A 72,089-nucleotide genomic window follows, 5' to 3' on the forward strand; every position below is an offset into this window, starting at 1 on the left:
CATTGTTGAGTGATCGCTCACTATTTGGCTAGAAAAGGTGGTCCGAAAGCTTCCTTTCTCCCAACAAGCAAGATGAGATCACCACTTCTCTCAGTAATGGACTCTCGTGAATTCTTCCTTAACCATAGAAGTCCTTTCATAGTTCTTGAACCTCTGGTAGACAGAATCTCCATGCATTCATTCTTTCTCTCCTCCCCTCAGCCATACATCTCTTTTTTTCCCTTTTTTTTTATATGCCCACATTAAATACTTACAAATTCCAGTTCATGGTTTCATATGTATTGAAGCAACTATAGGTCCATTCGGATGTTGCTCTAAGAAAGCTTTATTCGACCTTTGTATGACCATCTTCCTCTTCCCTTTCTCGCCTTCCACCCTTTTTGTGAAGTACTTAGCTGAAAGACCTCGCTCTTTGCCGGGTGGGTGGTCCTTTTCTTTGATGTCAACCATGAATCTATGTTCGGTGATGGATAAGCTGTGAGTTGGTATTTAGTTTAGGGCTTGTTATTTCCTTTCAGTTTTCCCAACGAGTGGAAGGCCATCACAGAAAGCATCTCTTCATGTTAATTTCAGTGAAATAAGATTGCTTGTATGGCTCAGAATGTTGCAAGGCAAATATCAAAGCGTCTCTTAGCCTTTTTTTTCACATACATAGGACGTCAAATATGCTGAGCAGGGCTGGAAGTTTGTTGAAATTTAAAAAGATATTAGAATCCGGCATTGAAGGATTTTTCCTTTACTGGGGGATGCCATTGTCTTGAATCTCAATCTGCTTTTCTTTTCTTTTGTCCTTGGCTACTAGGGGTTGATGTTTGGTAGTGTCTTCCTTTTTATGAGTTGCATCTGGTATACCATCTTAGGCTCTTCTTCTTCTTTTGGGAAGTTAAGCTCTTCATCTGAATCACTCTCGAAGCCACCATGTTATAGGTACTGGGTTCCCCTTGTAAAGGATCCTTGTAGAAATTAGGAGGAAGGACAATGTTTCCCTAATGGAATTGGTTCTGAATCCACAACTTCAAAGTGTAGCAGATCTCAAGAATGTGACCCAGACGTCTGTGATATGAGCAATAATTTAGATTGTCCATCATGTCTGCCTCTTCAGGGATGGTGATTGGGGGAAGTTCTAGTCCAACCCTTAAGGCATGGGCACGATCACCTTCCCATACTAATAATAACAATGAGGAGGACATCTCCTTCGATGCCTCTAGCATAACATTCTTTTGATTATTAACCAAATCCAAGGGGGAGGTTCTCGACTCCGATATCGTGAAGGAATATGTCGCAATGAAAAAAAAAACATTCCGAAAAGAAAGGTACAATTGAACCCCTCCCTTTTTTGGATTGAGAAACGGAAGGAACTCCTAACTAAGGGGCGGGAGTCACTATTATTTCTGACCTGTAAAACAAAAGGTCAATAAGACTTTTGAATTAACCGGGTATTTCAGAATAGCTAGGCTAATGAAATAATGATGCATATGGCATGAAAAGGAAATCCGATTTCGGTAAGACTTTATCTGAATCATAGTTCAGATTCAACAGTGATCTTTATTAAAAAAATGTGCATCTGTTCCCCAGTCTTCCTTTTTCATGCTCGGGTATCTTTCTTTTATCCTCTCTACTTTTGTTATACTAGCTATAGTTGTAATGGCAATTACAAGGTTATGTGAGTCCCCTTCTCATTGAGTTGCCTATACTCTGGTATCGAAATCGGCCTTAGTATAGAACATTTACCGCTTACCTTACTAATAATCGGGAGTATGAACAGGCAACTATGAGACTGACTTCCCATTGTCCTGAGCAAGTTACTGCGTACCTGAACTGCATGTGCCCATCCTGGTCTCCTTTCTTTTTTCTTTGCAGCTGCCATAAAAGTCAAGCCTTAGATTATTATAGCAATCTCACTGCCCCCTTGTAAGATACTCGCTACTAACTAAGGTTCTGAAAGAAGGTAGCTAAATCTGCAAAAGAAGAGAACCTCAGATCTATGAATAGCCAACAAAGGGCCTAGCCTGATTACTAGAACTGAACAGAAAGCTACTTCTACCTTACTTATCGAGATGGAGTCCTAGGACTGAAAAGACTTCTTGTAGTTCTCTTTCCCTTAGCAGCTTTTCCTACTTTCCTAGTTGCAAGGTTTCGAGCTAACTACAGGATTTGCTTCCTATCTACTAATATTAATGAGTAGTAGGGAACTTCGAACTAACGATTTGCTTTAGCTATAGTTTCTATCCATCCTATCCACTCACCACTTATCTCAAAAGCCACTTCTTGAGATCTCTGAAGTGAATACTAAATCAGTCTTCGTGGTTCCATTTCCTTTACGCTCATTTTTGTTGATGCTACTTGGAAAGAACTGCTAGGAGGTGATTAGCTCTAAGTGTCGAAGTACACAGCTCCTATGATCACGAGCTGTGGTTTGCTTTGTTCGCATCTCCGTAACGGCCTTGTTAAAGGGTTCCAATGACATGTTTAGCCCTCAGTCTCTACTGCCAACTCATTTCACTCCAGTTTACCGTAGCTACTACAGCAAGCTACCTAGCTCACTGGCTCGTATGACTAGCTCACCTAGTTTAACTCAACAACCTAGCTCTAACAAGCCAACTCCGTTCTTAGTTTCGCTACCCTACTTTAGCTCACCACTAAACTCATGCTTCTGTTCGGCTCCAAACTAGCCGCACCTTTCTAAGCAAGTAAACTAGCTGCTTCACTTCGCTTAGCCTCCTACTGTGTAGCTTTATTTCATTGTAAGTAAGGTAAGGATTGCTTCTTGCTAGCGGTATAAGCAAGCTCGGGTAAACAAATGAGCCAGCAAACGGAGCTACGGCCATTAGGGGAAATTATCTATGTCTATTAAACAAGCAAGCTTAGCTTTGTGTAAACTTGAGTTAGAGCATGATAGTTCATAGGAGAAGTAGGAGATGGATTCGTTTAAGTAGTTAGGGTAAACAAGCAAGGTAGCTTACTTCTTCTTTGAGTTGAATATGGACTTTCAAGTAGTATTTCAGATGCGGATACAAACAAGTAAGTAAACTAGCTAGCCGCATTCCCAGCTACTTAGTATCCTTATTTCACTTACAGCTATCTAAGACATTTAGGGGCTGTGTAATTGCTGTTAGAATGCTTTTCTTAATCCGTTACGGAAAAAGAAAAGTGAAGATTGGTTGTGTACCAAGTCATGGTGATATGCTTGATAAAGGTTTGTTTCTTTGATAGCATTTTCTCATGTAGGATGCATATTAGCTATTGTCATAGTAGGGGTCCTAAGGCGGGAATTGTCCTAAAGTAGCCATAGCATTGATTGCTCTCCCTCTTCTATTGTATGGGTGAATTATCTTAATGAAAGCCTTCTTTCTGGCTCTCGTGTGGGGGTTGTCATAACTTCTGTTAATCTACTGTTAAATGACTTTACAGAGTCCTAAGGGTAGTTTCAAAGATAAATGATTCAAGCTGTATTCATTTTGGTTAGCTGTCCTAGGGAAAGGAGTAAGGGCTGTTGGCATGTCCGAGCTAAGATCGGTTGAGGTGGGTAAAGACGGTTGCCTAGCTTACTTGGTAAATGATTATTTTTATTTAGCGGTCATGGATTGATTCTAGGTGGTTTACTTATATACCCCTATTCTCAGAGTTGACATTCAGATCTAGAAAATGGACTTTTCAGATGAGTTCCGTAGTTTTGGACTGGGAAGTAGGAGGTACTTCTCTTTAAGCAATCGGGCAAATGCATGTATACTAGCTTACTAGCTTTAACAGCTTGTGTACTAGCCTCTTAAAGGAAGTAGGGGTACTTTATTTGGGATGCTAAGTAGAAGTTGAAGCTATAGGCGAAGGCTTTCAGATTACCAACAAAGTTGCTTTCTTTCATTTTTAGGGGAGAACGGAACCAGGCATAAGGAGCTTCAATCGCTATTGGTAATTCACTTGCTAGGGGAACATCGGGAGGAGGTTGTTTACTTCCACTGACTTTGCTGTTAGTACAGTAAAGGGGGTCCTTGTTTAAGTAAGAGCTTATAGAATGCCATTCATTTTTCAATAATAAACTTCTCCACATAGAGGTTTCAGCCACTTAAGGCGAGAGTGCATCCCAAAAACAAACTGTATTAGATTGAGAAGAGTGCTCGGCCTTGGTGTAATTATAGGTGTCAATGGACCGATTTCACTAGCGTAGCACTTTCTCCAATGTGAGCAAGTAGAGATGCCACTTTCAATGATGGACACTGGTTCTTGTGTTAAAGTAACATCGAGCTGCCAGATAAGTGGTAACTGTTCAGTTGGAGAGTAAAAACCTTTTCATTGCCTACCTCATTCTGGTTTTTTTTTTTTTTTTCATTTTTTCATAGGTAGTAGTTTTTTATGGAGCGGCTAGGGCAACGAATTGGTGCCGACGGCCCCTCGGCTCCACGTGGGCAGCAGAGCTTGGCACTCCAGAAGACGATGGTGCAGAAAAGGAATGTTTATGAAAGAAAATTCGTAAAGCGCTCGTCCAACTCCTAAAGGAATTTTTTTATCGGTACTACAAGGGTATGGCCTTCTATGGCAGGTATTATTCGAGGGGACGAGAGAGGTTTTCTTTTTTCGGGGCAGCTGATGAAGTTGCCCAATAGGATTTTTATTATAAGTCACCCGAGGCCGATGTCAACTCCTTTAGGAAATTATGAAACTTTCTAGTAAAATAGAATAGTTATTTTTTTCTAATTGGGAGTCTTACATGAAAATGCACTTGATCTTTAACTTGGTCTGCCATGATCCGTGATACAAACTTAGGACGACCTACACCTAAACCCGTATTATATTAGCCCGGATCTAATTATGTTCAAGTTATAATGGTAACCTTGACCCTTAACTAACCTATGATTAGAAACCTCGGTATAATGAAGACGCCATAATAGGTGATGGATGTCCTATTGATAAGTCAAACTAAAACACTCATTCACTAATTGTGTTTTAGGTGTTCAAAAGAACAAAGAGAAATTCAATCTCACAAAATAAATTGTGAATATTATTAATGGTGTGTTCTTCCACAAATAAAGCCCTTTTATAGGCTAAGAGAAAACAAAATAAACCAAATTATAATAAGTAAAACCGGCTATGCAATGAAGATTCCTAATATGGCCGAAAGTCTCCTCCTTTCCTAATCTAATTTTGATTAATTAATTCCTTTATTTTGAATTAGGAATTTATTAATTTACAATGAAAATAATAAAATAATAACTTTTCTAAACTTATTTATCCAGCAAGTAAATAAATAAAAACCAAAAACTAAAGGTAATTTCCTAAAACAAAAAGCATAAACCAAATTAGGAAACTAAAATACTATCTTTTTGACTAAGTTGACTTTGACCAATCTTTGACCAATTTAGGCTCCAAATCAACTTCCATATGCCTTTTAGGATGCCAGATAGGCCGATTATGAAGTCCCACATGTTTCCCTTGCTTGGAGGAAAGAGAAAAAGCCAACTCAGCAAAATATAGTAAAACCAGCCGAAAATACAGCAAAACCCGGCCAATTTCTCTCTCATACGTACACCACTTAAATGACCAGCTTAGCTTTGTCCTTGGCCAGTTACCATGACTTATTAGTGATATCAAGTGAATTCAAGAAGATTTGACCCCATTTCCCGCTGCCCATAATCCATAAATGCACCAAAACCGCTACCCGGGTCCGTATCGGCTTCCACCACTTGTATGCTCAAAACGGGCCTTGTATCTTTGGGTATGGACAAGCCCTCTTAGGAATGGGTTACTCCCAGTATAAAGGAAGCAAGGTTTTCCTTAAAACTCTTAGTTTGAGCCCTAGTGATCGGCCCAACCTTCATCCGTATCGGGTTCATCCTAGCGGGTTGTCAGTTGTGCGGGTTTTGGCGGATTCACATCAATCTGGGGGGCTTTTGTTTGCAACAAAGTATCCATAGGGAAACCTATGGCTGGATTGAATCCTTCATGATGGTGAAACTACATTTTGGAAGCCAGATGTGATGAAAACTTTAGTCTTTACACCCTTGCTTGAATTTTCACCTGTAAGTGATAAAGGTGCTAAGCTAAGGCGCACTACAAAATTTTTGAAAAAGAACCCTCAAACAATATCGTATTGTAGATGATAGTCACTTTACTTCTTTACATGAGCTAGTTGATTAAGAAACTATCACCCAAAGGTGCTTTTACCAAAGCCGGTCACTGATGGCTAAGATCCTTTCTTCACTCTAACTTTAGGAAGTGCACTTCTACCTTTTTGTGCGCTGGAGGAGAAAGAAAAACTTTCAATCTAAATGTATAGAATACTCTCGATTGATCGATTGTAATGTTCATGATATATAATCCAATGTTCAGTGAGATGACTTTCTTACTGACTGAATCGGTCAAATTAGCCGAACAAAATGAGGCTTCTGGTTCGGCCGGTCTCACTGAAGAGGATAGTTTTGACTGCGAGGGAGGTAGGGGCGCATCTGATGGTATCGTATATAAGATTACGGTGACATTTAGGAGTGATCTTTCCCTTTTCTTAAAGCTGGTGGTGATCTCACTTTCGAAAGAGAGTATGGATTTGGTGGTGTACATGTAGCTTCATAGCAGAGCTAGTCACTGGCTATAGGTTCTTTCCTATCGGACCGAAGGTGGCTGAAAATGTTATGTCAAAAGGACCAAAGCTAGAAGTAGAAGCTCACTTGGATAGAATCGAATGATTATGAGATCTAAAATGAGACAAAGCCAAGAGGGGAGAGCACTTAGACAATTCACTTTGGGTACAGGGTGGTAGGAATCCGTCATGGTGTATTACAATTTTTTACCGGATCAAACCGATTTGCAGCGAAGAATTGATATGAAACGAAGCACTTCATCTATAGGCATTGTAGAAATGATAGAATATGACCTTAATTGTTCTTCTCGAATCACTTCAGTATGATGGATTGAGGGGGTGCAGCTACACTGCCAGAGGGAATGCAACATGATAGAGGAGGTTGCTCCGCCACATAAGATCCTCAAACCTACTGGGACCACCATCCGTGACCTATTTTCGTTATCTTCCCTGCCCAGGAATGTGGATTAAAGAAAGGTAGCTTCCTTCTCTCCTGGACTTATGGCGGCTTATGTGGTGGTCAGCCTTATAAAGCTCTCTAAGTAAAGCTTACCTCCCCCCTTCCCTTATTAAATGAAGTGGAAAGTCTTCACTTAGTAGCATGCATTCTATAAGCGACTTGCCAAGTCTACGAAGCTTTGCTTCTTGTAGTCGGGCCATAATGCCTCCCTTCATTTGCTTGGCTCCTTCCAATGTGGAATGCCTAATGCCTATTATAACAATTTTCTAATTTTAGAAGCTAACAGCCAGAAGCTCACCCTTCGAGTGTCGCTTCTAGTGCAAGAGAGAAAGCATTCTGCTAGACATCCTGGCCTGGGGGACCTGTTTGCCTTTGGTACTTCAGTAGATGATACGAACCTAGGACGACCTGCTCCTAAACCCGTATTATATTAGCCCGGATCTTTAATTAAGTTCAAGTTCTAATGGAATGGACCTCAACCCCTAACTAACCAGTGGTTAGAAACCTTGGTATAATGTAGACGCCACAATAGGGGATGGAAAACCTATTGATAAGTCAAGCTAAAACAACCAATTCTCTAATGGTATTTTAAGTGTTCTCAAAGAACAAAGAGATAATTAATCTCACAAGTATTTTCTTAGTCAAATCAAAGTTGTATTATTATTGAAAAATAAGCCTTTAAATAGGCTTGAAAGAAACAAAATAAACCCTAAAAAATAATTCAAAACCGGACTCCTATAGGAATTAGGAAACTTGACCGAATTCTAATATGTCCTAAACTAAGTTTCCTAAACTAAATTTGATTAATTAATTCCTTTATTCTGAATTAGGAATTAATTAATTTACAATGAAAATAATAAAATAATAACTTTCCTAAACTTATTTGTGCAGAAAATAAATAAATAAAAACTAAAAAGTAATGGTAGTTTCCTAAAACAAAAAGTAGAATAAAATTAGGAAACTATAATACTAGCTTTTTTGACTAATTTGACTTTGACCAATCTTTGACCTCTTTGAGCTCCAAATCAGCTTCTAGATGCTTTTTAGGATGCCAAATAAGCTGAATATGAAGTCCCACACGTTGCCCATGCTTGGAAAAATAAGAAAAGGCTAATACAGTAAAATACAGTAAAGCCAGCAAGCAATACAGTAAATTCGGCCAAATTGTTGATGCTGTCCGTACAAGCCCTTTTTGATTGCATTTGAGGCTGATTTAACTTGATTCCACGACCTCTTAGGCATATGTATTGAACCCATAAATCATTGGAACCATTTCATGCTTCTCGGACTCCAAAAATGTACCAAAACCGTCACCCGGGTCCGTATCGGCTTCCACCACATGGATGCTTAGAATAGGCCTTGTATCTTCAAGTATGGACAAGCTCTGTTGAGATTGATTACCCCCTATATAGATACTTCCAGGTTGTCCTTAAATCTCTTAATTTGAGCTCTTGTGATTGGCCTAGTCTTCATCCGTGTCGAGTGAGCACCCAGCGGGTTATCGGTTGAGCGGGCTTGGGCGGAATCACATCAGTAGATCTTCAAAAAAAAGTGCGACTTCAATGCAGCCTTAACTACAACTACATTATGCAAACTCCACCAATACCTATAACTACCTATAGATACAAAAAAATACCAGTGACATTGACTTTATAGGTTTATGGATTCAGTCAGCTAAACTCCATCAAACTCCTCAATAAGTATCAACAAACAAAAAACATGTCGTGATCGGTTAGGCTTGATTTAGTAATGAATGTATACTAAAAAAATAGGCTACGTTTATTCAAACAAGGGGAACCGAAAATTTCCTTGGTACTTTAGTAGTACGACACTTGTTGTACTATTAATATTAAGTAGCTATACAATAGAATGCTGTTCCCCTTTACTTTAGTATTGAGCAGTATTTGCTAAGTTCCCAAAGGTGAGCAGCCCTCTGTCCTTTATAGTCACAAAAGGCTCCTTAGAAAAGTAAGTAAAGAGGCATTCAAAAGGCCGATCACTATATCATAGGCCTTTTGGTAGGAAGGCTGATGACTACACGGACTCTATACCAAGTCATGAGCGATAAGGGAGCCAACTCACCACCAATAGGACAAGGGACAAAGCCCAACGAAGACCTATGATATAGTAAGAAAGTACTTTAGGGTTACGAAGTCATTTAGCCATATACAAAGGGAAAGGTGTCAGTACGGAGCCACATCAGCTGTGGATATAGACTAGGTAGGCTATAAGGGAGTTAGTCTTAAACTATGGACTGAGACTACACTAAGGAACACGGAAGCTTGACTGAGTAAAGAAGTCAAAGAATGAAGAAGCTTCTCTAATAGCCCCATTGAAGAGGAGGGCAAAGCTTTTTGAAAAAGTCTTTATTATTATTATTTTCTATGTCTATTTAGGGAGAGGGGGCTTCAAGTTCTTAGGAAGACCCATACAAGGCAGCCCACGTATGGTTCAGGAGCTGAGCCCCTAGCTCGAGTTGTAGGAACTTTTCCTAAAATAATGAAGGACTACCTTCAGGTGTTGAAAAAGTCATTGATTCCTGATGCTGAGCTACTACTGGTATAGTTTCCAATCGCAACCATAGTGCATGTAAGCTTAGAAAAGTTGGAACAAAGTCGGTGGTTAGGTGGATGCCCCATTATTCATGGTGTTTCAATGAATTCGATGGGTCATCCTCATGGAAGAGGTGAGGGGAGAGCGAAAGGAGGTAGACATTCGGTGTCACCTTGAGGGAAGCCCACCAAAGTTGGATTTTGGGCAGGGGTGGTGAAACGTGCAAATGAGTTCATGCCATGATGATCTATATGAAACGGTAGTTTTGTTGATGCATTCCTATTGAGAATGAAGAAGAATAGAGCACTTTTGACAAGAAAATTGGGTCACGTAGATCTTCTATTTTGTCGGAATTCATGGATTGCTCCGTACCAATTTACAATGGAAACACCCCTGTTTGTTGTAAGATCACTGAAGAAAAGGTTGGTCAACAATTTGGAGAGTTTACTTCTACATGGAAATGCAGAAGTTGAGCACAAATGTTAGACTAGGAAGAAAAAGGGAAGTCAAGCTTAATTGCATATGGCATGAAAAGGAAATCCGATTTCGGTAAGACTTGATCTGAATAGTAGTTCAGATTCAAGTTGTTTTAGTGAGGGCGACCGTGAAAGTCACCAGGTCAATCCTTTCCTTCAGTTTTCCTATAAAAATAAAGCATGGGAGGATGTTGCAGATGTCCAGGATGGACACGATTTCTTGTAAGGCAAGAAGCCCATTGGAATGTTGGAGTTTGGTGTGGTTTTAGGTTCACTCGGCCAAGAGTGTTGTACACAAGGTGTTAGTATTATGCACAACCTTTAATCCGGTTTTTGTTTTGATGTTTAGGTGATTTTTGTGTTTATTTATGGTATGGTGATATTTAGGATTTTTAGGGTTTTTGTTTTGAAAGGAAGAAGAAGAAGATGAAGAAGAAGAGAAGATGTTAGAGTAGGCCACACAAAACTAGATAGCACACTAATTCAGTTTTGATTTTCATTCATTTGTTGCATATATAGATACAAAACTTGTCTCATACATGTGAGGTATGTATGGGACCAAATGGAAGTGTTTAAAATTCAAAATTTACACATTTCCCACTCAAAATTATGATACATAATCTTTCAACCACCCGCTTCACATGTGAGTGCATAATGATGACAAGAGTTGGTGAGATTTTGAATTTCAAAAAACTATCTCCACCTAGTCCTGTACTACTACTTTGACCAGATGGAAGGCTGGGGTTTTTAGGGTTTACTTTGTTTCTTTCAAAGCCTATTTAAAGGCTTATTTTTCAATATGAATAAAACTTTGATTTGATTAAGAAAATACTTGTGAAATTAATTATCTCTTTGTTCTTTGAGAACACCTAAAACACCATTAGAGAATTGGTTGTTTTAGCTTGACTTATCAATAGGTTTTCCATCCCCTATTGTGGCGTCTTTATTATACCAAGGTTTCTAACCATAGGTTGGTTAGGGGTTGAGGTCCATTCCATTAGAACTTAAACTTAATTAAGGATCCGAGCTAATATAATACGGGTTTAGGAGCAGGTCGTCCTAGGTTCGTATCATAGGTCTCCTCTTCTCACCCTTGGTGATGATTTAATCTCAACATGGCGTCAAATGAAAGGAGCCATGAGGAAACGGTTTGTGCCATCCCATTACCATAGGTTGCTGAATCAAAGGCTTTAATCTTTATCTCAAGGAACTAGGTCCGTGGAGGATTATTACAAAGAGATGGAGATGCTCATGATGAGGTTAAGCATGAGGGAGGATAGGGAGGCAGCAATGGCAAGATTTCTTGGAGGGTTAAACTGTGACATTGCCCACCAGCTTGAATTACAACAATACTTGGGATTGGAGGAGATGTTGCATGTAGCAATTAAGCTTGAGAACCAATTCAAGAGAAGGGGTGTGAGCACACGGTTTGGAGGAGTTTCTAGCAGTGGAAGGACAAGTTCAAGTGACTGGAAAAACATTCCACTTATGAAAGCAAGCTGAAGTTGAAACTTGGTGAAGAAGCTACCAATCGGCCGAGAAGAGAATTTACAACCGAATCTGCCCAAGCCATTAAAGGTGAGGTAAAATCTGAACCTAAACCTCAAAATTCAAGAGAAATTATTTGTTTCAAGTGCCAAGGAAGAGGACATATAGCCATCCAATGCCCGAATAGAAGGATAATGGTAATTAGGGGTAATGGAGAGGTGGAATTCGAAAGTGAGGCTAGTGAGGCTGAAATCGAACAAGAAGATGAAGGACTTGATGATGCGGCCGAACCATTAAACACATCAAATGTTGAGCTAAATTTGGTCTCAAGGAGGGTACTTGCTGTTTACAAGGATGAAGAAAAAATTCAATGAGAGAACATCTTCCACACTCGTTGTGAAATACAAGGTAAAATTTGTAGCATGATTGTAGATAGTGGGAGTTGTACTAATGTAATTGGTAACCTTGTAGTTGATAAATTGGGCTTAAAAACAATAAAACATCCTGAACCATATAGATTACAATGGCTTAATGATAGTGGTGAGATGAAAGTAAACAAACAAGCCAAAGTAAAATTTAATATAGGTAGATATGAGGATGTAGTTTCATGTGATATTGTACCCATGATTGCTGGACATATACTATTAGGTAGGCCATGGCAATTTGATAAAGATGCTACTCATTTTGGTCGAGAAAACAGTATTGTTTTTAGGTTTAAATGGAAGAAGGTTAAGCTGGGACCATTATCTTCTAAAGAGGTTTACAAAGACCAATTACAAATGCAACAAAGGAGAGAAGCCGAAAAGCTCAAGGAAAAAGAAAGTATGGCACCAACGGCTTCACCATCCTTTCAAGAAGGTAAGAATGAGGTTACTGATCAAGGTAAGGTTTCTAAGACTCATATTGAGTGGAAAGATTAAGGAAAAACCGAAAGAGAGGGGAAAGAAAGTGGCAAACCTAAGAGCTTGGAGAAAGAAGGAAAATTCGAAGGTTTGCGCCAATCCAAGGGGGAAAAAGGAAAAGAAAGAAAAGAAAGGGCAAGTAGCAACTTTTATTTGAGTTAAGGGGATATTAATAAGGTTATTGAGAGTAAGAAACCTTTGCTGGTCATGATTTATAAAGAAAATTATTTTAATGATCAAACTAACATTGAAGAACTTGAATTGCCAAGTTCAATGTTTTCTCTTTTGAAAGAATTTGGAGATGTCTTCCTAAATGAAATTCCAAGGGGACTACCATCCAATCAAGAGGGAAAAGGTAAGCTTGCGGTCCAAGGTAAGTCTTCTAATACTCAGGTTGTGTGGAAAATTTTTAATAAAACCAAGAGTGAGGAATTTGGTGCAAAGGCCGAGAGTGAGGAAGGTGAGATGGCCGTGAATGAAAAAGAAAAAGAAAAGAAAAATAATTTTTTTTATCTTAGCTCTGGTGATGTTAATAAACTAAATATGAATATGAAATCATTGTTGGCCATGAATTTTAAAGATACTTATTTAAAGATGTCTTTATTGCGTAGAACTTTATCTACATTATTGAAAGCTTTACTTAGTGGAAATTCAAAAATTTGGAAAAGATTATTTGCTAACTTTAAATAAAGTAATTTTTGCTGTAATGAGCATGTATTTTTAGTTGTTGTTGTGATAGTCTTTGATCCAGGAGATTTGCACCTAAGAAAGGAAAGGTTTCCCAAGCAAGGGAAGTCCAAGCTTATGCTGCGTCGAGATGGAAAGTTGATTTGGTTTGATTTGCCGGGTGAGTATAATGTTCGTACTACATTTAATGTTGCTGACTTATCTCTTTTTGCTACAGGTGATGCTCTTGATTTGAGAACAAATCCTTTTCAAGAGGAGGGGAATGATGTGATTCTGCCAGCGCCCACACATCCATCCATGTCTCGGAGAACATCCATACCTCAGAGGGTAACCATACCTCGGATACCTCGGAGGGCATCCATACGTCGGAGCACATCCACACCTCAGGGAGCATTTTACCTCAAACAACATCAGTCCATCCATGTCTCGGAAAACACTGGTGTCATCCATGTCTCGGACAACACTAGTTCCTTTGGACATCAACAGCACATTTATACCTCGGACAACATTCCACCTCGGCTATCAACTATATCGGACATCTGACTCTTGTTCAACTATTTCGGACATCTTACTCTTGTCCAACTATCTCGAACATCTGACTCTTGGACAACATCAACTATCTCGCCCAATTGACACTATATAGTTTGGACACAAGCTAACTTAGATAAAAGGCATGTTCGGACACAAGCTAACTTGGATGTAAGACAACCTTGGTCATGAGTTAGCTCGGTTGAAGACATAATTCAGCCTAGATGTCAAAGTCAACTCGTTACCTAATTTGCGATTGACTTTCTTTCTTTTTGGGTTTTTATTTATTTATTTTTTGGACAAATAACTTTAGGAAGGTTTTTATTTTATTGTTTCCATTGTAAATTAATTAATTCCTAAATTAATATAAAGGAATTAATTAATCAAACTTAGATTAGGAAAGGAAGTATAGTTTCGGTCAACTAGGTTTCTTTATGTGTGTGGCCGGTTTTACTTAGGGTTTTTAGGGTTTATTTTGTTTCTTTCAAAGCCTATTTAAAGGCTTATTTTTCAATAAGAATAGAACTTTGATTTGATTGAGAAAATACTTGTGAGATTAATTATCTCTTTGTTCTTTGAGAACACCTAAAACACCATTAGAAAATTGGTTGTTTTAGCTTGACTTATCAATAGGTTTTCCATCCCCTATTGTGGCGTCTACATTATACCAAGGTTTCTAACCACAGGTTGGTTAAGGGTTGAGGTCAATTCCATTAGAACTTGAACTTAATTAAGATCCGGGCTAATATAATACGAGTTTAGGAGCAGGTCGTCCTAGGTTCGTATCATTAGCCCACAAAATTTTCCAAAAATAACTTAAGAACTTAGCATCCTTATCCGAAACAATAGTTCTTGGCATTCCATGCAACCTCACAATTTTCTTGAAAAATAAATTAGCAATATTGGATGCATCATCAGTTTTATTACATGTAATAAAATGTGCCATCTTAGAAAACCTATCTACTACAACAAATATTGAATCCTTACCTGTCCTTGACCTAGGCAAACCAAGAATAAAATCCTTAGACAAGTCTACCTAAGGATAGGTAGGAATCGGCAAAGGCTTGTACAATCCATGCGCCTTCCATGTTGATTTTGTTTTTCGGCACTTCAAACATCTTTCACAAATTCTCTCAACATCTCTCCTCATGTTAGGCCAATAAAAATGTTCTTGCAGCAAGGATAAAGTTTTTAAAACACCAAAATGACCTATTAAACCACCCCCATGTCCTTCCCGAACCAATAATTCCCTAATGCAACAATTAGGCACACAAAGTTTGTTTTCCTTAAACAAATACCCCTCAAATATGTAAAAGTTATTAAATCCATATCATGCTCATAAAGTTCTTTCAATTGTTCAAATCCAAGCAATCTAGCATCCAAGGTAGAAAATAGTACATACCTTCGCGATAATGCATCAGCAACCATATTTTCCTTACCTTCTTTGTAGCAGATCACATATGGAAAGATTTTAATAAATTAAATCCACTTGGCATGCCTTCGGTTGAGCTTTCCTTGACCCTTAATATGCTTCAAAGACTCATGATCCGTATGAATCACAAACTCCTTTGGCATGAGATAATGCTGCCACGTCTCCAAAGCCCTCAACAAAGCATACATCTCTTTGTCATAAGTCGGGTAGTTTAGTGCAGCTCCATTTAATTTTTCACTAAAGTAGGCTATGGGTCTTCCTTCTTGCATTAAGATAGCTCCAACACCTACACCAGAAGCATCACACTCAATTTCAAAAGTCTTAGAAAAATTTGGCAAAACTAATAAAGGTGCATTACACAATTTTTCTTTCAACAAATTAAAACATTTTTCTTGTACTTCCCCCCATTTAAAGCCAACATTCTTCTTGACAATTTCATTCAAATGTGTGGCTATAGTGCTAAAATCCTTAACAAATCTTCTATAAAAACTTGCCAAGCCATGGAAACTCCTCACTTGGGTGATTGTTCTAGGAACCGGCCACTCCTTGATTGCTTGCACTTTAGCATGATCCACTTTGATTCCTGCAGCACTTACTACAAATCCTAGAAAAACAAGCTCATCTTTGCAAAAATCACACTTGTTCATGTTAGCAAACAATCTTTCCTTTCTAAGAACTTGCAAAACTTGCCTAAGTGTATCCACATGCTCATCCAAGTTTTGGCTATACACCAAAATATCATCAAAATAAACAAACACAAATTAACCAATAAATGAATGCATTACATGATTCATAAGCCTCATGAAAGTACTAGGTGCATTAGATAATCCAAAAGGCATAACTAACCATTCATACAGCCCATATTTAGTTTTAAAAGCGGTTTTCCATTCATCACCTTCTTTCATTCTAATTTGATGATAACCACTCCTAAGATCAATTTTAGTAAACATGCAAGCACCATGCAACTCATCAAGCATATCATCTAACCTAGGAATGGGATGTCTATATTTAATGGTGATGTTATTTATAGCCCTACGATCAACACACATTCTCGAAGAACCATCCTTTTTAGGTACCGACAAAACAGGAACAGCACATGGACTTAAACTCTCACGAATGTATCGTTTATCAAGCAAATCACTTACCTGTTTTTGCAACTCCTTTGTTTCTTCGGGATTGCTTCTATATGCTGGTCTATTTGGTATGGCAGCCCCTGGGACAAAGTCAATTTGATGTTCTATCCCTTGAAAGGTGGTAGTCCACTTGGAATCTCATTCAGGAAAACATCTCCAAATTCCTTCAAAAGAGAAATCATTGAACTTGGCAATTCAAGTTCTTCAAAGTTAGTTTGATCATTAAAATAATTTTCTTTATATATCATGACCAGAAAGGGTTTTGTACATTCAATAGCCTTATTAATATCCCCAAGACTCAAATAAAAATTCTGGTTTTTCCGCTCTTTTCTTTCTTTTCTTTTTCTTCCCTCGGTTTGGAATTTCCAGATTTTTGGTGCTCTCGGGTTTGCTCTCTTTTCTCACCCCTCTCTCGGCTTTCTCTTGGTTTTTTCACTCGATTTGGGTTTTAGAAAGCTTACCTTGATCAGCAACCTCAATCTCACCTTCTTGAAAGGATGGTGAAGTCGTTGGTGCCATACTTGTTTTCTCCTTGAGTTTTTCGGCCTCCCTCCTTTGTTGCATTCTAGTTTATCTTTGTAGACCTCCTTGGGAGTCAATGGTTCCAGCTTGATTTTCTTCCCTTACAACTCATGAATTAAGAATTCTCGTAATACCAAGGTCTACTCAACATGAATAGGAGTTAATGAAACTTTTCATAGGAATCTTTCACAAAATTATCAACTAATCAGAACGGTTTGTTATTAGACCGTGATATTTAATTCGCCAAATACATCATTATTGTATACTCTTTCATATGTTTATCCATCTAAGCGGCTGGAGAGATGAGTAAAGTGTATCTAAAGAAACAAAAAGATTTTGTTTCCTCGTCGTTTTATCTATTCATTCATATTGTGTCTCCTCTCATTCCCAAAAAGTGGTACTACTTCTTCTATATTGCAAGGGGAGTTGAAGGGTACGAATAGCCAAGATTCGTTTCATATATAATACAAATAGAATCTGATCCCTTGCATTCATTTGTTTCTATTTTCTTTTCATATTCTATTTCCCCATTTCCCCCTATGTTGTTACTTCCTGGGTTGTTACTTTCTGGAACCCATCTAAATGATGTGCATGGTACATAGTTCTGCATCATTAAATCAGCTCAGCTCAGCTCATGTGGAAAAAGTATCTTTCAAAATTTGAAAATCGTACTGAATCCCTCTAATTTAATTGTTTATTTATTATTTTTTTATTAGAATTTCTTTATTTTTAGCCTATCCTTTTTTTAAAATTATACATAATATATGAAATGAATGAAACTTTAGCTCTTTGATCTATAAAAACACAAAAAAAAAATGAACTAATATTCTTTGAATATCTGCAGTTGCAGAAGTGAAGATGAGTTTCTGATTATTCGATGAGCAAGTTGTAGTTCATAAAAATCATGGGCAATATAATCCTTACGTAAAGGCCATCCTATCCAACTTTTCGACATTAAGATATGTTGTGGATGTGGATGATTATTATAAGAGGTTCCCAACATATCATATGATTCCCTTTCTTGAAAATCAACACTTTTCCAAACCCAGAAAACAAACGGAATTCTAGGATTCCTCCTTGGGGCAAATACTTTTATGCATCCTTCTTACGTTGATCTATACCATACTTTATTCGCGTAAGATGATACACACTGGCCAACAGTCCACCTGGTGCTACATCATAGGCACATTGGGAGCGTAGATAATTGTAACCATATACATATAAAATGACAGCAATGGAATGCCAATCCTTGGGCTTTATTTGTAAGTCTCTATTCCTTGGTAATCGAAGCCCAAAAATCTATGAACTAGCCCATGTTTGACTAACCAAGCAGATAAATGACCCTGCATGTTTTTTATCTCTCCCGTATTTTTATTTGTATTGTATAAGTAGTTTATTTGTATAAGCATTATAAATATTTGACATTTACGATTACGATGACATTTATAAAGATTGGCTTGCTGTTTCGTATTCTGTATCTATACAAAAAAAAAAATAAGCTCCTGCCTAATTCACTAATTCATGGGAAGATATTGAACTTTTGTATTTGAAAAGTGTTTTTGGGGGGATCTCTGAAGTAGATGGTGGTTGATAGAGTAATCCTTGATTATAATTTCCCGTATGAGTACTGCGTCCAACACGAAACTTGTGGTTATAGTAAAAATCCGATTCACCTATTGAGATCTAATTCAATCTTCATAGATTTCTCGAGATATTTTCTTCCGAAGTTTTGTTATAGCATCTATAACGGCCTATGGTTTAGGTGGACAACTGGGCAAATAGACATCTATGAGAATTAGCTTATCGACCCCCCGACCAGTACTTTAAGAATCAGTACTGAACATCCCCCTTGTTATTGTACATGCTCCCATAGTAATAACATATTTCGGTTCAGACATTTGTTCATATAATCTCACTAAGGAAGGGGCCATTTTCATTGTTACTATACCCATTATTAAAATTAGGTTAGCCTGTCTAGGACTAGATCTTGGCACTAGCCCATAACAATCAAAGTTGAATCGCGATCCTATTAATGAAGCAAATTCAATAAAGCAACAACTGGTACCATGGAGAAGCGGCCATAAACTGGAGAGTCTTGACCAATTTGAAAGATCACCTGATGTAGTTGAAATAACTAAATTTTGGATTGTTCAATTAAGGAAGGGAAAAACTCAATAATGGAATTCATAACTGTTTCAAATACATTTTTTTATTTATTGTCTGATGAATATTCAAGAGTTAAGACCATTCCAAAGCTCCTTTTTACCATGCATAAATTGAACCAACAATTAGGATAAACGTGAAAATTAAAGCTTCTATAAATATGGATGCCCCCAATACATCAAAACTCATTGCCCATGGATAAAGAAAAACCGTTTCAACATCCAAAACAACAAAAACAAAAGCAAACCTATAATAACAGAGTCGAAATTGTAACCAAGCATCCTCCATTGGTTTTAATCCTGATTCATAACTCAAAAGTTTTTCGGGTCCTTTGCTGGGGCCTAAAACTCTGGAAATCAAAAATGCCAAAATAGGAATAACACTTGATATTATTATAAATGCCCATAAAATACCATATTCGTAAAGCAAAAACATAAATGTACTCCTATTGATAATGTGGAAAATATACCGGATTAATTGATTTGAATTGGAATTAATTGTCAAGTCATCTATAATTGCTTAGTGCTGTGGTATATGTCTCGTTTCAAGATTATCCATAGCCATTATAAACTATAATTCTAATTCCATTTTATTTCTATTGCCTATAACATTTATTTAAATCCTCTAATTGTTTCTGCTAAACCAACATATTTCCCTTGTGAATCGGTAAATACTTCTGCTACGACGAAGGGTTGTGATAGGAAACGCTTAATTTTTCATGCTCTTACTATGGTTAAGCGATCTTCTTTGGATAATTCATCCAACCCAAGGATAGCTATTGATACGAACCTAGGACAACCTACTCCTAAACCCGTATTATATTAGCACAGATCTTAATTAAGTTCAAGTTCTAATGGAATTGACCTAAACCCCTAACCAACCTGTGGTTAGAAACCTTGGTATAATATAGATGCCATAATAGGGGATGGAAAACCTATTGATAAGTCAAGCTAAAACAACCAATTCTCTAATGGTGTTTTAGGTGTTCTCAAAGAACAAAGAGATAGTTAATCTCACAAGTATTTTCTTAATCAAATCAAAGTTTTTTTCTTATTAACAACTAAGCCTTTAAATAGGCTACAAAGCCACAAAATGAAACGCTAGAACATAAAGAAAACCAGCCACCACACATAAAGAAACCTAGTTGGCCGAAACTCTACTTCCTTTCCTAATCTAAGTTTGATTAATTAATTCCTTTATATTAAATTAGGAATTAATTAATTTACAATGGAAAGAATAAAATAAAAACCTTCCTAAAGTTATTTGTCCAGAAAATAAATAAATAAAAGCCAAAAAGTAATGGTAGTTTCCTAAAACAAAAAGTAAAAACAAATTAGGAAACTAAAAATGCTAGCCTTTTGATCGAGTTGACTTTGATCCATCTTTCACCTCTTTGAGCTCTAAATCATCTTCTAGATGCTTTATAGGATGCTAAATAAGCTGAATATGAAGTCCCACACGTTGCCCATGCTTGGAAAAATAAGAAAAGGCTAATACAGTAAAATACAGTAAAGCCAGCAAGCAATACAGTAAATTCGGCCAAATTGTTGATGCTGTCCGTACAAGCCATTTTTGATTGCATTTGAGGCTGATTTAACTTGATTCCATGACCTATTAGGCATATGTATTGAACCCATAAATCATTGGAACCATTTCATGCTTCCCGGACTCCAAAAATGTACCAAAACCGTTACCCGGGTCCGTACCAGTCTCCAGCGCTTGTATCAGCAAAACAGGTGTTGGTTCCTTGGTCATGATCATTCCTTCTTGATTATGATTTATCCTTTTAATAAGCACAGCAAGGTTATCCTTGAACTTCTTGGCTTGTGCTCTAGTGATTGGTCCCGCCTTCATCCGTAACGGATTAGCACCCCAGCGGGTTATCGGTTGAGCGGGCTCGGGTGGAATCACATCATTCCCCTCCTCTTGAAAAGGATTTGTCCTCAAATCAAGATCATCACCTGCAGCAAAAGGAGTTAAGTCAGCAATAATAAATGCAGCACTAACACTATACTCACCTATTAAATTAAGTTTGTAGGTATTCTCGTGAATCCGCTTCAAAACTTGAAAAAGTCCATCCATAGGCGGCACGAGCTTTGACTTTCTTTGTTTAGAAAACCTTTCCTTTCGTAAGTGCAACCAAACCAATTCTCCTGGGTCAAACACTATTACAAAAAAATCTAGAAATACATGCTCATTATGGTAAAAATTACACTTTTTAAAGTTAGCAAACAATATTTCCCAAATTTTCAAATTGCCACTAAGTAAATCTCTCAACAATGCAGATAAAGTTCTATGCAATAAAGACATCTTTAAATAAATATCTTTAAAATTCATGGTCAGCAATGATTTCTTATTCATAATTACTTTATTAACATCACCAAAGCTAAGATAAAAATTTATATTTTTCCTTTCTTTTTCTTTCACACTCACTGATTCAATGGGTTTTACATCACTCTCGGTTTTTGCACCAAATTTCTCACTTTCGGGTTTAATATAATTTTTCCACACAGCCTGAGTATTAGAAGACTTACCTTGGACAGCAAGCTCACCTTTTCCCTTTTTATTGGATGGTAGTCCACTTGGAATTTCATTTGGGAAGATATCTCCAAATTCCTTCAAAAGAGAAATCATTGAACTTGGCAATTCAAGTTCTTCAAAGTTAGTTTGATCATTAAAATAAGTTTCTTTATAAATCATGACCAAAAAAGGTTTTTTACACTCAATAACCTTATTAATATCCCCTAAACTCAAATAAAAGTTGCTACTTGATCTTTCTTTTCTTTCTTTTTCTTTTTCCCCCTTGGATTGGTGCAAACCTTTGGATTTCCCTTCCTTCTCCAAGCTCTCGGGTTTGCCACTCTCTTTCCCCTCTCTTTTGATTTTTCCTTGATCTTTCCACTCAATATGAGTCTTAGAAACCTTACCTTGATCAACAACCTCATTCTTATCTTCTTGAAATGATGGTGAAGCCGTTGGTGCCATACTTGGTTTTTCCTTAAGCTTTTCGGCTTCTTTCCTTTGTTGCATTTGTAATTGGTCTTTGTAAACCTGTGTAGGAGATAATGGTTCTAGCTTGACCTTCTTCCCTTTAAACCTGAAAACAATACTATTTTCTCGACCAAAATGAGTAGCATCTTTATCAAATTGCCATGGCCTACCTAATAGTATATGTCCAGCAATCATGGGTACAATATCACATAAAACTACATCCTCATATCTACGTATATTAAATTTTACTTTGGCTTGTTTATTCACTTTTATTTCACCACCATCATTAAGCCATTGTAATCTATAAGGTTCTGGATGTTTAATAGTTATTAAGCCTAATTTATCAACTACAATGTTACCAATTATATTTGTACAACTTCCACTATCAATAATCATACTACAAATCTTTCCTTGAATTTCACATCGGGTGTGGAAGATGTTCTTTCTTTGAATTTCATCCTCGTCTTTGTATGCAGCAAGTACTCTCCTAGAAAGCAAGTTTAATTCAGCATTGGATGCTTGCAAGGTTTCGGGTTCACCCTCCAAGTCCTCCTCCTCTTGCTTGGCTTCATCCTCACTTTCTTCACTTTCCGATTCTAGCTCGTCATTGCCCTTTAACACCATGATTCTTCTATTTGGGCATTGGCTATCGATGTGTCCTCCTCCCTGGCACTTAAAACACACAACATCATGAGTTCTAGAAGGTTTAGGATCTAATTTTACCTCATTCTTTGGTGCTTGGACAGATTTGGTTCTAGTTTCCTTCCTTGGCCAGTTTGAACTTTCTTCTTTGACTTTCGGCTTTAGCTTGCTTTCATAGATGGGATTGTTGCTCCAGCCATTTGAATTGGACCTTCCATTGTTGGAAACACCTCCAAACCATGATCTTACACCCCTCGTCTTGAATTGGTGCTCAAGCTTAATGGAAACATGCAACATCTCCTCCAACTCCAAGTATTGTTGCAAATCTAGTTGGTTGGCTATCTCACGATTCAAACCACCAAGAAATCTTGCCATGGTTGCTTCTCTATCCTCATTCATGTTTAACCTCATCATGAGCATCTCCATCTCTTTGTAACAATCCTCCACGGACCTAGTTCCTTGAGATAAAGATTGAAGTCTTTGATGCAGCAACCTATGATAGTGTGATGGTACGAATCGCTTCCTCATGGCTCCTTTCATTTGTCGCCATGTAGTAATCAAGTCATCACCAACTCTCCTTCGGGTGTTTTGCTCATTGGTGCACCATTGGAGTGCATAATGTCCAAACTCCATTGCTGCCAATTTCACCTTCTTAGCCTCCGAATAATTATGGCGGTCAAATATCATCTCCATCTTTTCTTCCCACTCCAAATATGCTTCGGGGTCACTTTTTCCCATGAATGGTGGGATGTTGATCTTGATATTGCTAAGATTGTCATCTTTTTCTTCCCTCCTATATCTTCCATGGCCAGCTCTATTTTGGACAGCAAAAGTTTCGTCCATACCTTCCACAAAGTCTCCATCGAATGGCTCCTCATCAAATTCCTCTCTCGGTCTCTCGCGACCTCCTCGTCCTCGGCCTCGCCCTCCATGGAATTCTTGCCTATTTCTTGTATTCGGGATTCCTTGCGAGGCTTCTAGTCTTCCCACACTTTGATTCACATGCTCAACTTGAGCACTAACCCGCTGTATTGATTCCAAAATAGCTCTCATGTCCACCTGGTCTCCACTCCCGGTGGCTCGGGCATCGCCATGGAATGCTACGGACTCCTCCTCATTGATCCTCAAAGGTGGATCTCCTCTCCTCATTCTTGATTCTGTCATGTTAGTATAATAATGCAATAAAAATAAAATAGGACCTTACAATTTCACTCCCTTATGTGTTTCACTCAAATGAGGACTCGTCACTCGTGTTTGCACACTAGTTTCGGCTTTTACCCTCTTTTAAGCTCACACACTCTTGTCTTTTTCCACTCAATGAATTATCTCAAAGTTCTAATTAAAACACCCAAAAAACAGCAATTAGATCACTAGTATGTTTTAATTAAACTTATCAACAAAACAGTAGCAAAAAATAGGCAATACCGAAAGAGTCCAACAAATCCTAATTTTTTCGGCTTTCTAGACAAGAAAACAGAAAATAATGGAAAAACGTTGGAATTTTTGAAAACTGCACCAGATGGTAGGAGATTATGAGTTCAAGAATAAAATTCCAGGAAAAGAAATTCAAATACGAACAAGAATCAAATTGAACAAAAATATAGAATAGTTGTTGGTTGTTGTTCTTTATAATTCAGGTTTTGTATCAAATCCTTTAACTGATTTTAATCCAAATAATTTAAGCACCCAAAATCCAAATATCCAGCAGCAAAAATAATTTCCCATCAATTCAAATATTGAATAAATAAACAAAAACCCAGCAGCTCCAACAAATTCCCAGCAAACAAATCAAACTCCAACAAGCCGAAAAATATTTTTTTTCCTTTTTTTTTTTTTATCCGGCTTTGCCTCTACTTTTTTTTTTTTTTTTTCACTCACAGGACATAAACAACTGCCGTAGCAAGAGTAAGTACCAAAATTGCAATTCCAAATCCAAAACAAACACCAAACCCGTGACCTCCAAATAAACAAAATGTGCAGTTTTTTTTTTTTTTTTTTTTTAATTGTTGCTGCAAACTTCTTTTTTTTTATTTATTTTTTTTCCTTGTTTTCTTTTTTTTTTTAATATATGAATGCAAATATTTAAGACTAAAACAGCAAAAGAAAATCAACAAAAGCCAAATTAACAAGAACAATGATAAAAGACAACCAACAAACTAGGAAACAAAAATACGATAAAACTAGGAAATCCTAAATCAACTAGGAATGAATTTTTTTTTTTTTTTTAAGATGCTGAACGTGTATAGGATGGATGCAACCTTAACCTAATGTAAACATTGCAGAATAACACAAAAAAAACAAATAAAGCAAATAAAGATAGATCAAACCTGAACAGAACTTAGCTCTGATACCAAATGATACGAACCTAGGACGACCTGCTCCTAAACCCGTATTATATTAGCCCGGATCTTAATTAAGTTCAAGTTCTAATGGAATGGACCTCAACCCCTAACCAACCTGTGGTTAGAAACCTTGGTATAATGTAGACGCCACAATAGGGGATGGAAAACCTATTGATAAGTGAAGCTAAAACAACCAATTCTCTAATGGTGTTTTAGGTGTTCTCAAAGAACAAAGAGATAATTAATCTCACAAGTATTTTCTTAATCAAATCAAAGTTGTATTCTCATTGAAAAATAAGCCTTTAAATAGGCTACAAAGCCACGAAATAAAATCCTAAAAATAAAGAAAAACCAGCCACCATAAATAAAGAAACCTAGTTGGCTGAAACTATACTTCCTTTCCTAATCTAAGTTTGATTAATTAATTCCTTTATATTAAATTAGGAATTAATTAATTTACAATGGAAAGAATAAAATAAAAACATTCCTAAAGTTATTTTTCCAGAAAATAAATAAATAAAAGCCAAAAAGTAATGGTAGTTTGCTAAAACAAAAGGTAAAAACAAATTAGGAAACTAAAAATGGTAGCCTTTTTTATCAAGTTGACTTTGATCAATCTTTGACCTCTTTGAGCTTCAAATCAGCTTCTAGATTCTTTTTAGGATGCCAAATAAGCTTAATATGAAGTCCCACACGTTGCCCATGCTTGGAAAAATAAGAAAAGGCTAATACAGTAAAATACAGTAAAGCCAGCAAGCAATACAGCAAATTCGGCCAAATTGTTGATGCTGTCCGTACAAGCCATTTTTGATTGCATTTGAGGCTGATTTAACTTGATTCCATGACCTATTAGGCATATGTATTGAACCCATAAAGCATTGGAACCATTTCATGCTTCCCGGACTCCAAAAATGTACCAAAACCGTCACCCGGGTCCGTACCAGTCTCCAGCGCTTGTATCAGCAAAACAGGTGTTGGTTCCTTGGTCATGATCATTCCTTCTTGATTATGATTTATCCTTTTAATAAGCACAGCAAGGTTATCCTTGAACTTCTTGGCTTGTGCTCTAGTGATTGGTCCCGCCTTCATCCGTAACGGATTAGCACCCCAGCGGGTTATCGGTTGAGCGGGCTCGTGTGGAATCACATCATTCCCCTCCTCTTGAAAAGGATTTGTCCTCAAATCAAGATCATCACCTGCAGCAAAAGGAGTTAAGTCAGCAAATAATAAATGCAGCACTAACACTATACTCACCTATTAAATTAAGTTTGTAGGTATTCTCGTGAATCCACTTCAAAACTTGAAAAAGTCCATCCATAGGCGGCATGAGCTTTGACTTTCTTTGTTTAGAAAACCTTTCCTTTCCTAAGTGCAACCAAACCAAATCTCCTGGGTCAAACACTATTACAACAAAATCTAGAAATACATGCTCATTATGGTAAAAATTACACTTTTTAAAGTTAGCAAACAATATTTCCCAAATTTTCAATTTGCCACTAAGTAAATCTCTCAACAATGCAGATAAAGTTCTATGCAATAAAGACATCTTTAAATAAATATCTTTAAAATTCATCGTCAGCAATGATTTCTTATTCATAATTACTTTATTAACATCACCAAAGCTAAGATAAAAATTTATATTTTTCCTTTCTTTTTCTTTCACACTCACTGATTCAATGGGTTTTACATCACTCTCGATTTTCGCACCAAATTTCTCACTTTCGGGTTTAATATAATTTTTCCACACAGCATGAGTATTAGAAGACTTACCTTGGACAGCAAGCTCACCTTTTCCCTCTTTATTGGATGGTAGTCCACTTGGAATTCATTTGGGAAGATATCTCCAAATTCCTTCAAAAGAGAAATCATTGAACTTGGCAATTCAAGTTCTTCAAAGTTAGTTTGATCATTAAAATAAGTTTCTTTATAAATCATTACCAACAAAGGTTTTTTACACTCAATAACCTTATTAATATCCCCTAAACTCAAATAAAAGTTGCTACTTGACCTTTCTTTTCTTTCTTTTTCTTTTTCTCTCTCGGATTGGCGCAAACCTTCGGATTTCCCTTCCTTCTCCAAGCTCTCGGGTTTGCCACTTTCTTTCCCCTCTCTTTCGGTTTTTCCTTGATCTTTCCACTCAATATGAGTCTTAGAAACCTTACCTTGATCAGCAACCTCATTCTTACCTTATTGAAAGGATTGTGAAGCTGCTACGAACCTAGGACGACCTGCTCTTAAACCCATATTATATTAGCCCGGATCTTAATTAAGTTCAAGTTCTAATGGAATGGACCTCAACCCCTAACCAACCTGTGGTTAGAAACCTTGGTCTAATGTAGACGCCACAATTGGGGATGGAAAACCTATTGATAAGTGAAGCTAAAACAACCAATTCTCTAATGGTGTTTTAGGTGTTCTCAAATAACAAAGAGATAATTAATCTCACAAGTATTTTCATAATCAAATCAAAGTTGTATTCTCATTGAAAAATAAGCCTTTAAATAGGCTACAAATCCACGAAATAAAACCCTAAAAATAAAGAAAAACCAGCCACCACAAATAAAGAAACCTAGTTGGCTGAAACTATACTTCCTTTCCTAATCTAAGTTTGATTAATTAATTCCTTTATATTAAATTAGAAATTAATTAATTTACAATGGAAAGAATAAAATAAAAACATTCCTAAAGTTATTTTTCCAGAAAATAAATAAATAAAAGCCAAAAAGTAATGGTAGTTTCCTAAAACAAAAAGTAAAAACAAATTAGGAAACTAAAAATGCTAGCCTTTTTTATCAAGTTGACTTTGATCAATCTTTGACCTCTTTGAGCTTCAAATCAGCTTCTAGATTCTTTTTAGGATGCCATATAAGATGAATATGAAGTCCCACACGTTGCTCATGCTTGGAAAAATAAGAAAAGGCTAATACAGTAAAATACAGTAAAGCCAGCAAGCAATACAGTAAATTCGGCCAAATTGTTGATGATGTCCGTACAAGCCCTTTTTGATTGCATTTGAGGCTGCTTTAACTTGATTCCATGACCTCTTAGGCATATGTATTGAACCCATAAAGCATTGGAACCATTTCATGCTTCCCGGACTCCAAAAATGTACCAAAACCGTCACCTGGGTCCGTATCGACTTCCACGATTTGGATGCTTCGAATAGGCTTTGTATCTTCAAGTATGGACAAGCTCTGTTGAGATTGATTACCCTCTATATAAATACTCCCAGTTTGCCCTTAAATCTCTTAATTTGAGCTCTTGTGATTGGCCTAGTCTTCATCCGTGTCGAGTCAGCACCCCAGCGGGTTATCGGTGGAGTGGGCTCGGGCGTAATCACATCATTCCCCTCCTCTTGAAAAGGATTTGTCCTCAAATCAAGATCATCACCTGCAGAAAAAGGAGTTAAATCAGCAACATTAAATGCAGCACTCATGTTATACTCACCCGGTAAATCAAGCTTGTAGGCATTCCTGTTATTCGGCTCCAAAACTTGAAAAAGTCCATCCATAGGCGGCATGAGCTTTGACTTTCCTTGTTTAGGAAACCTTTCCTTTCGTAATTGCAACCAAACCAATTCCCCTGGATCAAACACTATTACAACAAAATCTATAAATACATGCTCATTATGGTAAAAATTACACTTTTTAAAGTTAGCAAACAGTATTTCCCAAATTTTCAAATTGCCACTAAGTAAAGCTCTCAACAATGTAGATAAAGTTCTATGCAATAAAGACATCTTTAAATAAGTATCTTTAAAATTCATGGTCAGCAATGATTTCTTATTCATAATTACTTTATTAACATCACCAAAGCTAAGATAAAAATTTATATTCTTCCTTTCTTGTCTTCCTTTTCCTTTATCACTCAATGCCATCTCACCTTCCTCACTCTTGGCTTTTGCACCAAATTTTTCACTCTTGGTTTTATTAAAATCTTTCCACACAACCTGAGTATTAGAAGACTTACCTTGGATAGCAAGCTTACCTTTTCCCTCTTGATTGAATGGTAGTCCACTTGGAATTTCATTTGGGAAGACATCTCCAAATTCCTTCAAAAGAGAAATCATTGAACTTGGCAATTCAAGTTCTTCAAAGTTAGTTTGATCATTAAAATAATTTTCTTTATAAATCATGACCAGCAAAGGTTTCTTACACTCAATAACCTTATTAATATCCCCTAAACTCAAATAAAAGTTGCTACTTGATCTTTCTTTTCTTTCTTTTTCTTTTTCCCCCTTGGATTGGTGCAAACCTTTGGATTTCCCTTCCTTCTCCAAGCTCTCGGGTTTGCCACTCTCTTTCCCCTCTCTTTTGATTTTTCCTTGATCTTTCCACTCAATATGAGTCTTAGAAACCTTACCTTGATCAACAACCTCATTCTTATCTTCTTGAAAGGATGGTGAAGCCGTTGGTGCCATACTTGGTTTTTCCTTAAGCTTTTCGGCTTCTTTCCTTTGTTGCATTTGTAATTGGTCTTTGTAAACCTGTGTAGGAGATAATGGTTCTAGCTTGACCTTCTTCCCTTTAAACCTGAAAACAATACTATTTTCTCGACCAAAATGAGTAGCATCTTTATCAAATTGCCATGGCCTACCTAATAGTATATGTCCAGCAATCATGGGTACAATATCACATAAAACTTCATCCTCATATCTACGTATATTAAATTTTACTTTGGCTTGTTTATTCACTTTTATTTCACCACCATCATTAAGCCATTGTAATCTATAAGGTTCTGGATGTTTAATAGTTATTAAGCCTAATTTATCAACTACAATGTTACTAATTATATTTGTACAACTTCCACTATCAATAATCATACTACAAATCTTTCCTTGAATTTCACATCGGGTGTGGAAGATGTTCTTTCTTTGAATTTCATCCTCGTCTTTGTATGCAGCAAGTACTCTCCTAGAAAGCAAGTTTAATTCAGCATTGGATGCTTGCAAGGTTTCGGGTTCACCCTCCAAGTCCTCCTCCTCTTGCTTGGCTTCATCCTCACTTTCTTCACTTTCCGATTCTAGCTCGTCATTGCCCTTTAACACCATGATTCTTCTATTCGGGCATTGGCTATCAATGTGTCCTCCTCCCTGGCACTTAAAACACACAACATCATGAGTTCTAGAAGGTTTAGGATCTAATTTTACCTCATTCTTTGGTGCTTGGACAGATTTGGTTCTAATTTCCTTCCTTGGCCAGTTTGAACTTTCTTCTTTGACTTTCGGCTTTAGCTTGCTTTCATAGATGGGATTGTTGCTCCAGCCATTTGAATTGGACCTTCCATTGTTGGAAACACCTCCAAACCATGATCTTACACCCCTCGTCTTGAATTGGTGCTCAAGCTTAATGGCAACATGCAACATCTCCTCCAACTCCAAGTATTGTTGCAAATCTAGTTGGTTGGCTATCTCACAATTCAAACCACCAAGAAATCTTGCCATGGTTGCTTCTCTATCCTCATTCATATTTAACCTCATCATGAGCATCTCCATCTCTTTGTAACAATCCTCCACGGACCTAGTTCCTTGAGATAAAGATTGAAGTCTTTGATGCAGCAACCTATGATAGTGTGATGGTACGAATCGCTTCCTCATGGCTCCTTTCATTTGTCGCCATGTAGTAATCAAGTCATCACCAACTCTCCTTCGGGTGTTTTGCTCATTGGTGCACCATTGGAGTGCATAATGTCCAAACTCCATTGCTGCCAATTTCACCTTCTTGGCCTCCGAATAATTATGGCGGTCAAATATCATCTCCATCTTTTCTTCCCACTCCAAATATGCTTCGGGGTCACTTTTTCCCATGAATGGTGGGATGTTGATCTTGATATTGCTAAGATTGTCATCTTTTTCTTCCCTCCTATATCTTCCATGGCCAGCTCCATTTTGGACAGCAAAAGTTTCGTCCATACCTTCCACAAAGTCTCCATCGAATGGCTCCTCATCAAATTCCTCTCTCGGTCTCTCGCGACCTCCTCGTCCTCGGCCTCGCCCTCCATGGAATTCTTGCCTATTTCTTGTATTCGGGATTCCTTGCGAGGCTTCTAGTCTTCCCACACTTTGATTCACATGCTCAACTTGAGCACTAACCCGCTGTATTGATTCCAAAATAGCTCTCATGTCCACCTGGTCTCCACTCCCGGTGGCTCGGGCATCGCCATGGAATGCTACGGACTCCTCCTCATTGATCCTCAAAGGTGGATCTCCTCTCCTCATTCTTGATTCTGTCATGTTAGTATAATAATGCAATAAAAATAAAATAGGACCTAAAAATGCTAGCCTTTTGATCAAGTTGTCTTTGATCAATCTTTCACCTCTTTGAGCTCCAAATCAGCTTCTAGATGCTTTCTAGGATGCCAAATAAGTTGAATATGAAGTCCCACACGTTGCCCATGCTTGGAAAAATAAGAAAAGGCTAATACAGTAAAATACAGGAAAGCCAGCAAGCAATACAGCAAATTCGGCCAAATTGTTGATGCTGTCCATACAACCCCTTTTTGATTGTATTTGAGGCTGATTTAACTTGATTCCATGACCTATTAGGCATATGTATTGAACCCATAAAGCATTGGAACCATTTCATGCTTCCCGGACTCCAAAAATGTACCAAAACCGTCACCCGGGTCCGTACCAGTCTCGAGCACTTGTATCAGCAAAACAAGTCTTGGTTCCCTGGTCATGATCATTCCTTCTTGATTATGATTTGTCCTTTTAATAAGCACATCAAGGTTATCCTTGAACTTCTTGGCTTGTGCTCCAGTGATTGGTCCCATCTTCATCCGTAACGGATTAGCACCCCAGCGGGTTATCGGTTGAGCGGGCTCGGGCGGAATCACATCATTCCCCTCCTCTTGAAAAGGATTTGTCCTCAAATCAAGATCATCACCTGCAGCAAAAGGAGTTAAATCAGCAATAATAAATGCAGCACTAACACTATACTCACCTATTAAATTAAGTTTGTAGGTATTCTCGTGAATCCGCTTCAAAACTTGAAAAAGTCCATCCATAGGCGGCATGAGCTTTGACTTTCTTTGTTTAGAAAACCTTTCCTTTCGTAAGTGCAACAAAACCAATTCTCCTGGGTCAAACACTATTACAACAAAATCTAGAAATACATGCTCATTATGGTAAAAATTACACTTTTTAAAGTTAGCAAACAAGATTTCCCAAATTTTCAAATTGCCACTAAGTAAATCTCTCAACAATGCAGATAAAGTTCTATGCAATAAAGACATCTTTAAATAAATATCTTTAAAATTCATGGTCAGCAATGATTTCTTATTCATAATTACTTTATTAACATCACCAAAGCTAAGATAAAAATTTATATTATTCCTTTCTTTTTCTTTCACACTCACTGATTCAATGGGTTTTACATCACTCTCGGTTTTTGCACCAAATTTCTCACTTTTGGGTTTAATATAATTTTTCCACACAACCTGAGTATTAGAAGACTTACCTTGGACAGCAACCTCACCTTTTCCCTCTTTATTGGATGGTAGTCCACTTGGAATTTCATTTGGGAAGATATCTCCAAATTCCTTCAAAAGAGAAATCATTGAACTTGGCAATTCAAGTTCTTCAAACTTAATTTGATCATTAAAATAATTTTCTTTATAAATCATGTCCAACAAAGGTTTCTTACACTCAATAACCTTATTAATATCCCCAAAACTCAAATAAAAGTTGCTACTTGACCTTTCTTTTCTTTCTTTTTCTTTTTCTCACTTGGATTGCCGCAAACCTTCGGATTTCCCTCTCTTCTCCAAGCTCTCGGGTTTTCCACTTTCTTTCCCCTCTCTTTCGGTTTTTCCTTGATCTTTCCACTCAATATGAGTCTTAGAAACCTTACCTTGATCAGCAACCTCATTCTTACCTTCTTGAAAGGATGGTGAAGCCATTGGTGCCATACTTGCTTTTTCATTGAGCTTTTCGGCTTCTCTCCTTTGTTGCATTTGTAATTGGTCTTTGTAAACCTCTTTAGGAGATAATGGTTCCAGCTTGACCTTCTTCCCTTTAAACCTGAAAACAATACTATTTTCTCGACCAAAATGAGTAGCATCTTTATCAAATTGCCATGGTCTACCTAATAGTATATGTCCAGCAATCATGGGTACAATATCACATAAAACTACATCATCATATCTACTTATATTAAATTTTACTTTGGCTTGTTTATTCACTTTTATTTCACCACTATCATTAAGCCATTGTAATCTATAAGGTTCTGGATGTTTAATAGTTATTAAGGCTAAGTTATCAACTACAATGTTACTAATTACATTTGTACAAATTCCACTATCAGTAATCATACTACAAATCTTACCTTCAATTTCACATCTGGTGTGGAAGATGTTCTCTCTTTGAATTTCATCCTCATCTTTCTATTCAGCAAGTACTCTCCTAGAAAGCAAGTTTAATTCAGCATTGGATGCTTGCAAGGTTCCGGGTTCATCCTCCAAGTCCTCCTCCTCTTGCTTGGCTTCATCCTCACTTTCTTCACTTTCCGATTCTAGCTCGTCATTGCCCCTTAACACCATGATTCTTCTATTCGGGCATTGGCTAGCAATGTATCCTCCTCCTTCGCACTTAAAACACACAACATCATGAGTTCTACAAGGTTTAGGATCTAATTTTACCTCATTCTTTGGTGCTTGGACAGATTTGGTTCTAGTCTCCTTCCTTGGCTAGTTTGAACTTTCTTCTTTGACTTTCGGATTTAGCTTGCTTTCATAGATGGGATTGTTCCTCCAGCCACTTGAATTGGACCTTCCACTATTGGAAACACCTCCAAACCATGATCTTACACCCCTTCTCTTGAATTGATGCTCTAATTTAATAGCCACATGCAACATCTCCTCCAATTCTACATATTGTTATAATTCTAGTTGATTGGCTATTTCACGATTTAAACCACCAAGAAACCTTGCCGTGGTTGCTTCCATATCTTGATTCAAGTTCAATCTCATCATAAGCATCGCCATCTCCTTGTAATAAACCTCCACAGATCCATGTCCTTGAGATAAAGATTGAAGTCTTTGATGCAGCAACCTATGATAGTGTGATGGTACGAATCGCTTCTGCATGGCTCCTTTCATTTGTCGCCATGTAGTAATCAAGTCATCACCAACTCTCCTTCAGGTGTTTTGCTCATTGGTCCACCATTGGAATGCATAATGGCCAAACTCCATTACTGCCAATTTCACCTTCTTAGCCTCTGAATAATTATGGCGGTCAAATATCATCTCTATCTTTTCTTCCCACTCCAAATATTCTTCGGGGTCACTTTTTCCCATGAATGGTGGGATGTTGATCTTCATATTGCTAAGATTGTCATCTGTTTCTTCCCTCCTATATCTTCCATGGCCAGCTCTATCTTGGATAGAAAAAGTTTCATCCATACCTTCCTCAAAGTCTCCACTGAATGGCTCCTCATCAAATTTCTCTCTCGGTCTCTCGCGACCTCCTCGTCCTCCATGGAATTCTTGCCTATTTCTTGTGTTCGGAATTCCTTGGGAAACTTCTAGCCTTCCCATCCTTTGATTCACATGCTCAACTTGAGCACTAACCTGCTGTATTGACTCCAAAACAGCTCTCATGTCCACTTGGTCTCCATTTCCGGTAGCTCGGGCATCGCCATGGAATGCTACGGACTCCTCCTCATTGATCCTCAAGGGTGGATCTCCTCTCCTCATTCTTGATTCTGTCATGTTAGTATAATAATGCAATAGAAATAAAATAGGACCTTACAATTTCACTCCCATACGTGTTTCACTCAAATGAGAACTCGACACTCGTGTTTGCACACTTGTTTCGGCTTTTTACCCTCTTTTAAGCTCCACACTCTTGCCTTTTTCCACTCAATGAGTTATCTCAAAGTTCTAATTAAAACACCCACAAAACAGCAGTTAGATCACTAGTATGTTTTAATTAAACTTATCAGCAAAACAATAGCAAAAAGTAGGCAATACCGAAAGAATCCAACAAATCCTAATTTTTCGGCTTTCTAGACAAGAAAACACAAAATAATGGAAAAACGTTGGAATTTTTGAAAACTGCACCAGATGGTAATAGATTATGAGTTCAAGAATAAAATTCTAGAAAAAGAAATTCAAATACAAACAAGAATCAAAGAGAACAAAAATATAGAAAACTGTTGGTTGTTGTTCTTGTAATTCAAGTTTTGTATCAATTCCTTTGACTAATTTTAATCCAAATAATTTAAGCACCCATAATGCAATTATCCAGCAGCAAAGATAGTTCCCCAGCAACTCAAATATTGAATAAATAATCAAAAAACCAGCAGCTCCAACAAATTTCCAGCTAATAGGTCAAACTCAAACAAACCGAAATATTATTATTATTATTATTATTTTATTCGGCTTTACCTCTTCCCCTTTTTTTTTTTTTTTTCTTTTTTCACTCACAGAACATAAACAACTGCAGTAGCAAGAATAATTACCAAATTTGCAATTCCAACTCCAGAAATTCACCAAACCCGTGATCTCCAAATAAACACAAATGTGCAGTTTTTTTTTTTTTTTTTAAATGTTGCCGCAAACTCTTTTTTTTTTTTTTTAATATATGAATGCAAATATTTGAGACTAAAACAGCAAAAAAAAAAAATCAACAAAAACCAAAATCAACAAGAACAATGATGAAAAACAACAAACAAACTAGGAAACAAAAATACGATAAAACTAGGAATTCCTAATACAACTAGGAATTAATAAATTAATTTGTTTTTTTTTTAAAGATGCAGAACGTGTATGGGATGGATGCGACCTTAACCTAATGCTAAAATTGCAGAATAATACAAAAACAAATAAAGCAAATAAAGATAGATCAAACCTGAACAAAATTTAGCTCTGATACGAACCTAGGACGATCTGCTCCTAAACCCGTATTAGATTAGCCCGGATCTTAATTAAGTTCAAGTTCTAAAAGAATTGACCTCAACCCCTAACCAACCTGTGGTTAGAAACCTTGGTATAATGTAGACGCCACAATAGGGGATGGAAAACCTATTGATAAGTCAAGCTAAAACAACCAATTCCCTAATGGTGTTTTAGGTGTTCTCAATGAACAAAGGGATAGTTAATCTCACAAGTATTTTCTTAATCAAATCAAAGTTTTTTTCTTATTGACAACTGAGCCTTTAAATAGGCTACAAAGCCATGAAATAAAACCCCAGAACATAAAGAAAACCAGCCACCACACACAAAGAAACCTAGTTGGCCGAAACTCTACTTCCTTTCCTAATCTAAGTTTGATTAATTAATTCCTTTATATTAAATTAGGAATTAATTAATTTACAATGGAAAGAATAAAATAAAAACCTTCTTAAAGTTATTTGTCCTAAAAATAAATAAATAAAAGCCAAAAAGTAATGGTAGTTTCCTAAAACAAAAAGTAAAAACAAATTAGGAAACTAAAAATGCTAGCCTTTTGATCAAGTTGACTTTGATCAATCTTTGACCTCTTTGAGCTCTAAATCAGCTTCTAGATGCTTTGTAGGATGAAAAATAAGCTGAATATGAAGTCCCACACGTTGCCCATGCTTGGAAAAATAAGAAAAGGCTAATACAGTAAAATATAGTAAATCCAGCAAGCAATACAGCAAATTCGGCCAAATTGTTGATGCTGTCCGTACAAGCCCTTTTTTATTGCATTTGAGGCTGCTTTAACTTGATTCCATGACCTCTTAGGCATATGTATTGAACCCATAAATCACTGGAACCATTTCATGCTTCCTGGACTCAAAAAATGTACCAAAACCGTCACCCGGGTCCGTACCAGTCTCCAGCGCTTGTATCAGCAAAACAGGTCTTGGTTCCTTGGTCGTGATCATTCCTTCTTTGTTATGATTTATCCTTTGAATAAGCACAGCAAGGTTATCCTTGAACTTCTTGGGTTGTGCTCTAGTGATTGGTCCCACCTTCATCCGTAATGGATTAGCACCCCAGCGGGTTATCGGTTGAGCGGGCTCGGGCGGAATCACATCAGCTATAATGTCCTGAAGTTCTTTGTAACGTTGTAAAGTTTGTTTAACTCTTTGTGCAGTTTCGTAATGTTATTCGCTAACGATCCGAGGTTGGAGCATAGTTGACGTTGAATCTGTAGGATCTACTGCTGGATAGATACCTTTGGTAGCCAATCCTCTTGGTTGTACAGTAGTAGCATCTAAATGTGCAAATGTTATGGCAAAAGCGGGATCGGTGAAATCATCCATGGGTACATAAACTACTTGAATAGAAGTTATGGACCCCTCTTTGGTAGAAGTAATTCGTTCTTGTAAAAAACCCATTTCGGTACTAAGAGTGGGTTGATATCCCACAGCGAAGGGCATTATACCAAACAAGGCTGATACTTTGGATCCCACTTGGACAAAATGAAAGATATTGTCAATAAATAGAAGTACGTATTGTTCATTAACATTTCGAAAATATTCTGCCATAGTTAGGGCAGTTAAACCAACTCTCATACGCGGTCCTAGTGGTTCATTCATCTGATCGTAGACTAGAGCTACTTTTGGTTCTAAAATATTTTTTTCATTAATTACTCCAGATTCTTTCATTTCTATGTAAAGATCATTGCCTTCACGAGTACGTTCACCTCCTCCACCAAATATGGATACGCCCTTATGAGCTTAGGCAATGTTGTTGATCAATTCCATAATGAGTACTGTTTTGCCCAGTCCCACTCCCTCGAATAGTCCTATTTTTCCTTCGTGGCAATAAGGGGCTAAAAGATCTACTACTTGAATTCCTGTTTAAAAAATCGATAATTTTGTATCCAACTGTATAAAGGCAAGCATAGATCTATATGTAAGAGATGTTGTGTGTGTATCTACAGGACCTAAATTATCAATGGGCTCTCCAGGCACGTTGAAAATTCATCCTAGCATCGCTCCACCAACTAGAACACTTAGAGGAGCTCCGGTGTCAACCACTTCCATTCCTCTTGTTAGACTGTCTGTAGCACTCATAGCTATGACTCTAACTCAATTATTTCATAATAATTGCTGTACTTCACAAGTCACAAAATTTTTTTGACCAACAGTATCTTGGCCCTTATGATGTGATTCCGCCCGAACCCGCTCCACCGATAACCCGCTGGGGTGCTGACTCGACACGGATGAAGACTAGGCCAATTACAAGAGCTCAAATTAAGAGATTTAAAGACTACCTAGGAGTATGTATACAGGGGGTAATCAATCTCAACAGAGCTTGTCCATACATATGCCTAATAGGTCATGGAATCAAGTTAAAGCAGCCTCAAATGCAATCAAAAAGGGCTTGTACGGACAGCATCAACAATTTGGCCAAATTTACTGTATTGCTTGCTGGCTTTACTGTATTTTACTGTATTAGCCTTTTCTCATACTTCCAAGCAAGGGCAACGTGAGGAACTTCACAATAAGCTTATTTGGCATTCCAAAAAGACTATTGAACCTGATTTGGAGCCCAATTGGATCAAAGAAGGGTCATTACCAACATAGTCGAAAATTACGATTTTTAGTTTCCTAATTTGTTTTTACTTTTTGTTTTAGGAAACTACCATTACTTGTTGGTTTTTATTTATTTATTTTCTGGACAAATAACTTTAGTAAGGTTTTTATTTTATTATTTCCCTTGTAAATTAATTAATTTCTAATTTAATATAAAGAAATTATTTAAAATCAATCATCATAAGCATCTCCATCTCCTTGTAATAATCCTCCACGGACTTACTTCCTTGAGATAAAGATTGAAGCCTTTGATGCAGCAACCTATGATAGTGTGATGGTACAAATTGCTTCCTCGTGGCTCCTTTCATTTGTCGCCATGTAGTGATCAAGTCATCACCAACTTTTCTACGGGTATTTTTCTCATTTGTCCACCATTGGAGTGCATAATGACCAAACTCCATTGCTGCCAATTTCACCTTCTTGGCCTCCGAATAGTTGTGGCAATCAAAGATCATCTCCATTCTCTCCTCCCATTCCAAATATGCTTCTGGATCACTTTTACCCATGAATGGTGGGATGTTTACCTTGATGTTGCGAAGATCATCATCTTCATTCCTTGCTGGTCTCCCATGGATTAGCCTTTCATGAGGTTCAAAAATTTCATCAAACCCTTCATCCAAGTCATCTCCATAGTTACTTTCCGCGAATTCCTCTCTTGGTCGCCCTCGGCCTCCTCGACCTCGACCTCCATGAGCATCTAACCTTATATTGGGCACTCCTTGGGATGTTTCTAACCTGTCCATCTATGATTTAAATGGTCAAATCGGGCATTCATCTGCTGTAATTGCTCCAATATAGCCCTCATGTTTGTTTGCCCAACACTCCCCGTAGCTTGGAAATCACCTATAAATCCTACGAACTCCTCTTCATTAATTCTCAAACGTGGATCTCCTCTTCTCACCCTTGAATCTGCCATGTTAGTATGAATAATACAAAAATAAAATAAATTCTCACTAGATTCACTCCCTCACGTGTTTCACTCAATGCAAGAACTTGACACTCGTTTTTGCACACTAATTTCGGTTTGTAACCCTCTTTTGTGCTCACACTCTCTTGCCTTTTTCCTCTCAATGAATTATCTCAAAGTTCTAATTAAAACACCCATAAAACATCAATTAGATCACAAGTATGTTTTAATTAAACTTATCAACAAAACAGTAGCTAAAAGTAGGCAATACCGAAGAATTCAACAAAACCTAGTTTCGGCTTTTCTAGGTAAAATAAAGCAAATTAATGAGACAAATTTGGAATTTTTAAGAACTGGGCTAGATGGTAAGAGTTTAAGGATTCAAGAATAAAATTTCAGAAAAATAATTTCAAACTCAAACAAGAATCAAAGCGAACAAAAATATAGAATAATGTTGGTTGTTGTTCTTGTAATTAAAGTTTTGCATCAATTCCTTTATCTAATTTTAATCCAATAATTTAACCACCCAAAATTCCAAATATCCAGCAGCAAAAATAATTCTCCAGCAACTAAAATATTGAATAAATAATCAACAAACCAGCATCTCCAACAAATTTCCAGCAAATAAATCAAACTCCAACAAACCGAATATTTTTTTTATTTGGCTTGTTCTTCCCCCTTTTTTTTTTTTCACTCACAGGACATAAAACAACTGCAGTATCAAATATCAACACTAAAAATTGCAATTCCTCACCAAAAATCCAACAAACCCGTGGCCTCCAACAAAAACAAAAGTGCAGTTTTTTTTTTTTTTTTTCTTTTTGTATGTTGCCTCAAACCCTTCTCTCTCTCTCTTTTTTTTTTTTTTAATATATGAATGCAAATATTTAAGACTAAAACAGCAAATAAAAATCAACAAAAACCAAAATTAACAAGAACAATGATGAAAAACAACCAACAAATTAGGAAACAAAAATGCGATAAAACTAAGAAATCCTAATTCAACTAGGAATGAATTTTTTTATTTTCTTATTTTTTAAGATGCAAAACATGTATGGGATGGATACAACCTTGACCTCATGATAAAATTTCATAATAAAACAAAAACAAATAAAGCAAATAAAAATAGATCAAACCTAAACAAAATTTGGCTTTAATACCAAATGATACGAACCTAGGACGACCTGCTCCTAAACCCGTATTACATTAGTCCGGATGTAATTATGTTCAAGTTCTAATGGTCACCTTGACCCCTAACCAACCTATGATTAGAAACCTCGGTATATAATGAAGACGCCACAATAGGTGATGGAAGGCCTATTGATAATTCAAACTAAAACACTCATTCACTAATGGTGTTTTAGGTGTTCAAAAGAACAAAGAGAATTCAATCTCACAATTAATTTTCTGTATAAAATTCAAGCTTCATTCTTATTGAAAATAAGCCTTTAAATAGGCCATGATTATGAAGCAAAAACCCTAAAAAAAATTAACTCAAAACCGGACTCAAAGTGTGGAGAAAAAGAAAGTAGAGAAAAGGAAAGTGCCTAATTTTTCCTAGTTTCCTAAATTAATTTGGATTAATTAATTCCTTTATTTTGAATTAGGAATTAATTAATTTACAATTGAAATACTAAAATAATAAATTTCCTAAACTTATTTTTCCAGCATATAAATAAATAAAAATCAAAATAAAAGACTAATTTCCAAAAACAAAAAAGTAAAAACAAATTAGGAAACTAAAATACTAGCTTTTTGACTAAGTTGACTTTGACCAATCTTCAACCTCTTTGAGCTCCAAATCAGCTTCTATATGCTTTTTAGGATGCCAAATAAGCTTATTATGGAGTCCCACACGTTACCCCTGCTTGGAGGAAAGAGAGAAAGCCAACTTAGAAAAATACAGTAAAGCCAGCATAAAATACAATTAAAACAGGCCAAATTTGAAGCTGTCCATACAACCCCTTTTTGAATGCCTTTGAAGGTGGATTGACTTGATTCCATATCCTCTTAGACATATGTATTGAATCCATAAAGATTTGGAACCATTTCATGCTGCTCGGTGTCCATATTTGCACCAAAATCGCTACCCGGGTTTGTGTCGGCTTCCGCCACTTGAATGCTTAGAATAGGCTTTGTATCTTCTAGTATGGACATGCTCTATTAAGAATTGATTATCCCCTGTATAAATGCTCCCAGGTTGTCCTTAAATCTCTTAATTTGAGTTCTTGTGATTGGCCCGGTCTTTATTCGTGTCGGGTCAGTACCTCAGCGGGTTATCGGTTGAGCGGGCTCGGGGGGGAATCACATCACATATCCTCTTAGACATATGTATTGAATCCATAAAGATTTGGAACCATTTCATGCTGCTCGGTGTCCATATTTGCACCAAAATGGCTACCCGGGTCTGTATCGGCTTCCACCACTTGGATGCTTAAAATAGGCTTTTTATCTTCTAGTATGGACAAGCTCTATTGAGAATTGATTACCCCCTGTATAAATGCTCCCAGGTTGTCCTTAAATCTCTTAATTTGAGCTCTTGTTATTGGCCCGGTCTTTATCCGTGTTGAAACAGCACCCCAGCGGGTTATCAGTTGAGCCGGCTCAGGCGGAACCACATCATTCCCCTCCTCTTGAAAAGGATTTGTTCTCAAATCAAGATCATCACCTACAGCAAAAGGGAACAAATCAGCAACATTAAATGCAGTACTCATGTTATACTCACCCGATAAATCAAGCTTGTAGGCATTCTTGTTATTCGGCTCTAAAACTTGAAAAGATCTGTCCACATGTGGCATAGGCTTGGACTTCTTTTTTTTTTTGTTCGGGGAACCTCTCCTTTATTGAGTGCAACAAAACCAAATCAACTGGGTCAAACGCTATCACAACAAATACTAGAAATACAAATTCATCACACCTTTTAATATTAGCAAATAATATCTCCCAAAGTCTCAAATTTCCACTAAGTAAAGCTTTTAATAATGCAGATAAAGTTCTATACAACAAAAGCATTTTTAAATTAGCATCTTTATAATTTATAACCAGCAATGGATTCTTACCCAAGATAGCCTTATTAACATCCCCAAAACTCAAATAAAAATTTTTACTTTTTCTTTCTTTCCTTTCTTTTCCTTTCTTTTTACACATTTTTCCTCCCTCTCGGTTTTCTCACCATTTCTCTTGGGTTTCTCCATTCTTCTCACCCCACTTTCGGCCTTCTCATGGTTTTTCCACTCAATTTATGTTTTAAAATGCTTACCTTGGACAGCAAGCTCGGACTTACCTTATTGGATGGATGGTGAAGCTGTTAGTGCCACACTAGCCTTCTCCTTGAGTGTTTCGGCCTCCCTCCTTTGTTGGCTTGTTTATTCACTTTTATATCACCACTATCATTAAGCCATTGTAATCTATAAGGTTCTGGATGTTTAATAGTGGTTAAGCCTAATTTATCAACTACAAGATTGCTAATTACATTTGTACAACTTCCACTATCAATAATCATACTACAAATCATACCTTCAATTTCACATCGGGTGTGGAAGATGTTCTCTCTTTGAATTTCATCCTCATCTTTGTATGCAGCAAGTATTCACCTAGAAACCAAGTTTAATTCGGCATTGGATGCTTGCAAGGTGTCGGGTTCATCTTCCAAGTCCTCCTTCTCTTGCTTGGCTTCATCCTCACTTTCTTCACTTTCCAATTCTAGCTCACCATTTCCCTTTAACACCATGATTCTTCTATTCGGGCATTGGCTAGCGATGTGTCCTCATCCCTGGCACTTAAAACACACAATATCATGAGTTCTAGAAGATTAAGGATCTAATTTTACCTCATTCTTTGGTGCTTGAACATATTCAGTTCTAGTCTCCTTCCTTGGCCAATTTGAACTTTCTTCTCCGACTTTCGGCTTTGGCTTGCTTTCATAGATGGGCTTGTTCCTCCAGCCATTTGAATTGGACCTTCCACTATTGGAAACACCTCCAAACCATAAGCTTACACCCCTCCTCTTGAATTGATGCTCTAATTTAATAGCCACATGCAACATCTCCTCCAATTCCACATTTTGTTGCAATTCTAGTTGATTGGCTATTTCACGATTCAAACCACCAAGAAACCTTGCCATGGTTGCTTCCCTAGCCTCATTCATGTTTAACCTCATCCTGAGCATCTCCATCTCCTTGTAATAATCCTCCACGGACCTAGTTCCTTGAGATAGGGATTGAAGCCTTTGATGCAGCAACCTATGATAGTGTGATGGTAGAAATCGCTTCCTTATGGCTCCTTTCATTTGTCGCCATGTAGTGATAAAGTCATCACCAACTCTTCTTCGGGTATTTTGCTCATTTGTCCACCATTGGAATGCATAATGACCAAACTCCATTGCTGCCAATTTTACCTTCTTGGGCTCCGAATAGTTGTGGCAATCAAAGATCATCTCCATTATCTCCTCCCATTCCAAATATGCTTCTGGATCACTTTTACCCATGAATGGTGGAATATTTACCTTGATGTTGCCGAGATCATCATCTACATCCTCTCTCTTATGCCTCCCATGGCCTAGCCTCTCTTGGACAGCAAGTGCTTCATCCATTCCTTCTTCAAAATCATCTCTGATATTTTCCTCCTCAAACTCCTCTCTTGGCCGTCCACGGCCTCCTTGATCTCAACCTCGACCTCCATGGAACTCTTGCCTCAAATTTGGTCCACCATGAGATGTTTCTATTCCATCCATCCTTCGACTTATGTGGTCAAATTGAGCATTCATCCGCTGTATTTGCTCCATTATAGCCCTCATGTCCATTTGCTCACCACTCCCCGAACCTCGGGAACCACCATGGAATCCTACGGACTCTTCTTCGTTAATTCTCAAAGGTGGATCTCCTCCTCTCACCCTTGAATCTGCCATGTTAGTATAAATAATGCAAAATAAAATAAATTATCACCAAATATCACTCCCTCACTTTTTTCACTCAATTAAGAACTCGACACTCGTGTTTGTCCACTAGTTTCGGCTTTTAACCCTCTTTTGTGCTTACACTCTCTTGCCTTTTTCCTCTCAATGAATTATCTCAAAGTTCTAATTAAAACACTCAAAAACAGCAATTAGATCACAAGTATGTTTTAATTAAACTTATCAACAAAACAGTAGCAAAAAAAAAATAGGCAATACCGAAGGAATTCAACAAAACCTAGTTTTCGACTTTTCTAGGTAAACTAAAGCAAATTAATGAGAAAACTTTGGAATTTTGAAGAACTGGACAAGATGGTCATAGATTATGAGTTCAAGAATAAAATTCTAGAAAAAGAAATTGAAATACGAACAAGAATCAAAGAGAACAAAAATATAGAAAAGTGTTGGCTGTTGTTCTTGTAATTCAAGTTTTGTATCAAATCCTTTAACTAATTTTAATCCAAATAATTTAAGCACCCAAAATCCAAATATCCAGCAGCAAAAATAACTCTCCAGCAACTTCAAATATGTAACAAATAGTCAACAATGCAGCAGTTCAAGGAAATTTCCAGCAAACACCAAATTCAACGGACCAAAATTTTTATTTTTATTTTATTTTTATTCGGCTTTTCTTCTTCTTGTTTTTTTTTTTCAACTCATAGAACATAAAACAACTGCAGTAGCAAAGATCAGCACTAAAAATTGCAATTCCACGCCAAAAATCCACCAAACCCGTGACCTCCAACAAAAACAAAAATGCAGTTTTTTTTTTCTTTTTTAATATGTTGCCGCAAACCCTTCTTTTTTTTTTAATATATGAATGCAAATATTTAAGACTAAAACAGCAAAGAAAAATCAACAAAATCCAAAATTAACAAGAACAATGATGAAAAACAAACAATAAATTAGGAAACAAAAATACGATAAAACTAGGAAATCCTAATTCAACTAGGAATGAATTTTTATACTTTTTTTAAGATGCAGAAGGTGTATGGGAGGGATGCAACCTTAACCTAATGCTAAAATTGCAGAATGACACAAAAACAAATAAAGAAAACAAAGATAGATCAAACCTGAACAAAACCTGGCTCTGATACCAAATGATATGGACCTAGGACGACCTGCTCCTAAACCTGTATTATATTAGCCCAGATGTAATTATGTTCAAGTTCTAATGGTCACCTCAACCCCCAATCCAACCTGTGATTAGAAACCTTGGTATATGATGAAGACGCCACAATAGGTGATGGATGTCCTATTGATAAGTCAAACTAAAACACTCATTCACTAATGGTGTTTTAGGTGTTCAAAGAGAACAAAGAGAATTCACTCTAACAATTAATTTTCTGTACAAAATTCAAGTTTGATTTCTCATTGAAAATAAGCCTTTAAATAGGCTAAGATTACAAAGGAAAAACCCTAAAAAAATAAATTCAAAACCAGACTCAAAGTGCGGAGAAAAAGAAAGTAGAGAAAAGGAAAGTAGAGAAAAGGAAAGTGCCTAACTTTTCCTACTTTCTTAAACTAATTTGGATTAATTAATTCCTTTATTTTGAATTAGGAATTAATTAATTTACAATTGAAATACTAAAATAATAACTTTCCTAAACTTATTTGTGCAACAAATAAATAAATAAAAATCAAAATAAAAGGCTAATTTCCTAAAACAAAAAGTCAAAATCAAATTAGGAAAGTGATGTGATTCCGCCCGAGCCCGCTCAACCGATAACCCACTTGGGTGCTGACTCGACACGGATGAAGACTAGGCCAATCACAAGAGCTCAAATTAAGAGATTTAAGGACAACCTGGGAGTATTTATGCAGGGGGTAATCAATCTCAACAGAGCATGTCCATACTTGAAGATACAAAGCCTATTCTAAGTATCCAAGTGGTGGAAGCCCAAACGGACCCGGGTGACAGTTTTGGTACATTTTTGGAGTTTGGGAAGCATGAAATGGTTCCAATTCTTTATGGGTTCAATACATATGCCTAAGAGGTCATGAGCTCTACTTGCTGGCTTTACTGTATTTACTGTATTAGCCTTTTCTTATTTTTCCAAGCATGGGCAACGTGTGGGACTTCTTATTCAGCTTATTTGGCATCCTAAAAAGAATCTAGAAGCTTATTTGAAGCTCAAAGAGGTCAAAGATTGATGAAAGTCAACTTGATCAAAAGGCTAGCATTTTTAGTTTCCTAATTTGTTTTTACTTTTCGTTTTAGGAAACTATCATTACTTTTTGGCTTTTATTTATTTATTTTCTGGACAAATAACTTTAGGAAGGTTTTTATTTTATTCTTTCCATTGTAAATTAATTAATTCCTAATTTAATATAAAGGAATTAATTAATCAAACTTAGATTAGGAAAGGAAGTATAGTTTCGGCCAACTAGGTTTCTTTATGTGTGTGGCTGGTTTTACCTAGGGATTTTAGGGTTTATTTTGTTTCTTTCAAAGCCTATTTAAAGGCTTATTTTTCAATAATAATTAACTTTGATTTGATTGAGAAAATACTTGTGAGCTTAATTATCTCTTTGTTCTTTGTGAACACCTTAAACACCATTAGAGAATTGGTTGTTTTAGCTTGACTTATCAATAGGTTTTCCATCCCCTATTTTGGCGTCTACATTCTACCAAGGTTTCTAACCACAAGTTGGTTTGGGGTTGAGGTCAATTCCATTAGAACTTGAACTTAATTAAGTTCCGGGCTAATATAATACGGATTTAGGAGCAGGTCGTCCTAGGTTCGTATCAGAAACGAAAATACTAGCTTTTTGACTAAGTTGACTTTGACCAATATTTGACCAATTTGAGCTCCAAATCAGCTTCAATATGCTTTGTAGGATGCAAAATAAGCTGACCATGAAGTCCCACACGTTTCCCTTGCTTGTAAGAAAGAGAAAAAGCTAACTTAGCAAAATACAGTAAAGCCAACACAAAATATAGTAAAAACAGGCCAAATTTGAAGCTGTCTGTACAACCCCTTTTTGAATGCCTTTGAAGCTGGATTGAATTCATTCCATACCCTCTTAGACATATGTATTGAATCCATAAAGACTTGGAACCATTTCATGCTGCTCAGTGTTCATATTTGCACCAAAATCGCTATCCGGGTCCGTATTGGCTTCCACCACTTGGATGCTTAGAATAGGCTTTGAATCTTCTAGTATGGACAACCTCTGTTGAGAATTGATTGCCCCTTGTATAAATTCTCCAAGGTTGTCCTTAAATCTCTTAATTTGAGCTCTTGTGATCGGCCCGGTCTTTATCCATGTCGGGTCAGCACCCCAGCGAGTTATCAGTTGAGCGGGCTCAGGCGGAATCACATCAACAGACAAGCGCTTTTGAAAATGAATTACCCCTTGATTAATGGCAGAAAGGTGTCCTTAAACCTCTAATCTTGAGCCTTAGTGATCCACCTGGTCTTCATCAATATCGGGTCAGCACCCCAGCGGGTTGTCGGTTGTGTGGGCACGGGTGGATTCATATCATCACCTTCCTGGATGAACCTTGCGGAGTGATACAAACCTAGGACGACCTGCTCCTAAACCCATATTATATTAGCCTGGATCTAATTATTTTCAAGTTGTAATGGTCAGCTTGGCCCCTAACCAACCTGTGATTAGAAACCTTGGTATATAATGAAGACGCCACAATAAGTGATGGAAGGCCTATTGATAAGTCAAACTAAAACACTCATTCACTAATGGTTTTAGGTGTTCAAAAGAATAAAGAGAACTCAATCTCACAAATAATTTTCTGTATAAAATTCAAGCTTTTTTCTTATTGAAAAATAAGCCTTCAAATAGGCTACAATGTCATGAAATAAACCCTAAAAACAAAGGGAAAATTGGCCATACAAAGTGGTTTCCTATAGTGGCCGAAATTCTCACTCCTTTCCTAATCTAATTTGGATTAATTAATTCCTTATTTTGAATTAGAAATTAATTAATTTACAATGAAAATAATAAAATAATAAGTTTCTTAAACTTATTTCTACAGAAAATAAATAAATAAAACTAAAAACGTAATGGTAATTTCTTAAAACAAAAAGTAGAATCGAATTAGGAAACTAAAATACTAGCTTTTTGAGTAAGTTGACTTTGAATAATCTTTAACATCTTTGACCTCCAAATCAGCTTCTATATGCTTTCTAGGATGCCAAATAAGCTTATTATGGAGTCCCACAGGTTGCCCTTGCTTGGAGGAAAGAGAAAAAGCCAACTCAGCACAAAATACAGCGAAAACAGACAAAATTTACTAACTCTCTGTACAACCCCTTTTTGGACAACTTTGAAGCTGATTTGACTTGATTCCATGTCCTCTTAGACATATGTATTGAATCCATGAAACATTGGAACCATTTCATGCTTCCTGGCCTCCATAGTTGCACCAAAATTGCTACCCAAGTCCGTATTGGCTTCCACCACTTGTATGATCAAGATAGGTCTTGGATCTTCAGGAATAGAGATGCCCTCTTAATAATGGACTATGCCCTGGATAAATGCAGAAAGGTGATCCCTAAACCTCTTAGCTTGAGCTTTAGTAATTGGCCCGGTCTTCATCAGAATCAGATCAGCAACCCAGCAGGTTGTCGGTTGTGTGGGCTTGGGCGGAATCACATCAGGGAGGAACCTTTAGGTTTTTGGGGCATTGGATTCTCACCAATTTTTGTGTTACTCAAGCCAACAGTCTCACTCTTGCTTTGCCTACCACTGCTTACACGAGTGCTTCCCTCTAGGCGGAACGCTCCCCTACCGATGCCTTTTCACATCCCACAGCTTCGGTAGATCGCTTAGCCCCATTCATCTTTGGTGCAAAAGCACTCAATTTGTGAGCTATTATCCATTTTTTCAAGGGTGGTTGCTTCTAGGTAAACCTCTTGGCTGTCTCTGCACCCCTACCTCCTTTATCACTGAGCAGTCATTTAGGGGCCTTAGCTGGTGATCCGGGTTGCTTCCCTCTCAACGATGAAGCTTATCCCTCATCGTCTCACTGGATGACCTTGACCACTATTATTTTGAGGTTATATCTAGTATTCAGAGTTTTCCTCAATTTGGTACCGCTCTTGCAATCTGCACCAAAATAGTGCTTTACCCCTAGATGTCCAGTCAATTGTTTCACCTCAACGCATTTCGGGGAGAACCAGCTAGCTCTAGGTGCAAGTGGCATTTCACCCCTGACCACAACTCATCCGTTGATTCTTCAACATCAGTTGGTTTGAACCTTCACTTAGTTTCACCCAAGCTTCATCCTGGTCGTGGATAGATCACTCAGGTTTGGGTCCATAAGCAGTGACAATTACCCTATGAAGACTTGCTTTCGCTATGGCTCCGGCGGGTTCCCTTAACCAAGCCACTACTTATAAGCCACTGGCTCATTCTTTAATAGGCACACGGTCAAACCCATGGTCTCCTCCCACTGCTTAGGAGCTTACAGTTTCATGTTCTATTTCACTCCCCGATGGGGGTTCTTTTCACCCTTCCCTCACGGTACTACTTCACTATCGGTCACCCAGGAGTATTTAGAATTGCAAAGTGGTCCTTGCTGATTGACACAAGATTCCACATGTACCATGCTACTCGGGTCAGAGCATAAGCTAGTGATACTTTTGGCTACTGAACTCTCTCCATCTAAGGTGTAGCACTCCACCGCTTCGCGTAGTAGCACAATGCTTGTATTGCTCTCCCATCACCCCGTTTTCATGGTTTAGGCTGCTCCCATTTCGCTTGCCGCTACTATGGAAATTGCTTTTGCTTTCTTTTCCTCTGGCTACTAAGATGTTTTAGTTTGCAAGGTTGTCTCTTGCCTGCCCATGGATTCAGCAGCAGTTCAAAAGGTTAACCTATTCTATAATCTCCGGATCTATTATTATTTTCAACTCCCGAAGCATTTGGTCATTTGTTATGCCTTTCCTCGTCTCTGGGTGCCTAGGTATCCACCGTAAGCCTTTCCTTGTTTAAACCTCGCCCTTAAATTTAAGGCTATGCCATCCCTTAAGGTGCTGCTAAATGGGAGGATCTTATTAACGTCCATGAATGCTAAATCATAGCATAGATCGAACTACTGGATCAGAAAATTTGAGTGCTATCATATAGCTTTGTATCGGCTAACCCCTGACATCTGCCATAAGGTAAACCACCACCTCTCAGGCCCCTGGCTGATTCTACCATAGAGGCCAACGATAGACAATAACTCCCCCCCTCCCCCCCCCCCCCCCCGAACACAACTTAAAACTTTCATCATACTGTGCTCTCAAATAGCAACTCTTATCAAAATCTCCAAAGGTGTTGAGTTGGAATCCCATTCTAACTAAGGATTCTTGTGGTTCCGGAGGATCTAGCTATAGGAGAACCAGGAACAGAGAGCTTTCCCCCCTTTTCTGCCCGACTCTTTTGTCTTAAGAATGCTGGTTTTTAGAATGAGTGATTACCCTTCTTCAAATCTTATTGCCCAACCTGAAAGTGAACAACTAATTCATTCCACTTATTGAACAAGGTTATATGGTCAGTCCGCGACCCCTAGACGCTGAAGGCATCCCTGGGGTGATCTCATAGTTCCTACGGGGTGGAGACGATGGGGTCGGTCCATGGATTTTTCTTCCTTTTGCCGCATTTGACTAAAAGAGTTGAAGGGAGATAGTGCATCAAGCTGTTCGCAAGGGCAAACTTAACCCTCTTCCTTAGGGATCCCAGATGAGGGAACCCTAGGATAGCTGATGCGAATCCGCTCGAACCCGTACAACCGACAACCCGCTGGGGTGCCGATCCGTTACGAATGAAGGTGGGACCAATCACTAGAGCACAAGCCAAGATGTTCAAGGATAACCTTGCTGTGCTTATTCAAAGGATAAATCATAATGAAGAAGGAATGATCATGACCAAAGAACCAAGACCTGTTTTGCTGATACAAGCGCTAGAGACTGGTACGGACACGGATGATGATTTTGGTACATTTTTGGAGTCTGGAAAGCATGAAATGGTTCCAATGCTTTATGGGTCCAATATATATGCCTAATAGGTCATGGAATCAAGTTAAAGCAGCCTCAAATGCAATCAAAAAGGGCTTGTACAGACAGCATCAACAATTTGGCCGAATTTGCTGTATTGCTTGCTGGCTTTACTATATTTTACTGCATTAGCCTTTTCTTATTTTTCCAAGCATGGGAAACTTGTGGGACTTCATATTCAGCTTATTTGGCATCATACAAAGCTAGAAGCTGATTTGGAGCTCAAAGAGGCCAAATATTGATCAAAGTCAACTTGATCAAAAGGCTAGCATTTTTAGTTTCCTAATTTGTTTTTACTTTTTGTTTTAGGAAACTACCATTACTTTTTGGCTTTTATTTATTTATTTTCTGGAAAAATAAATTTAGGAAGGTTTTTATTTTATTCTTTCCATTGTAAATTAATTAATTCCTAATTTAATATAAAGGAATTAATTAATCAAACTTAGATTAGGAAAGGAAGTATAGTTTCGGCCAACTAGGTTTCTTTATGTGTGGTGGCAGGTTTTCTTTATGTTCTAGGGTTTTTAAGTTGTCTTTTCAAAGTCTATTTAAAGGCTTAGTTATCCATAAGAATTAACTTTGATTTGATTAAGAAAATACTTGTGAGATTAATTATCTCTTTGTTCTTTGAGAACACCTAAAACACCATTAGAGAATTGGTTGTTTTAGCTTGAATTATCAATAGGTTTTCCATCCCCTATTGTGGCGTCTACATTATACCAAAGTTTCTAACCACAGGTTGGTTAGGGGTTGAGGTCCATTCCATTAGAACTTGAACTTAATTGACATCCGGGCTAATATAATATGGGTTTAGGAGCAGGTCATCCTAGGTTCGTATGATTTCGTATTATAGCTAAATTTTGTTCAGGTTTGATCTATCTTTATTTGCTTTATTTATTTTTGTGTTATTCTGAAATTTTAGCATTAGGTTAAGGTTGCTTCTATCATCATACACATTCTGCATCTTAAAAAAAAATAAAAAATTTAAAAAAAAATTCATTCCTAGTTGAGTTAGGATTTCCTAGTTTTGCCGTTTTTTTTTTTGTTTCCTAGTTTGTTGGTTGTCTTTAATCATTGTTTTTTTAATTTGGTTATTGTTGATTATTCTTTGCTGTTTTAGTCTTAAATATTTGCATTCATCTATTCAAAAAAAAAAAAATGAAAAGAGTTTGCGGCAACATTTAAAAAAAAAAAAAACTGCACATTTGTGTTTATTTGGAGGTCACGGGTTTGGTGAATTTTTGGAGTTGGAATTGCAAATTTGTTGTTTATTATTGCTACTGCAGTTGTGTCTGATATTCAGTGAGTGAAAAAAAAAGAAAAAAAGAAAAAAAGAAAAGAAGAAAGCCGAATATTAAAAATATATATATATATATATTGGTTTGTTGAAAATTGGTGTTGAAGTTTGTTGCTGGAAATTTCTTGTAACTGCTGCTTTGTTGATTATTTATTCCATATTTGGAGTTTCTGGAGAGTTATTTTTGCTGCTGGATAATTGAGTTTGAGTGCTAAATTATTTGGAATAAAATTAGTTAAAGGATTTGATACAAAAACTTGAATTACAAAGAACAACAACCAACAACTTTTCTATATTTTTGTTCTCTTTGATTCTTGTTCGTATTTGAATTTCTTTCTCTAGAATTTTATTCTTGAACTCATAATATATTACCATTTGGTCCAGTTCTTCAAAATTTCAAATTTTTCTCATTAATTTGCTTTATTTTGTCCAGAAAAACCTAAAATAGGTATTTTCATTCCGTTCGGTATTTGTTTATTTTTGCTTACTGTTTTGTTGATAAGTTTAATTAAAACATAATAGTGATCTAATTGCTGTTTTGTGGGTGCTTTAATTAGAACTTTGAGATAATTCATTGAGTGGAAAAAGGCAAGAGTGTGTGAGCTTAAAAAAGGGTAAAAGCTGAAACTAGTGTGCAAACACGAGTGTCAAGACCATGTTTGAGTGAAACAAGTGAGGGAGTGAATATTGTGAGGATTTATTTTATTTTTGCAGTATTTTACTAACATGGCAGATTCTAGAATAAGACGAGGAGATCCACCCTTGAGGATCAATGAGGAAGAGTCCGTAGCATCCCATGGCGATGCCCAAGCTACCAGGAGTGGAGGCCAAGTGGACATGAGAGCTGTTTGGAGTCAATACAGCGGGTTAGTGCTCAAGTTGAGCATATGAATCAAAGAATGGGAAGGATAGAAGTCTCACAAGGAATACCAAACACAAGCAATAGGCAAGAATTCCATGGAGGACGAGAGAGGAATTTGATGAGGAGCCATTCGGTGGAGCCTTTGAGGAAGGTATGTACGAAACTTTTGCTGTCCAAGATAGAGCTGGCCGTGGAAGATATAGGAGGGAAGATACAGATGATGATTTGGGAAATATCAAGGTTAACATCCCACCTTTTATGGGTAAAAGTGATCCCGAAGCTTATTTGGAGTGGGAAGAAAAAATGGAGATGGTTTTTGACTGCCACAACTATTCGGAAGGTAAGAAGGTGAAGTTGGCAGCAATGGAGTTTGACCATTATGCATTCCAATGGTGGACAAATGAGCAAAGCACCTGAAGGAGAGTTGGTGATGACTTGATTACAACATGGCGACAAATGAAAGGAGCCATGAGAAAGAGGTTTGTGCCATCACATTACCATAGGTTGCTGCATCAACGGCTTCAATCTTTGTCTCAAGGAAGTAGGTCCGTGGAGGATTATTACAAAGAGATGGAGATGTTAATGATGAGGCTGAATATGAATGAGGATAGGGAGGCAACAATGGCGAGATTTCTTGGTGGTTTGAACCGTGACATTGCCAACCAGCTTGAATTACAACAATACTTGGAATTGGAGGAGATGTTGCATGTAACATTCAAGCTTGAGAACCAATTCAAGAGGAGGGGTGTTAGCACACGGTTTGGAGGAGTTTCTAGTAGTGGAAGGACAAGTTCAAGTGGCTGGAAAGCAAGTTGAAGTTCCACTTATGAAAGCAAGTTGAAGCTGAAACTTGGTGAAGAAGCTACCATCCGGCTGATAAGAGAATTTAAAACCGAATCTGCCCAAGCAATTAAAGGTGAGATAAAATCTGAACCTAAACCTGAAAAGTTAAGAGAAATTCTTTGTTTCAAGTGCCAAGGAAGAGGACATATAGCCAGCTAATGTCCGAATAGAAGGATAATGGTAATTAGGGGTAATGGAGAGATGGAATCCGAAAGTGAGGCTAGTGAGGCTGAAATTGAACAAGAAGATCAAGGACTTGATGATGAGGCCGAACCATTAAACACATCAAATGTTGAGCTAAATTTGGTCTCAAGGAGGGTACTTGCTGTTTACAAGGATGAAGAACAAATTCAACAAGAGAATATCTTCCACACTCGTTGTGAAATACAAGGTAAAATTTGTAGCATGATTGTAGATAGTGGGAGTTGTACCAATGTAATAAGTAACCTTGTAGTTGATAAATTGGGCTTAAAAACAATAAAACATCCTGAGCCATATAGATTACAATGGCTTAATGATAGTGGTGAGATGAAAGTAAACAAACAAGCCAAAGTAAAATTTAATATAGGTAGATATGAGGATGTAGTTTTATGTGATATTGTACCCATGATTGCTGGACATATACTATTAGGTAGGCCATGGCAATTTGATAAAGATGCTACTCATTTTGGTCAAGAAAATAGTATTTTTTTTAGGTTTTAAGGGAAGAAGGTTAAGCTGGAACCATTATCTCCTAAAGAGGTTTACAAAGACCAATTACAAATGCAACAAAGGAGAGAAGCTGAAAAGCTTAAGGAAAAAGAAAGTAAGAATGAGGTTGCTGATCAACGTAAGGTTTCTAAGACTCATATTGAGTGGAAAGATCAAGGAAAAACCAAAAAGGAGCGGAAAGAAAGTGTCAAACCTGAGAGCTTGGAGAAGGAAGGGAAATCCGAAGGTTTGCTCCAATCCAAGGGGGAAAAAGAAAAAGAAAGAAAAGAAAGGTCAAGTAGCAACTTTTATTTGAGTTTAGGAGATATTAATAAGGTTATTGAGTGTAAGAAACCTTTGCTGGTCATGATTTATAAAGAAAATTATTCTAATGATCAAACTAACTTTGAAGAACTTGAATTGCCAAGTTCAATGATGTCTCTTTTGAAGGAATTTGGAGATGTCTTCCCAAATGAAATTCCAAATGGACTACCACCTATTCGAGGGATAGAACATCAAATTGACTTTGTTCCAGGGGCTGCCATACCAAATAGACCAGCTTATCGGAGCAATCCTGAAGAAACAAAGGAGCTGCAAAAACAGGTAAGTGATTTGCTTGACAAAGGTTATATTCATGAGAGTTTAAGTCCATGTGCTGTACCTGTTTTGTTAGTGCCAAAAAAAGATGGTACATGGAGAAAGTGTGTTGATTTTAGGGATATAAATAACATTACCATCAAATATAGACATCCCATTCCTAGATTAGATGATATGCTTGATGAGTTGCATGGTGCTTGCATGTTTACAAAAATTGATCTTACGAGTGGTTATCATCAAATTAGGATGAAAGAAGGTGATGAATGGAAGACCCCATTCAAAACTAAATATGGGCTGTTTGAATGGTTAGTTATGCCTTTTGGATTATCCAATGAGGCTTATGAATCGTGTAATCTGTCAATTTATTGGTAAATTTGTGGTTTTTTATTTTGATGACATTCTAATATATAGCCGAAATTTGGATGACCATGTGGATCAACTTAGGCAAGTTTTGCAAGTTCTTAGAAAGGAAAGATTGTTTGCATGGATGACCATGTGTCGATCCGTTACGGATGAAGGTGGGACCAATCACTAGAGCACAAGCCAAGAAGTTCAAAGATAACCTTGCTGTGCTTACTCAAAGGATAAATCATAATCAAGAAGGAATGATCATGACCAAAGAACCAAGACCTATTTTGCTGATACAAGCGCTGGAGACTGGTACGGACCCCGGTGACGGTTTTGGTACATTTTTGGAGTCCGAAAAGCATGAAATGGTTCCAATGCTTTATGGGTCCAATAAATATGCCTAAGAGGTCATGGAATCAAGTTAAATCAGCCTCAAATGCAATCAAAAAGGGCTTGTACGTACAGCATCAACAATTTGGCCGAATTTGCTGTATTGCTTGCCGGCTTTACTGTATTTTAATGTATTAGCCTTTTCTTATTTTTGCAAGCATGGGAAACATGTGGGACTTTATATTCAGCTTATTTGGCATCCTAAAAAGCATCTAGAAGCTGATTTGGAGCTCAAAGAGGTCAAAGATTGATCAAAGTCAACTTGATCAAAAGGCTAGAATTTTTAGTTTCCTAATTTGTTTTTACTTTTTATTTTAGGAAACTACCATTAATTTTTGGCTTTTATTTATTTATTTTCTGGAAAAATAACTTTAGGAAGGTTTTTATTTTATTATTTCCATTGTAAATTAATTAATTCCTAATTTAATATAAAGGAATTAATTAATCAAACTTAGATTCGGAAAGGAAGTATAGTTTCAGCCAACTAGGTTTCTTTATGTGTGATGGCCGGTTTTCTTTATGTTCAAGGGTTTTTAAGTTGTCTTTTCAAAGCCTATTTAAAGGCTTAGTTATCTTTCAGTGGCATGTTTCGGTCCTCTTCCCCATTACTTAGAAAAAGTGAGCCACCGGATCAGGTACAAGATACTATCATTATCGCTTAGACAATTACACATCAAACCCATAATTTATCAGCCAAGTGTTCTTCTTACGGTTAAATCCAATCTCCTGGTCCCTGTAAAAAGGAAAAAAAATTTCACGTTCTTCCTTTTGGGAAGGGAGGATTTGGAAAATCCTTTTGATTGTAGCTTTCTTCAAACCTCTGGGAAAAGCACAAAAAAAAAGGCTCAAATTGTATGATTCCTCCGTCACTATAGAATGAAAGGGGCGATCTCGTAGTTCTTGGTCTATGAAGATACGTTGTTGGGTGTTTCATTTTATTTTCCCACCGAGGTCGAACCTAAACCTGTGCTCGAGAGATAGTTGTCCATATACTGATAAGGGATGTACGGATTCTTGAGAAGATAGGAGCCGTGTGGTCCCCCCCGGACCGCCCGAATCCCATGAGTGAATAGACAGTTGGATCTACATTGGATCTCACCTGAATCGCCCCATCTATCCTCCTGAGGAAAAGTTCGATTTCAAACCCCAGTTCGAACATGAGAAGTATACCATGCTAATGTGCCTTGGATGATCCACATCTCAGGGTCAGGTGCTGATGAGCACATTGAAATATCCATATGGCTGAGAGCCCTCATAGGGGTGCACTCTACCACTGAGCTAATAGCCCATCATGCGGGCCTCCCGCTGGGGGCCCGCTATGCCAAAAGTGAGAAAAACCCCATCCCTCTCTTTCCTTTTATATGCCCCCACGAAGCCACACGGGAGGGACATGGGGACCTAAAAAAGGGGATCCTATCAACTTGTTCCGACCTAGGATAATAAGCTCATGAGCTTAGTCTTACTTCACTGTCGAGAAACGAAAGTATACTTCCATATCCAAGTTTCACTCAGACGTAGCTCGCATCTTTTTGGGTGTGTAGCATTTTCAAACCAAATACCCAACAAGCATTAGCTCTTCCTGAAAAGGAGATGATCCAACCGCACCTTCTCGTAGGGCTACCTTGTTATGACTTCACTCTAATCACCAGCCCTGCCTTCGGCGTCCCCCCCCTTTGCAATTAATGTAACGACTTCAGGCATGGCCAGCTCTCATAGTGTGACGAGTAGTGTGTGCTAGCGATTCCAACTTTATATAGGCGAGTTGTAGCCTATAATCCGAATTGAGGATGAGTTTTTAGAGCTAGCTCACCTTCGCTGGATTGCAACTTTTTGTCTCGGCCATTGTAGCACTTGTGTTGCCCAGGGCATAAGAGGCATGATGACTTGATGTCATCCTCACCTTTCTCCTCTTATCATCGGCAGTTTACTCAGGGTTCCAAACTCAACAGTGGTAACTAAACATGAGAGTTGTGCTTGTTGCAGGACTTAACCCAACACCTTATGGCACGAACTGACGACAGCCATGCACCACTTGTGTTCGCGTTCCCGATGGTACCCTTCTCTTTCAAGAGGATTCGCGGCATGTCAAGCCCTGGTAAGGTTCTTCGTTTTGCATCAAATTAAACCACATGCTCCACCGCTTGTGCGGGCCCCCATCAATTCCTTTGAGTTTCATTCTTGTGAATGTACTCTCCAAGTGGGATACTTAACGCATTAGCTATAGCACTGCACGGGTCGATATGCACAGAGCTTAGTATCCATCGTTTATAGCTAGGATTACTGGGGTATCTAATCCCATTCGCTCCCCTAGCTTTCGTCTATCAGTGTCAGTGTCGGCCTAGCAGAGTGCCTTAGCCGTTGGTGTTCTTTCTGATCTTTACACAATTCATCGCTCCACCAAAAAATTCCTTTTGCCCCTATCGTACTCCAGCTTGGTAGGTTCCAATGCCTATCAAGGGTTGAGCCCTTGGATTTGTCAGCAGACTTAAAAAGCCACCAACAGACGCTTTATGCCCAATCATTATGGATAACGCTTGCATCCTCTGTATTACCACGGCTGCTAGCACAGAGTTAGCCGATGCTTATTCCGCATATACCATTGTTTCTTCTCCGGGAAAAGAAGTTCCCGACCCATAGGCCTTCTACCTCCACACGGCATTGCTCCATCAAGCTTTCGCCCGTTGCAGAAAATTCCCCACTGCTGCATCCCGTAGGAGTTTGGGCCATGCCTCAGTCCCAGTGTGGTTGATCATCCGCTCAAACCAGTGACTGATCTTTGCCTTGGTAAGCTATTTCCTCATCGAGTAGCTAATCAAACGCGACCCCCTCCTCGAGCGGATTCCTCCTTTTACTCCTTAGCCTACAGGGTATTACTAGTCGTTTCCAGCTGTTGTTCCCCTCCCAAGGGTAGATTCTTACGCGTTACTCACCCATCTGCAACTGGAAACACCATTTCTTGTCTGATTTAAATGTGTTAAGCATGCTGCTAGTGTTCATCCTAAGCTGAGATTCATAGTTGCATTACTTATAGCTTCCTTGTTCATAGACAAAGCAGATTTGGAATTGTCTTTCATTCAAAGACATAACTTGCATCCATGTGCTTCATTGTTGCCTAGAGTTCGCTCCCAGAAATATAGCCATCTCTACCCCCTCACATCAATCCCGCGAGCCTCTTATCCATTCTCATTTGATCACGACAGGGGGGCAAGTAAAAATAGAAAAACTTACATTGGGTTTAGGGATAATCAGGCTCGAACTGATGACTTCCACCATGCCAAAGTGACACTCCACCACTGAGTTGTATCCCTTCCCTTGGCCCCCATCGAGAGAAATAAAACTAACTAGTCTTCAGGCAAATAGAACTGATTAATCCTAAGGCAAAGGGTTGAGAAACTCAACGCCACTATTCTTGAACAACTTGGAGTCGGGCCTTCTTCTTGCACTATTATGGATACGAAAATAATGGAAAAAATTGGATTCAATTGTCAACTATTCCTATCAAAAATAGGATTGACTACAGAGTCGAGTCATAGCACATGGTTTCATAAAACCATATGATTTTCCCGATCTAAATAAAGCAAGCAGGTTTTACTTGAAGAAGATTTGGCTCAGCATATTCTATTCGATATGGATAGGAGAAGAGCCCGACAAGGTATTCTTAAAAAAAATAGAGAAATCATAAGCAAGTCAAGATGATACGGATGAAGTCCTTCTTCTTGCGCCAAAGATCCTACCATCTCTTTTCCATTTCCATTCAAGTGTTCTTATGTCTTTCCACACCCCTTTGTGACCCCGAAAAATGTATAAATTCTTTTTTTTAGGAATGCATTCCAAGATTCATCATTGCAAAAAGGATAATTGTACCACACCATTAGCTACTTCATTTATGGATTTCAAGTAATAGAAATACATGTCCTACAGAGCCAGAATTTATAACTTGCTATCCTCTTGCCTAGCAGGCAAAGATTTCCCTCCATGGAAAGGATGATTCATCCGGATCGACATGAGAGTCCAACTACATTGCATTGCTAGAATCCATGTTGTATATTTAAAAGAGGTTGACCCCTTGCTTCTCTCATGTTGCGATCCTCTTCCCGCTGAACCCCTTTTCTCCTCGGTCCACAGAGACAAAATGTAGGACTGGTGCCAACAGTTCATCATGGAAGAAAGGACTCACTGAACTAAGATCACTACCCAATACTAATCTAATACTAATATAATAGAACATGCTAATATAAAAGAAAAAAACTGTCTTTCCTGTATACTTTCCTCAGTTCCATTGCTACCGTGAGCTTTATGCAATCGATCGGATCATACAGATATCCCTTCAGCACAACATAGGTCATGGAAAGGGTCTCAGAGACCCACCAAAGCATGATAGCTAGGATCTTTCAGAAAATGGATTCCTATTCGAGGAGTGCATAACTGCATGGAGCTATTGGGAAGGAATTGGAACGTAATAAGATCGATTTATACAAATACATTTATATCGAAGAAAAGGTTCTCTATTGATTCAAACGCTGTACCTATGGGATAGGGATGGAGAAAGAGAAAAAAATCAAAGATTTCACATAACATAGTACTTTTGATCAAAAAATCAATCTGATTTATTTCGTACCTTTCGCTCAATGAGAAAATGAGTCAGGTTCTACAAGATCAAACCTATGGCACTTAAGCAATGATGGAAAGGAATAAAATAAAGAAAAGAAAGGGAAAAATAATTAAAAAAATTAAGTAGAAGAGCTCAGATTCCAAATGAATGAAAACGTGATTGAATTGGTCCTAGTTACTCTTCAGAACTGAGTGGAAGATGTTGAAATGTGGTGATCTTGCCACAATGTGCAAGGTAGTTCGGTTACACTTGTACTCTTTGTTTTGAAACATCAAAGACCAAATATTATTTATGTTTATGCATTTTATTTTATCTTGTAATGTTTAAGAACAATATCCTTTTTGTAATGCCCTAAGCTCATTATCTAGCTTAAGGCCTTTTTTTTGTCTAGTTGCAGGAATTGTATTTCCAGCAACATAAGTCCACTTCCTTGGATGGTGTTTGAAGTAGGTTTGGTATTTGGACCTGAATTTCGGATATGATAAACTAGATATGCAGAGGAAGCAGTAACAAAAAGAATGGCCCAGTTTGGAGCTGGGAAGGCTGAGTTAAGCCCAAAACAATCTGACCCTTGTGCAGTGTTGTTGCCCAGAAAACTGGGCAAAACTGCCTCGGGTTTGATTACTTGTGAATGGGTAAATGGACTTTGTTTTATCTGGTTTTTGGCTAGAACATATTTTAATATTCAAAAAGGCTTCCCTCCAATTTTCAACTTAAATGGAGCTGGTTTTCAAATTCAAATGCCTTAGACAAGCTTAACTGCCCATTAAAGAAGGTCTCTTGCATGCCCGGCACATTGATTAGAGTTAGTTGAGGTAGTTTGGCTTGGTTGGTTACTTTTAATGCTTTTGTATTTATTGATCAATATGGCAGCATGCCTTATTGTCTTTTTGATGTATTTAGAAGTATGAAAATTGTAATGAAAAACGTTGAGAAAGAAAATATTCAAAAACAGATTTTGAAAAACAACATTTTTGGCTCTCTTTCTCTCATCTACTACATTTTGGTTTCTTCCTCTTCCCAAAAGCTAACAACCTTCTCAAGAACCCTAAACCTTCATCAAAACCAGAAACAAAACCTAAACAAACCCAAAAAAAAAAAAACAAAATCAAAAACCAAGAACCAACAACAATCATTCTTGACTAACACCTTGAATGATTGTGCTCTAAGGTACAACAACATAAACCTACACCAAATGGTTTTAGCACCTCCAAAATGGTTTTGGGATGGTGGTCGCATATATCTAGACAAAACACATGTGGCATGCATAATATCTGGTCTTGATGAACATACATAAAGCAAACTTCCTATCATGCTTCTATATAGAGTCGGGTTTTACCTTTGGTGTGCCATCCTCCTTCTTGTATTTGTCTCCTTGGCTCATTGGTGTTGACATTGGCTTGCATTCATCAAGGTTGAACTTTTTCAAAAGATCTTTGATGTATTTCTCTTGAGATATGAAAATACCCCTAGAGCGTTGCATCACTTCCACTCCAAGGAAGTAATTCATTTCACCAAGGCTTGACATGTCAAACTCCTTTTCAAGTTCATTTTTCAAAACTTCCACATTCTTTTCATTTTCACCCTAGGGCTTGGTATGGCAAGATTGATGGTTACTTGACCTACCAAGGCTTTAGGAGGAGTCCAAATGAGCCAACACTATACATAAGGAATGAAGAAGGCATGATTGTTATCTCACTCTATGTGGATGATTTGTTGGTCACGGGTGAAAATGAAAAGAATGTGGAAGTTTTGAAAAATGAACTTGAAAAGGAGTTTGACATGTCAAGCCTTGGTGAAATGAATTACTTCCTTGGAGTGGAAGTGATGCAATGCTCTAGGGGTATTTTCATATCTCAAGAGAAATACATCAAAGATCTTTTGAAAACGTTCAACCTTGATGAATGCAAGCCAATGTCAACACCAATGAGCCAAGGAGACAAATACAAGAAGGAGGATGGCACACCAACGGTAAACCCGACTCTATATAGAAGCATGATAGGAAGTTTGCTCTATGTATGTTCATCAAGACCGGATATTATACATGCCACATGTGTTTTGTCTAGATATATGCAATCACCATCCCGAAACCATTTTGTAGGTGCGAAAATAATTCTTAGATACTTAAAAGGAACACAAGACTTTGGAGTTTGGTATGATAGGCAAGATGTGATGAGATTAAGGGTCTACTTGGATAGTGATTGGACTGGATGCTTGGATGATATGAAGAGCACTTCGGGGTATCTTTTCTCACTTGGTAGTGGACCATTCTCATGGAATGCAAAGAAGCAAGGAACAACCGCTCAAAGCACCTCCGAAGCTGAGTACATTGCTTGCTCTTCATGTGTGAATCAATGCATTTGGCTTAGGAAATTATTCGAGGACCTTGGTTATCCTCAAGAGGGTTCAACCATCATGAAATGTGACAACACTTCAGCCGTATCAATAGCCAAGAACCCCGTTCAACATGGAAGGACAAAACACATACCGGTGAAGTATCACTCTTTGAGGGAGTTTGAAGAAAATGGAGAAGTAAGCTTGGAATATATCAAGACTGAAGATAACCTTGCAGATTTCTTCACCAAGCCACTTCCAAAAGCAAGATTTGAGACCTTGAGGAAGCTTCTAAATATTTCAAGCAAGAACACCAAGGAGGAGTGTTGAAATGTGGTGATCTTGCCACAATGTGCAAGGTAGTTCGGTTACACTTGCACTCTTTGTTTTGCAACATCAAAGACCAAACATTGTTTATGTTTATGCATTTTATTTTATCTTGTAATGTTCAAGAACAATATCCTTTTTGTAATGCCCTAAGCTCATTATCTAGCTTAAGGCCTTTTTTGTCTAGTTGCTGGAATTGTATTTCCAGCAACATAAGTCCACTTCCTTGGATGCCGTTTGGATTAGGTTTGTTATTTGGACCTGAATTTTGGATTTGATAAACTAGATATGCAGAGGAAGCAGCATCAAAAAGAATGGCCCAATTTGAAGCTGGGAAGGCTGAGTTAATCCCAAAACAATCTGACCCTTGTGCAGTGTTGTTGCGCAAAAAACTGGGCAAAACTGCCTTGGGTTTGATTACTTTTGAAAGGGTAAATGGACTTTGTTTTATCTGGCTTTTGGGTAGAACGTAGTTTAATATTCAAAAAGGCTTCCCTCCAATTTTCAACTCAAATGGAGCTGGTTTTCAAATTCAAATGCCTTAGACAAGCTTAACTGCCCATTAAAGAAGGTCTCTTGCATGCCCGGCACATTGATTAGAGTTAGTTGAGGTAGTTTGGCTTGGTTGGTTACTTTTAATGCTTTTGTATTTATTGATCAATATAGCAGCATGCCTTATTGTCTTTTTGATGTATTTAGAAGTATGAAAATTGTAATGAAAAACGTTGAGAAAGAAAATATTCAAAAACAGATTTTGAAAAACAACATTTTTGGCTCTCTTTCTCTCATCTACTACATTTTGGTTTCTTCCTCTTCCCAAAAGCTAACAACCTTCTCAAGAACCCTAAACCTTCATTAAAACCAGAAACAAAACCTAAACAAACCCAAAAAAAAAAAACAAAATCAAAAACCAAGAACCAACAACAATCATTCTTGACTAACACCTTGAATGATTGTGCTCTAAGGTACAACAACATAAACCTACACCAAATGGTTTTAGCACCTACAAAATGGTTTTGGGATGGTGGTCGCATATATCTAGACAAAACACATGTGGCATGCATAATATCTGGTCTTGATGAACATACATAAAGCAAACTTCCTATCATGCTTCTATATAGAGTCGGGTTTTACCTTTGGTGTGCCATCCTCCTTCTTGTATTTGTCTCCTTGGCTCATTGGTGTTGACATTGGCTTGCATTCATCAAGGTTGAACTTTTTCAAAAGATCTTTGATGTATTTCTCTTGAGATATGAAAATACCCCTAGAGCGTTGCATCACTTCCACTCCAAGGAAGTAATTCATTTCACCAAGGCTTGACATGTCAAACTCCTTTTCAAGTTCATTTTTCAAAACTTCCACATTCTTTTCATTTTCACCCTAGGGCTTGGTATGGCAAGATTGATGGTTACTTGACCTACCAAGGCTTTAGGAGGAGTCCAAATGAGCCAACACTATACATAAGGAATGAAGAAGGCATGATTGTTATCTCACTCTATGTGGATGATTTGTTGGTCACGGGTGAAAATGAAAAGAATGTGGAAGTTTTGAAAAATGAACTTGAAAAGGAGTTTGACATGTCAAGCCTTGGTGAAATGAATTACTTCCTTGGAGTGGAAGTGATGCAATGCTCTAGGGGTATTTTCATATCTCAAGAGAAATACATCAAAGATCTTTTGAAAACGTTCAACCTTGATGAATGCAAGCCAATGTCAACACCAATGAGCCAAGGAGACAAATACAAGAAGGAGGATGGCACACCAACGGTAAACCCGACTCTATATAGAAGCATGATAGGAAGTTTGCTCTATGTATGTTCATCAAGACCGGATATTATACATGCCACATGTGTTTTGTCTAGATATATGCAATCACCATCCCGAAACCATTTTGTAGGTGCGAAAATAATTCTTAGATACTTAAAAGGAACACAAGACTTTGGAGTTTGGTATGATAGGCAAGATGTGATGAGATTAAGGGTCTACTTGGATAGTGATTGGACTGGATGCTTGGATGATATGAAGAGCACTTCGGGGTATCTTTTCTCACTTGGTAGTGGACCATTCTCATGGAATGCAAAGAAGCAAGGAACAACCGCTCAAAGCACCTCCGAAGCTGAGTACATTGCTTGCTCTTCATGTGTGAATCAATGCATTTGGCTTAGGAAATTATTCGAGGACCTTGGTTATCCTCAAGAGGGTTCAACCATCATGAAATGTGACAACACTTCAGCCGTATCAATAGCCAAGAACCCCGTTCAACATGGAAGGACAAAACACATACCGGTGAAGTATCACTCTTTGAGGGAGTTTGAAGAAAATGGAGAAGTAAGCTTGGAATATATCAAGACTGAAGATAACCTTGCAGATTTCTTCACCAAGCCACTTCCAAAAGCAAGATTTGAGACCTTGAGGAAGCTTCTAAATATTTCAAGCAAGAACACCAAGGAGGAGTGTTGAAATGTGGTGATCTTGCCACAATGTGCAAGGTAGTTCGGTTACACTTGCACTCTTTGTTTTGCAACATCAAAGACCAAACATTGTTTATGTTTATGCATTTTATTTTATCTTGTAATGTTCAAGAACAATATCCTTTTTGTAATGCCCTAAGCTCATTATCTAGCTTAAGGCCTTTTTTGTCTAGTTGCTGGAATTGTATTTCCAGCAACATAAGTCCACTTCCTTGGATGCCGTTTGAATTAGGTTTGTTATTTGGACCTGAATTTTGGATTTGATAAACTAGATATGCAGAGGAAGCAGCATCAAAAAGAATGGCCCAATTTGAAGCTGGGAAGGCTGAGTTAATCCCAAAACAATCTGACCCTTGTGCAGTGTTGTTGCGCAAAAAACTGGGCAAAACTGCCTTGGGTTTGATTACTTTTGAAAGGGTAAATGGACTTTGTTTTATCTGGCTTTTGGGTAGAACGTAGTTTAATATTCAAAAAGGCTTCCCTCCAATTTTCAACTCAAATGGAGCTGGTTTTCAAATTCAAATGCCTTAGACAAGCTTAACTGCCCATTAAAGAAGGTCTCTTGCATGCCCGGCACATTGATTAGAGTTAGTTGAGGTAGTTTGGCTTGGTTGGTTACTTTTAATGCTTTTGTATTTATTGATCAATATAGCAGCATGCCTTATTGTCTTTTTGATGTATTTAGAAGTATGAAAATTGTAATGAAAAACGTTGAGAAAGAAAATATTCAAAAACAGATTTTGAAAAACAACATTTTTGGCTCTCTTTCTCTCATCTACTACATTTTGGTTTCTTCCTCTTCCCAAAAGCTAACAACCTTCTCAAGAACCCTAAACCTTCATTAAAACCAGAAACAAAACCTAAACAAACCCAAAAAAAAAAAAACAAAATCAAAAACCAAGAACCAACAACAATCATTCTTGACTAACACCTTGAATGATTGTGCTCTAAGGTACAACAACATAAACCTACACCAAATGGTTTTAGCACCTACAAAATGGTTTTGGGATGGTGGTCGCATATATCTAGACAAAACACATGTGGCATGCATAATATCTGGTCTTGATGAACATACATAAAGCAAACTTCCTATCATGCTTCTATATAGAGTCGGGTTTTACCTTTGGTGTGCCATCCTCCTTCTTGTATTTGTCTCCTTGGCTCATTGGTGTTGACATTGGCTTGCATTCATCAAGGTTGAACTTTTTCAAAAGATCTTTGATGTATTTCTCTTGAGATATGAAAATACCCCTAGAGCGTTGCATCACTTCCACTCCAAGGAAGTAATTCATTTCACCAAGGCTTGACATGTCAAACTCCTTTTCAAGTTCATTTTTCAAAACTTCCACATTCTTTTCATTTTCACCCTAGGGCTTGGTATGGCAAGATTGATGGTTACTTGACCTACCAAGGCTTTAGGAGGAGTCCAAATGAGCCAACACTATACATAAGGAATGAAGAAGGCATGATTGTTATCTCACTCTATGTGGATGATTTGTTGGTCACGGGTGAAAATGAAAAGAATGTGGAAGTTTTGAAAAATGAACTTGAAAAGGAGTTTGACATGTCAAGCCTTGGTGAAATGAATTACTTCCTTGGAGTGGAAGTGATGCAATGCTCTAGGGGTATTTTCATATCTCAAGAGAAATACATCAAAGATCTTTTGAAAACGTTCAACCTTGATGAATGCAAGCCAATGTCAACACCAATGAGCCAAGGAGACAAATACAAGAAGGAGGATGGCACACCAACGGTAAACCCGACTCTATATAGAAGCATGATAGGAAGTTTGCTCTATGTATGTTCATCAAGACCGGATATTATACATGCCACATGTGTTTTGTCTAGATATATGCAATCACCATCCCGAAACCATTTTGTAGGTGCGAAAATAATTCTTAGATACTTAAAAGGAACACAAGACTTTGGAGTTTGGTATGATAGGCAAGATGTGATGAGATTAAGGGTCTACTTGGATAGTGATTGGACTGGATGCTTGGATGATATGAAGAGCACTTCGGGGTATCTTTTCTCACTTGGTAGTGGACCATTCTCATGGAATGCAAAGAAGCAAGGAACAACCGCTCAAAGCACCTCCGAAGCTGAGTACATTGCTTGCTCTTCATGTGTGAATCAATGCATTTGGCTTAGGAAATTATTCGAGGACCTTGGTTATCCTCAAGAGGGTTCAACCATCATGAAATGTGACAACACTTCAGCCGTATCAATAGCCAAGAACCCCGTTCAACATGGAAGGACAAAACACATACCGGTGAAGTATCACTCTTTGAGGGAGTTTGAAGAAAATGGAGAAGTAAGCTTGGAATATATCAAGACTGAAGATAACCTTGCAGATTTCTTCACCAAGCCACTTCCAAAAGCAAGATTTGAGACCTTGAGGAAGCTTCTAAATATTTCAAGCAAGAACACCAAGGAGGAGTGTTGAAATGTGGTGATCTTGCCACAATGTGCAAGGTAGTTCGGTTACACTTGCACTCTTTGTTTTGCAACATCAAAGACCAAACATTGTTTATGTTTATGCATTTTATTTTATCTTGTAATGTTCAAGAACAATATCCTTTTTGTAATGCCCTAAGCTCATTATCTAGCTTAAGGCCTTTTTTGTCTAGTTGCTGGAATTGTATTTCCAGCAACATAAGTCCACTTCCTTGGATGCCGTTTGGATTAGGTTTGTTATTTGGACCTGAATTTTGGATTTGATAAACTAGATATGCAGAGGAAGCAGCATCAAAAAGAATGGCCCAATTTGAAGCTGGGAAGGCTGAGTTAATCCCAAAACAATCTGACCCTTGTGCAGTGTTGTTGCGCAAAAAACTGGGCAAAACTGCCTTGGGTTTGATTACTTTTGAAAGGGTAAATGGACTTTGTTTTATCTGGCTTTTGGGTAGAACGTAGTTTAATATTCAAAAAGGCTTCCCTCCAATTTTCAACTCAAATGGAGCTGGTTTTCAAATTCAAATGCCTTAGACAAGCTTAACTGCCCATTAAAGAAGGTCTCTTGCATGCCCGGCACATTGATTAGAGTTAGTTGAGGTAGTTTGGCTTGGTTGGTTACTTTTAATGCTTTTGTATTTATTGATCAATATAGCAGCATGCCTTATTGTCTTTTTGATGTATTTAGAAGTATGAAAATTGTAATGAAAAACGTTGAGAAAGAAAATATTCAAAAACAGATTTTGAAAAACAACATTTTTGGCTCTCTTTCTCTCATCTACTACATTTTGGTTTCTTCCTCTTCCCAAAAGCTAACAACCTTCTCAAGAACCCTAAACCTTCATTAAAACCAGAAACAAAACCTAAACAAACCCAAAAAAAAAAAAACAAAATCAAAAACCAAGAACCAACAACAATCATTCTTGACTAACACCTTGAATGATTGTGCTCTAAGGTACAACAACATAAACCTACACCAAATGGTTTTAGCACCTACAAAATGGTTTTGGGATGGTGGTCGCATATATCTAGACAAAACACATGTGGCATGCATAATATCTGGTCTTGATGAACATACATAAAGCAAACTTCCTATCATGCTTCTATATAGAGTCGGGTTTTACCTTTGGTGTGCCATCCTCCTTCTTGTATTTGTCTCCTTGGCTCATTGGTGTTGACATTGGCTTGCATTCATCAAGGTTGAACTTTTTCAAAAGATCTTTGATGTATTTCTCTTGAGATATGAAAATACCCCTAGAGCGTTGCATCACTTCCACTCCAAGGAAGTAATTCATTTCACCAAGGCTTGACATGTCAAACTCCTTTTCAAGTTCATTTTTCAAAACTTCCACATTCTTTTCATTTTCACCCTAGGGCTTGGTATGGCAAGATTGATGGTTACTTGACCTACCAAGGCTTTAGGAGGAGTCCAAATGAGCCAACACTATACATAAGGAATGAAGAAGGCATGATTGTTATCTCACTCTATGTGGATGATTTGTTGGTCACGGGTGAAAATGAAAAGAATGTGGAAGTTTTGAAAAATGAACTTGAAAAGGAGTTTGACATGTCAAGCCTTGGTGAAATGAATTACTTCCTTGGAGTGGAAGTGATGCAATGCTCTAGGGGTATTTTCATATCTCAAGAGAAATACATCAAATATCTTTTGAAAACGTTCAACCTTGATGAATGCAAGCCAATGTCAACACCAATGAGCCAAGGAGACAAATACAAGAAGGAGGATGGCACACCAACGGTAAACCCGACTCTATATAGAAGCATGATAGGAAGTTTGCTCTATGTATGTTCATCAAGACCGGATATTATACATGCCACATGTGTTTTGTCTAGATATATGCAATCACCATCCCGAAACCATTTTGTAGGTGCGAAAATAATTCTTAGATACTTAAAAGGAACACAAGACTTTGGAGTTTGGTATGATAGGCAAGATGTGATGAGATTAAGGGTCTGCTTGGATAGTGATTGGACTGGATGCTTGGATGATATGAAGAGCACTTCGGGGTATCTTTTCTCACTTGGTAGTGGACCATTCTCATGGAATGCAAAGAAGCAAGGAACAACCGCTCAAAGCACCTCCGAAGCTGAGTACATTGCTTGCTCTTCATGTGTGAATCAATGCATTTGGCTTAGGAAATTATTCGAGGACCTTGGTTATCCTCAAGAGGGTTCAACCATCATGAAATGTGACAACACTTCAGCCGTATCAATAGCCAAGAACCCCGTTCAACATGGAAGGACAAAACACATACCGGTGAAGTATCACTCTTTGAGGGAGTTTGAAGAAAATGGAGAAGTAAGCTTGGAATATATCAAGACTGAAGATAACCTTGCAGATTTCTTCACCAAGCCACTTCCAAAAGCAAGATTTGAGACCTTGAGGAAGCTTCTAAATATTTCAAGCAAGAACACCAAGGAGGAGTGTTGAAATGTGGTGATCTTGCCACAATGTGCAAGGTAGTTCGGTTACACTTGCACTCTTTGTTTTGCAACATCAAAGACCAAACATTGTTTATGTTTATGCATTTTATTTTATCTTGTAATGTTCAAGAACAATATCCTTTTTGTAATGCCCTAAGCTCATTATCTAGCTTAAGGCCTTTTTTGTCTAGTTGCTGGAATTGTATTTCCAGCAACATAAGTCCACTTCCTTGGATGCCGTTTGAAGTAGGTTTGTTATTTGGACCTGAATTTTGGATTTGATAAACTAGATATGCAGAGGAAGCAGCCTCAAAAAGAATGGCCCAATTTGAAGCTGGGAAGGCTGAGTTAATCCCAAAACAATCTGACCCTTGTGCAGTGTTGTTGCGCACAAAACTGGGCAAAACTGCCTTGGGTTTGATTACTTTTGAAAGGGTAAATGGACTTTTTTTTATCTGGATTTTGGGTAGAACGTAGTTTAATATTCCAAAAGGCTTCCCTCCAATTTTCAACTCAAATGGAGCTGGTTTTCAAATTCAAATGCCTTAGACAAGCTGAACTGCCCATTAAAGAAGGTTTTTTGCATGCCCAGCACATTGATTAGAGTTAGTTGAGGTAGTTTGGCTTGGTTGGTTACTTTTAATGCTTTTGTATTTATTGATCAATATGGAAGCATGCCTTATTGTCTTTTTGATGTATTTAAAAGTATGAAAATTGTAATGAAAAACATTGAGAAAGAAAATATTCAAAAAACAGATTTTGAAAAACAACATTTTTGGCTCTCTCTCTCTCAACTACTACATTTTTGGTTTCTTCTTCTTCCCAAAAGCTAACAGCCTTCTCAAGAACCCTAAACCTCCATTAAAACGAGAAACAAAACCTAAACAAACCCAAAAAAAAAAAACAAAATCAAGAAGCAAGAACCAAGAACCAACAACAATCATTCTTGACTAACACCTTGAATGATTGTGCTCTAGGGTACAACAACATAAACCTACACAAAATTCCATTATAACCGAACTACCTTGCACATTGTAGCAAGATCACCACATTTCAACAATATCCAAAGTTAGTGCATTGATTATAGTTAGAAGCTTCAGCTCCGTATCATGGTCACGGTCGATGTTGTCACTATCATCAATATCGTCACTATCATT

The 72,089-nt window shown here is 37.6% G+C and overlaps 2 pseudogenes; both read right to left on the reverse strand.

Moving 5' to 3' along the window:
* Positions 1-19,526: 19,526 nt before the first annotated feature.
* Positions 19,527-38,390, reverse strand: LOC132804157 (ATP synthase subunit beta, chloroplastic-like; annotated as a pseudogene).
* A 33,585-nt stretch (positions 38,391-71,975) lies between these two features.
* The window catches only part of LOC132804175 (protein Ycf2-like), a 4,976-nt pseudogene continuing 4,862 nt past the window's right edge, over positions 71,976-72,089 (reverse strand).

This window comes from Ziziphus jujuba, chromosome 6, assembly GCF_031755915.1.
Source record: "Ziziphus jujuba cultivar Dongzao chromosome 6, ASM3175591v1".
Lineage (NCBI taxonomy): Eukaryota > Viridiplantae > Streptophyta > Magnoliopsida > Rosales > Rhamnaceae > Ziziphus > Ziziphus jujuba.